The 66,209-nt window shown below is 37.9% G+C and overlaps 12 protein-coding genes and 1 non-coding gene across 17 annotated transcripts; 7 read left to right on the top strand and 6 right to left on the bottom strand.

Annotated features, from left to right (window-relative positions):
* Positions 1 to 109: 109 nt before the first annotated feature.
* Positions 110 to 4,329, top strand: LOC133729644 (uncharacterized). The gene is made up of 12 exons (XM_062157211.1): positions 110 to 506; positions 587 to 671; positions 752 to 882; positions 975 to 1,077; positions 1,182 to 1,196; positions 1,477 to 1,622; positions 1,739 to 1,928; positions 2,481 to 2,555; positions 2,776 to 2,892; positions 3,277 to 3,321; positions 3,644 to 3,742; positions 3,929 to 4,329. The coding sequence occupies exons 1-12, from the start codon at positions 214 to 216 to the stop codon at positions 3,947 to 3,949; spliced, it is 1,320 nt and encodes a 439-aa protein (XP_062013195.1). The 5' UTR covers positions 110 to 213; the 3' UTR covers positions 3,950 to 4,329.
* Positions 4,330 to 5,121: 792 nt separating this feature from the next.
* Positions 5,122 to 6,412, bottom strand: LOC133733332 (stem-specific protein TSJT1-like). Its single transcript, XM_062160976.1, has 3 exons — positions 6,101 to 6,412; positions 5,710 to 5,950; positions 5,122 to 5,618 (listed from the first exon to the last, which is right to left on the bottom strand). The coding sequence occupies exons 1-3, from the start codon at positions 6,310 to 6,312 to the stop codon at positions 5,304 to 5,306; spliced, it is 768 nt and encodes a 255-aa protein (XP_062016960.1). The 5' UTR covers positions 6,313 to 6,412; the 3' UTR covers positions 5,122 to 5,303.
* An 818-nt stretch (positions 6,413 to 7,230) lies between these two features.
* On the bottom strand, positions 7,231 to 12,717 carry LOC133729643 (splicing factor U2af large subunit B-like). Of its 2 annotated transcripts, none has more exons than XM_062157209.1 (18): positions 12,568 to 12,717; positions 12,119 to 12,303; positions 11,834 to 11,962; positions 11,506 to 11,573; positions 10,927 to 10,985; positions 10,772 to 10,813; positions 10,623 to 10,682; positions 10,468 to 10,528; positions 10,210 to 10,337; positions 9,654 to 9,769; positions 9,442 to 9,540; positions 9,243 to 9,318; positions 9,024 to 9,112; positions 8,862 to 8,928; positions 8,683 to 8,781; positions 8,404 to 8,485; positions 8,247 to 8,314; positions 7,231 to 7,780 (listed from the first exon to the last, which is right to left on the bottom strand). In XM_062157209.1, the coding sequence occupies exons 1-18, from the start codon at positions 12,685 to 12,687 to the stop codon at positions 7,643 to 7,645; spliced, it is 1,686 nt and encodes a 561-aa protein (XP_062013193.1). In that variant the 5' UTR covers positions 12,688 to 12,717; the 3' UTR covers positions 7,231 to 7,642. The 2 variants fall into 2 exon arrangements, with proteins under 2 accessions (XP_062013193.1, XP_062013194.1); XM_062157210.1 differs by having other exon boundaries at positions 8,862 to 8,925.
* Positions 12,718 to 23,272: 10,555 nt separating this feature from the next.
* LOC133729640 (CBS domain-containing protein CBSX5-like) lies at positions 23,273 to 25,177 on the top strand. Its single transcript, XM_062157207.1, has 2 exons — positions 23,273 to 23,859; positions 24,205 to 25,177. The coding sequence occupies exons 1-2, from the start codon at positions 23,507 to 23,509 to the stop codon at positions 25,043 to 25,045; spliced, it is 1,194 nt and encodes a 397-aa protein (XP_062013191.1). The 5' UTR covers positions 23,273 to 23,506; the 3' UTR covers positions 25,046 to 25,177.
* A 613-nt stretch (positions 25,178 to 25,790) lies between these two features.
* Positions 25,791 to 28,819, bottom strand: LOC133729639 (uncharacterized). Its single transcript, XM_062157206.1, has 3 exons — positions 26,756 to 28,819; positions 26,494 to 26,584; positions 25,791 to 26,215 (listed from the first exon to the last, which is right to left on the bottom strand). Exons 1-3 carry the CDS (start codon positions 28,688 to 28,690, stop codon positions 26,019 to 26,021), a joined length of 2,223 nt encoding a protein of 740 aa, XP_062013190.1. The 5' UTR covers positions 28,691 to 28,819; the 3' UTR covers positions 25,791 to 26,018.
* A 1,787-nt stretch (positions 28,820 to 30,606) lies between these two features.
* Positions 30,607 to 33,417, top strand: LOC133729641 (E3 ubiquitin-protein ligase AIRP2-like). Its single transcript, XM_062157208.1, has 5 exons — positions 30,607 to 30,865; positions 31,697 to 31,847; positions 31,941 to 32,007; positions 32,098 to 32,332; positions 32,943 to 33,417. Exons 1-5 carry the CDS (start codon positions 30,786 to 30,788, stop codon positions 33,151 to 33,153), a joined length of 744 nt encoding a protein of 247 aa, XP_062013192.1. The 5' UTR covers positions 30,607 to 30,785; the 3' UTR covers positions 33,154 to 33,417.
* Positions 33,418 to 34,251: 834 nt separating this feature from the next.
* Positions 34,252 to 36,432, top strand: LOC133729637 (sphingolipid delta(4)-desaturase DES1-like). Its single transcript, XM_062157203.1, has 2 exons — positions 34,252 to 34,587; positions 35,501 to 36,432. Exons 1-2 carry the CDS (start codon positions 34,411 to 34,413, stop codon positions 36,317 to 36,319), a joined length of 996 nt encoding a protein of 331 aa, XP_062013187.1. The 5' UTR covers positions 34,252 to 34,410; the 3' UTR covers positions 36,320 to 36,432.
* Positions 36,433 to 36,550: 118 nt separating this feature from the next.
* LOC133729638 (tetraspanin-19-like) lies at positions 36,551 to 38,278 on the bottom strand. 2 transcript variants are annotated; one of them, XM_062157205.1, is made up of 7 exons: positions 38,103 to 38,278; positions 37,802 to 37,987; positions 37,502 to 37,601; positions 37,306 to 37,386; positions 37,121 to 37,225; positions 36,860 to 37,024; positions 36,551 to 36,782 (listed from the first exon to the last, which is right to left on the bottom strand). In XM_062157205.1, exons 2-7 carry the CDS (start codon positions 37,966 to 37,968, stop codon positions 36,771 to 36,773), a joined length of 630 nt encoding a protein of 209 aa, XP_062013189.1. In that variant the 5' UTR covers positions 37,969 to 37,987; positions 38,103 to 38,278; the 3' UTR covers positions 36,551 to 36,770. The 2 variants fall into 2 exon arrangements, with proteins under 2 accessions (XP_062013189.1, XP_062013188.1); XM_062157204.1 differs by having other exon boundaries at positions 37,802 to 38,278.
* Positions 38,279 to 38,419: 141 nt separating this feature from the next.
* TRNAV-UAC (transfer RNA valine (anticodon UAC)) lies at positions 38,420 to 38,492 on the top strand. Its single transcript has one exon. It is a non-coding gene; the product is annotated as a tRNA-Val (tRNA).
* A 409-nt stretch (positions 38,493 to 38,901) lies between these two features.
* On the bottom strand, positions 38,902 to 43,897 carry LOC133733331 (general transcription and DNA repair factor IIH subunit TFB2). Its single transcript, XM_062160975.1, has 15 exons — positions 43,606 to 43,897; positions 43,219 to 43,380; positions 43,022 to 43,093; positions 42,792 to 42,885; positions 42,502 to 42,602; positions 42,338 to 42,383; positions 42,181 to 42,240; positions 41,567 to 41,635; positions 41,221 to 41,304; positions 41,025 to 41,108; positions 40,377 to 40,462; positions 40,190 to 40,280; positions 39,670 to 39,750; positions 39,360 to 39,434; positions 38,902 to 39,275 (listed from the first exon to the last, which is right to left on the bottom strand). The coding sequence occupies exons 1-15, from the start codon at positions 43,716 to 43,718 to the stop codon at positions 39,132 to 39,134; spliced, it is 1,362 nt and encodes a 453-aa protein (XP_062016959.1). The 5' UTR covers positions 43,719 to 43,897; the 3' UTR covers positions 38,902 to 39,131.
* Positions 43,898 to 44,548: 651 nt separating this feature from the next.
* LOC133733330 (uncharacterized) lies at positions 44,549 to 46,893 on the bottom strand. 2 transcript variants are annotated; one of them, XM_062160973.1, is made up of 5 exons: positions 46,766 to 46,893; positions 46,234 to 46,287; positions 45,782 to 45,885; positions 45,022 to 45,060; positions 44,549 to 44,914 (listed from the first exon to the last, which is right to left on the bottom strand). In XM_062160973.1, exons 1-5 carry the CDS (start codon positions 46,839 to 46,841, stop codon positions 44,780 to 44,782), a joined length of 408 nt encoding a protein of 135 aa, XP_062016957.1. In that variant the 5' UTR covers positions 46,842 to 46,893; the 3' UTR covers positions 44,549 to 44,779. The 2 variants fall into 2 exon arrangements, with proteins under 2 accessions (XP_062016957.1, XP_062016958.1); XM_062160974.1 differs by having other exon boundaries at positions 44,815 to 44,914; positions 45,792 to 45,885.
* Positions 46,894 to 53,855: 6,962 nt separating this feature from the next.
* Positions 53,856 to 57,610, top strand: LOC133731372 (uncharacterized). The gene is made up of 5 exons (XM_062158760.1): positions 53,856 to 53,887; positions 53,977 to 55,642; positions 55,735 to 56,366; positions 56,455 to 56,739; positions 56,824 to 57,610. Exons 1-5 carry the CDS (start codon positions 53,856 to 53,858, stop codon positions 57,608 to 57,610), a joined length of 3,402 nt encoding a protein of 1,133 aa, XP_062014744.1.
* A 776-nt stretch (positions 57,611 to 58,386) lies between these two features.
* LOC133727880 (uncharacterized) lies at positions 58,387 to 60,701 on the top strand. 2 transcript variants are annotated; one of them, XM_062155296.1, is made up of 5 exons: positions 58,387 to 58,597; positions 58,694 to 58,786; positions 58,872 to 58,985; positions 59,783 to 60,079; positions 60,237 to 60,701. In XM_062155296.1, the coding sequence occupies exons 1-5, from the start codon at positions 58,430 to 58,432 to the stop codon at positions 60,687 to 60,689; spliced, it is 1,125 nt and encodes a 374-aa protein (XP_062011280.1). In that variant the 5' UTR covers positions 58,387 to 58,429; the 3' UTR covers positions 60,690 to 60,701. The 2 variants fall into 2 exon arrangements, with proteins under 2 accessions (XP_062011280.1, XP_062011279.1); XM_062155295.1 differs by having other exon boundaries at positions 60,186 to 60,701.
* The last annotated feature ends 5,508 nt before the right edge of the window (positions 60,702 to 66,209 follow it).

Raw genomic sequence — 66,209 nt, 5'->3', positions numbered from 1 at the left:
ATATTTGTAGAACTACTACATAAATTTAAATCATTAATGTACCGTAAAATTTTCCGAGTAAAAACATATGTTAGATACACAAAAAAAAAAGAGGGTGAATATACGTGAAAATAGTAATTTGCCGGGAACTGTGACACACACGAAAACCTCTGAAAGAAAGAAGAAGCGTTGAAATCTCGAAGCAAACCGAATCGTTTAATCGGAGAAGAAGCGATGAGTAGCACCGGGCAAGGTGGACCCCACTCACTGGCCTTCAGGGTGATGCGTCTCTGCAAGCCTTCATTCCAGGTGGACTCCATTCCGCTCCTGCTCGACCCCGCCGATCTCCTCGTCGGCGAGGACATCTTCGACGACCCGGTCGCCGCCGCACAGGTCCCTCGCCTCCTCGACAGCCACGTGTCCTCCCCCGACTCCTCCGATCCCAGCTACCGCACCAGATTGCTCCTCCACCACCCCTCCGACTCCATCGGCGTCTCCGGCCTCCTCGTCCTCCCCCAAGCCTTCGGGTCACTCTCTCTCTAGAACCTTCTTCTTCTTCTTCTTCAGCTTTGTTTAGTGAAATTGTTCGTCTTTGAAAATTTTGCAGAGCAATTTACTTAGGGGAGACGTTTTGTAGCTACATTAGCATCAATAACAGCTCCAATTTCGAAGTCAGGGACATTATTATCAAGGTTCGATTTCGAAATTTCGAAAATTTTGCCCTAATTATTATGGTTTTGGTGAAACAATGATGATCTGTTGGAAATTGTAGGCGGAGATGCAAACAGAGAGGCAGAGGCTTGTGCTGTTGGAGACGTCGAAATCGCCGGTTGAGTCCATTCGTGCCGGAGGGCGTTATGACTTCATTGTTGAGCATGATGTGAAGGAACTCGGAGCTCACACGTAAGCTTGCTCATTATCACTCATCACCATTGCCATTGTCTTTGTTGTTTTACATTCTGATTGTGGTTGCGTTTGTGTTGACTGACATTTAGGTTGGTGTGTACTGCATTGTACAATGATGGTGATGGCGAGCGTAAATATCTACCGCAATTCTTCAAATTCATTGTGGCAAATCCTCTTTCGGTCCGGACTAAGGTATGATTTAGGCCTTGGCATTTGCATCTGCAGTTCGAATCATATTCCTTAAATGACAATGTTTCGCTAGTGCTGAGGGAATTTGAATTTGATTTGATGTGCAGGTCCGCATTGTTAAGGTACGTTGACGTTCAATGAATCTGTTAGCTGAAGTTTAAAAATTCAGTCTTTTGGATATAAAATACATGGTGTTTGGATACAAACATTTATGATTGTCCCTTGAGCTACATTGAAGGATCTGAGCTTGCATATCCTTCAGGCCTAAGTAACAACCCTTAAGTAACAACTCTGATCTTGTTCATAACTGTTTGAATGCCCTCTCATTCTGTTAAATATATGTATTTTGATTTAAGCATTTGCCTGCAATAATCCTCCCTTTGATATCTGCATTGTCACCAGGAAACTACCTTTTTAGAAGCTTGCATTGAAAATCATACGAAATCAAATCTTTTTATGGACCAAGTTGAGTTTGAGCCTGCTGGGCATTGGGGTGCAAAACTTCTAAAAGCTGATGAACACCATTCTGAGGCAAAATCTCAAACAAGGTCAAAATAATATGCTTTTTGTCAGCAGAATTTCAATTCTTCCTTATTCTTATTTCTTATCTTTCTTCAAGTCTAAAATTGGTGTTATCACTCATATTTTGAGTTATTGATGACAGAGAGATGTTTAAGCCACCAGTTCTCATCAGATCTGGCGGAGGAGTTCGTAACTATCTTTATCAGTTAATATCACATGGCTCTGCCCAAACGAAAGTGGAGGGAAGCAATATTCTTGGTAAACTTCAGATAACGTGGCGAACAAATCTGGGTGAACCTGGTCGCCTACAAACACAACAAATTATGGGCACTGTGAGTTTTCATTTTTGACAAATATAATAACAAGGAAGAATGTTGGTCCACTATTTGTTTATTTCATTTTATCCCTGCAGTGTTTCATTCTCTTCGGAAAAATCTGTTTAATCAGAATTCCATATTCTAATTGTAAATATATATTAATATGCATATGAAGTGTATTACTCCGTGTCTGCGGTTATGTATATATCGCAGGCACATGCAATGTTAGACAAGTTGGGAATAGGATGTTTGCAATGTCTGAATTTTTGTTTTTAATTTACTAGGACTATCCTTGGGTAAGTTTAGTTCACAGGTCGCATGCATAAGTTGCTTGCCATTTGAAGTTTGTCATGTGAGGTTAAGTTGAAATTTAAATCATTTGATAACTTCAATGGAAATTGAGAAGTTAAACTTATAGAGTTTACTGTTTTAACATTCAAAATATTTAATTGTTGTGAACTACATTGCAAGAAAGGACATTCATGGATTTTATGTTGTTTCACAGATTATTGTTTTGGGTTAAATATTATGCACATCACATTGATACTGTTGATATACTATTTACAGCCCATAACACGAAAGGATATTGAGTTGCAAGTTGTGGAGATACCATCTGGCATCAAATTGGAAAGACCCTTTTTGGTAATTTTACATATTCTTGATGTCTAATATGTGTCTGGTTAATTAGGTTACTGCAGCTTGACAATGTATATCAGAAATTACCATCTGTGACTTCTTGTGGCTGTTGAACTTTATACTTCCCCCATATTTACATACTTTACTCGTCATTCTTCAGTATATGGAGTTGGTGAGAATAATTTAAATAAATGAGTTGGTACTGACCAACTAAAACGTCATGCAGCTACACTTAAAATTAGCAAATGAGACAGAAAAAGAACTTGGCCCTTTTGAAGTTTCTTTATCACAAGATGATTCACGTGAGGAGAAGGTTGTCGTGATTAATGGTCTTCAAACTGTGGTAATGTGTTGAATCTTATTCTCATATCCAAATTTGTCTTCACTAGTCCTTTCGAAGTTTATAAGGTTGGTCTGCCTCAATATAATCATTTCACATCTACTCCTATAGTTGCTCTAAGTGTAAAACTCTCATGTTAAGTCAAGCATTTTTTATTGGCGTCATTGAATGTTTTTTCTTTCATTTTTTATTGCTTGATGTTGTAGGCTTACTGTATGTAATAGACCTCATAAACTCTTTGAACTTTGAACTAAGTCAAGTGGCTTACATGATTTTTCTTGATGAAAGATAAAGCAAAGAACCAAGAGTTAGATATCTAAACTCATATTTTGAAATTCTACTTTTAAGCGTTTAGTTAACTGATCTATGAATTTGAAATATGTACAGGTATTTCCGAGTATTGAAGCATTTGGTTCCAAGGAATTTCATCTGGTACGAAAAATAATCTGTCAGCTTATTGTCTTAATAATGATTGATTAGTAGGATAGTTTCAATGGAAGCATCAGTAAATATATCTTTTCACACCATGACATTAGACCTTTTACCAAAAGTTCTGGGGTTGGGACATCATTCTATATGCCTAGCCTCGCTTCCATGCATGGGCACGGGCATCTTTAGCCTCACTTGCATGGGCTAGGTGTTACCTCATGTACTCTACTACCAACATTGAATTATGATTTCATATTTAAAACAATTAGCTTATGATTTTCTTATCTGTTGAGTAATTCCTTAGAGCTGCTCTTTGTCAATGTAGAACCTCATTGCTACCAAACTTGGAGTTCAGAAGATCACAGGCATTACCGTTTTAAACACAATGGAGAGGAAATCATACGACCCTTTGCCAGATGTAGAGGTTAGTTTTGATTTTCTTAAAACAATAGTTAAGGTACCTGTCAGTTGGAATTATTTCATCCAAACAGCTACTAGCATGGCTTTTTCTGAGAGTTATGCCAAGGCATTTGCCTTTCCAATCTAAACTCTAAAACCAGATGCTTTCGGTTATTGTTCTGTTCTGACCAGTCTTCTGGACTTGTTGCAGATATTTGTGGATCTGGACTGATGATGCCTTAGTTGTGATCGGTTTTGATTCCTGTCTTTTGAGGACATTTATCCATTATGGTTGAGAGGCAAGCCGCTAGTTCACTGGGTTGTGATGCTTACCCCTCCAACCTTTGAAGACTTGCTTTAGCAATGCCTTTTTCGGTTTTTCCACAAAAGAGTTATCCTAGTATGTGACAGCTCGATTCTTTGGGTAGCAAATGTAAAGTTGTAAGATTAGAATGCCCAGAAACTGGCTTCCAAATTTAGTTGTGACTTGTGAGGAAGGAAAGTAGTCTGTAAAAGATTTAGCTGATTAGATTATAGATAATTTCTTGGAAACTATTGTTACATCAGAGATCTATTGAAGTACTTAATTTGAATGAACTTCAGTTAACTCTATTGAAGTACCTACTAATCCTTTCCATTTAACTCTGTTTTGTTATGAGTCGTAGATTTAGACTTTTTATTTTACAATGGATAGGGTTGAGACTTCTCAGTGGTGAACACCATAACTTGAGTATTGCATATTTTCCAAGTCTTTACCAAAATGTTGATGGAGTTACAAAGTAAATTTACACTCGGAATTTTCCAATGCGAAGTGCTCTTAAGAATGTCCCTTTCTTGTTTAGCTTTAATTTTAAGAATGCCCCTAACTTACCTCTTTTCCGGTAGTAGTCCAGGAAAAGCAGCACTATTGTACACAAATCAAAGTCGGCATTAATCCCTTTGTTTATAGTAGAAGTCTCCAGCCTCTTTAAAATCGATACCTTGATTAAGTGGATAGAAACCATATTCTCTTTCACTCTATCGTAGATGTCGGCTATTGGTCTTTCGAGAGACTCAAATAGGATAATATTAGAAGCACCGGGGAACCTGTGGCTGGATTGAATCTTTAGCCTTTCGCACTAAGCAAGTAAACAAACTCCCTTCTTGTTCATCAATCGGAAATCAAGACAAACCGGGCACTACGGTGAGACGTGAAAAGACCCGATCCCATTCCGACCTCGATATGTGGAATCGTCTTGCGCCATATGTACTGAGATTGTTCGGGAGACATGGTCCAAGCCCGGTAAATGGCATAGGAATGGAAGCCTGCCATCTCAATATCGTAAGGCTTCTATCTTCTGTTTCGAATCATAGTTTTGTCTTTTCCATATTACTATCATCATATCAAAAGGGAATATGGGAAAATGCTATTGATCCAGAAAATTTATTTCATTCATGTAATGTACATAGATACTCATCTAAAGGTGAAAAAAGGAAGGAATATATACTTGAATACTCAAACTTAAGCCAGTAATAATTAAGGTAAACATGAGTCATTTCATTTGGAAAATTAGGATTTGTCATCAAATTCCTGGGTCTCGGAAACTCTAGGCTTGTTGCCCCCAAGCAGCCCAGTTGGCTTCACTTCCAACACGTGGCATATTGTGAATCTTTGATTGGGCATCAGCCTTGAAGTTGGCTCCACACATGACGCCCTCACTATCAATCCTAGGCATTGCCTTCATCTTCCTTGTTGGGTGCTCAAAGCTCATCAGTCCCTGCTCACTGTGGAACATGCACCCAGTTGGGAATGGAGCAAAGGACTTGGAACAGCTTTCCTTTATGACCCCCAAGTTGTCGGAAATCACGACGGAGCCATCTGCTGCAATCCCCCAATATAGGCTAACTCCTTCATTAGCATCCTGCACAAACCGAAAGCAAGCACAAAAAGTGTTGAGAACAAAGTAAAATGACAACAATAGGATGAGGTTGCTTGTGTAGCAAGTTAATTACCAAGGAAGCAAAAACAGTTCCAGCCTTGGTGTCATAGATCACAAATCCGAAGTTGCCGTCCAGATCTTTGAGGACCTGATCGGCTGGGTATGGACCCCGGTCACGGAGGGTCCGATAAGCCTGCACTACAAACATGGCCTCATTGGTGCCCTTTGAAAGCCCATATTGCTTGATCAGGCTGCTGAGGTTGTTCAGGCTCCCCAAGAAAACGCAGTATATGTTATCCAAAGAACAGAACAACCTGCATGTGATAAAATAATTTAAGTCATTGATTCATTCAGATCTATCTAGATCCAACCCTATGTGCTTATTTAGTATGACATGAAAATAGTGAAAAACAATCTGATCCATGGAAATAAAAAACCGAATTACAAAGAGGAGGGAAAGGTACCTCTGATTCATGGAGAAGGAATTTTGTGGCCGAACATAAGCGAGCAACGACTTGTTTCCAAAGCAAACAGAGAAAGCATTATTGGCATCATGGCATGACATGAAATCCTTCACAATCTCCTGAGGATGCTTCGGCTTCTTGGCCGACGGCGTGGCGGGGCTGTTGAGCTCCTGTGGTGGCTGCACCACTTCCTTGTTGAATATAGCAAGCATCTTTCTTCTTCTTCTTCTTCTTCTTTCAAACAAAGCAAAACAAACAAAGATAGGATTTCTAGTAGGTAAACAAAGAGGGAGATAGATAGTGATGGAGAAGAATGAGTTTCTTATGGGGTATATATAGTTGTTTATAGGACTATTTTGAAGGTGGTGTGGTGGCAATGTTATCCAAAACTTTCGAGGAGGCGCGAAGTTTTAGATAGATTTGAGATTCGATCTATTTCTTTAGCCCACCAAATTAAACTGAGATAGTTTCGCTGCATAGAAAAATTTTCGGAGACAATAATCTTTTAACAAATCTAGTTAAAGCCGTAAATTTTAGAGCTACGTGCGTTTTTTTTTTTTTTTTTTTTTGCAGACAAACGTGCTTCTAAACAATCATATACCTACGTGACGTGGCGAGACGATTGGCCGTCGTTTTTCGCAGATTTGGTCTTTGCATACGGTCAGTCTAGATTTAGAAACAGTTTAAGGTGATTGGTATGAAAAGGAAATAGTCAAAGGTTAGAACAGTGACACTGAGATGAGTCATCATATCCATCTTGTCGGCGAAGCTTTGTTTATATTTACGTACGGACCATGCTGGATGGCCCACAAGGGTTCATGTGCCATTTGACTCTTCCGGAGCTTGCCATGGCCCAAAAGAGTTGGTGGACCATTTGACTCTCCCCAAGCTTGGAATGGCCCATGTTAGATTAATTTACCACACAATACATTTTTATGAGAGAAGATGATCATTTTAGTGAGATTTATACTTTAAGAAGGGATGAATATATAGAGATTGATCAATAATGTAAATTTTTTGGTAAGATTGACCAGATTTTCTCTGAAGATCGAAATATTCAATTTTTAGGTCATCTTTCTAATAACCTGGCTATAACAAAAAATATTTAGGTATCTGTACAGTGTACAATATGATCCTTGAAGAAGATAAAGACAATTCCATTATTGAAATCGTGAAGAGGTGGTCCACAAAAATTGAAGAAGCTATTGCCAGTACTAAATTGTATCATACAGCTTCTAGGCTCAACATCCCTCGAATGAAAAAAGAAGAAGAAACTACTAGCCAAATGAAAAGACCATTAATAAAGTAAATGGTCTATACTGGAACAAATCACCCTTTTTAAGTACATAAATACCACAAATCTTTTTTTTTGAGAATATAAATACCACAAATCTAAGCCAACAACACATCTAAAGAACAACGAAAGAAAAGGTCTGCCCGTCAAATTAACAGACCAGCCGTTCCCTATATTACATCAAATGAACACGGCTATCCTATTTCACATTGCAATACAAAATTTCAAGTTGTGGAGCTAAGCAACTCTTATGCACTATAGTCTTTGCTAGAGTATTTGTCTTCAGGATAATAATACGCATTCACTATGTTCCCTCCAAATTTTCTCCCACCAAGTACGTTCTTTGCATTGGCACAGCTTCCAGTATCAGAATATTCCAAGAACACCTGCAAGTGAAACTATAAGATAGCATAATGACAAATGCAATCACCAAAATTTGAGAATTGCCAAAACAAGACTGCATGACCAAATGCTTGCAAATAGGTGTTACCCTACTAGTTACTGATAACCAAGTCCAAAACAGTAGTATGCAATATTACATCACCAGTTTATTATACAGCACTAGTATAGTGAAAGCTCTAGAGTGAGTGAAAAACATCCCATCATGCCCATCAGGACTATAAGTGATTTTCCCCACAGCTAGCAAACAGCATGCTAAGTACTTTCAGATGGGAACAGACAGACCAGCCAAGAAAATTGTGAATGGGGCCTGTATACTATTGGCCAACCAAACACGTACACATATAACTGACAGATGCCACATCCAGACTCAATATTGAAGAGAAAGATGCATATATTCAATACCCAAGAAAAAACAGGAGGAATAAAAGGAGAGAGAACGAGTTCAAATACCTTTCCAACACCTGAGATCTCTTCTCCATCTTGATTAGAACGGGGAATAACAACATTCAACAGAGTTCCTAACCATTCCAAACAAGAGATATTTCTTAGTCCTGAGTTCTAAACAAATGTATAAACACAGAAGACATAAATCATGTAATATGAATACCAAATTTGCTGCATTCATCCTTCATGTCTTCTAATATTTCCACGTACTCTTCATCGTCACCTAGTTGATCAGCAGTAATTGCCTTCCATTGTAATAAAGCACAAGAATTAGCCATCAGTTGAAACCATCAAGTATTAACCCAGATGTCAAATGAAAAACAAAAAAAAAAAAGGAAGAAGAAACTAAAAGATGGATGCCAAAACCAACTATACAGACACAATGCATGTCTGCTACATAACTTTCATTGCAAGGTTATTCTGTGTCAATGCCTAATAATACCTCTGTCAAACAAAGGACTTTTGTGGGCATTTCTGTAGTTACCACTGATGCCATCCCATTCCCAAAACGATTCATGTCAACAACCTGCATCGCCATTTTCTACAAACAAGGAAATAAACAAATAAGTCAACAATGTATTTGTATATAATAAAGAGGAACCAAAGATAGTTATTCCTTACCTGCATAGCAATATGCTGTTGTGCCTGTACCAAGATATTTTCTTGCTCTGATTTAGATTGCACGCTGCTGTAAAGAGAATTACAAAACGGTTAGAACTTAGGTAAATAGGCTTGAAATAATTGGAAAAAGAAAAAGGTGGCATTGATTTGAAAGAAACCAACTTGGCAGTAGCACGCCGGACGGTTAAAGTTTTATCGCCCATTTTTAAGCCATTAAGAGCACCACAAGCAATGTCAGTCACAGCTGGATCCTGAAGTTTTTGAACATCAGTTAGACAAATTTCTAGGAGTAATCTCCAAGAAGCATAAAGCAGTGCACATACATAAAAGAAAAGGGAGATAACCAATCAAGAGCAAGGGCGGCTCATCCTTGACGATTACCTGATAAACACAGAACCCATATCCTTTAGAATTTCCAGTATCTTTATCCTTCACGAGGTCAAATCCACGAAGTGGTCTGCAAAAGTCAACTTTACTATCAGAATATGCACTTATGGCTGATCATAAATGATGGGTAAAAAAGAAGATTCCAGAAGAACAGTCACAGACAAGAACAGCCAAATTGCACTATAGCCCATACCCAAAGGATTGTAGCAATTCCCTTATCTGTGCTTCAGTGAAGTAGTATGGTAGTCCACCCACAAAGATACGATCAGGTCCCTCTGCTCCACCAACAGCACTGCCAGGCAAATCCAAATTTAGAATACCAGAAGATCTTTCCAACTCAACTCAAAGAGTTTAAAAGAAGTAGATAGGAATAATATAGAGTCCATAGCTAAAAGTAAACTTTACCCTTGTGTGAGCCCCACAGCAGCCAAGTTGAGATGGGGACTTGGTTGGTTAGGACCAAGTGCTGCAGCTAATGTAGGATTGTAGTCTGTTGGCCTTCGTACCCTCACAGCAACCCCCTGAGCAATTAGAAGGAGCATGTCAGATGAAGGAAGAGTTCAAGAAAGAACATTTATGTATGCACACACACACAACAACACTTTGCAGGACGACCAACACCACAAATTTTTGAATAACTAATACAACTTTAAAAGATTCAGAAATCACATCCCTATCATGTCCCAGTAACTTGACACCGAGATAACCATCTAGTTAATAGTACAAATCTCATTCTTTTTAAAGTATTTAGAATACTTCTATGTAATAAATATATAGCACTTTAAGCATTGACAAAGTTTTAATTAGATACACGTGACAACGTTTCAAAAGAGTTAGATGTGCTTTCTATTTCACCCTAACATTCATATTTTACAGTACTTTGTCATTAACACCTTCCTTATGACAACTAACACAGATTTTAAACAAAAAACAAATTTAATGAATGATTGAAATTGGCTACCTCAAATATAATCCCATCTAAGGCCATCGCATTACTCGCTTCTTCGACCGTTCTCATCTCCACAAATGCAAACTTCTTCTCATGATTTATGTAGACATTTACTACCGCATCACCTGCTAGTTCAGATACTGGAAAACACACTGTTCTCAGATAAAAACCCATGAAATATATTAATGCATTGCAGGTAGATCCCCAATGATGTAACAGAAAAAACATGCATGCAGAGAAAAGTTAAAGTAGGATTATGAATAGACTGACCTGGACCAACTGAATTCCCTCCAATGGCAGCCATGACTTGACTAAAGAACGTGGCAATTGTCTGCAACAAAAGAGAGAACACTCCAAAGTCTTACAAACATAACAAGAAAATGTCTTTGAACAAATAAGAGGCATAGAAGAATTTAAAAGATCACCTGCTCATTGGCCAGTGGGGGAAGCCCGCCAACATATACCCGTCGTGCATGCCTTGTAGCCTATAAGAGAGAGAAACAAGGAAAACAAGTTTATAAGATAATTTAAATGCGTGAATATGGTATCTGAATATAGATAATACAAAATTTACCTGTTGAGTCATGGCTTGGGCTGGCATCATGGGAAGTGTCGGCTTTACCATTAAAAAAATAAAAAATAAAAATAAATAAGGTTATTGACGATGACAAAACAGCACATATGAAAACAAACAAAAAAACAAAGCTTATACTGGTGAAAATTACATACATATGCTGTCCCGAACGGTAATACATTTTGTACTACTCCCGGCATTGATTGTGGAATACCTGAGAGTTGTCCTGCATTATTAATACTAACAAAAGGGGAACAAGCAATAACATAAGGATAAGTAATGTAACGAAAAAACATGTCACAACTGCACTGGTATTGTAATACATTTTGTGTCGTTTTTATTATACCATGAAATAATTAAGTAAGAAACAAATTCCATCATTGCAGATGGTAGGGAAACATCTGTAAGTCTACCAAATGGCAACTGTATCAGCCGAAGGAGAAGAAGATCCAGCTATTCGTTGCATTGGTTCTCTCTTGAACACCAAGCTACGTAGTCACGCCAACTCAACATCGCCTTCTTACCCAAACCATAAAAGCAAACACATACAAGCAACCACAGACAACAACCAAACAACACAACAATCGCTCTCAGTTTCTGAAGTAAACCATTATAAATCTAGTTTTTTCAGATGCATGAACAAAACAACAGGAGATGAGGCGATACTAAGAGATTGAAGATGCTACATATTCTTTGGATTGAAAGAACTGGTGATTGAGTAGTTAGATCCAAACCTGAGGCAGCAGCAGTAGGTAGCACTGCCCCAGCAGGTGGTGCCATGTCAAAACCACTTGCGCGCTTGCTGTAGAAAAAGATAAAATTGCAAGAAGATTGCAATGAGAATGCAGCTTTCGAGACAAAACATTAGCGGTGGAAATCTAAATTGTATTCTGCTGACGCTAATGAAATAAGCATTGTTCTTTTGAGCACCATCATTTAACCGCAAATGCGACTAAGGTAACATGATTGACCAAAATCCTATAAACTAAGATAATATCAAATGTGTCATGATCACAGTGGCAAATATCAAAGCGACTCAACATGTATATAAAATTTCCTTACCTCTTTGAACGAGAACGGGAAGATCTCTCCCTATCTTCTTCCCTTGAAGGCGAAGGCGACCTATGTCTATGCCTCCTATCTCTATCTTGATCATAATCGCGATGCCTATCTTGATCATAATCACGACTCCTACAGAAGAAACATATCATGTAAGCATATCAGAACTTCACAAAGTTGCATAAACACTGAAAATGACAACAACTCAGACACCCTTACTCCATTAAAAGAGTCAAACACTGCAAATAACAGCTCGTAATTCATAAAAAGTATATGCACATCATTAACCTGTCATAATCCTGATTCCGACGGCCGCTATATCCACTATACTTGTTCCTCCCTCTGTCAAACCTTCCACTTCTATCCTTGTAGTCCCTTGCATCTCTCGAATACCGGTCATCATCTCTCTCCCTATCATGACCCCTCTCTCGCTCTCTCCATGAGCTCTCGCGCTCCGATCCATGAGACTTGTGCTGAAGCAATCAATCAAACTCACTCAGTCATATTTCCAATTCAAACAATCACAAAACACCAAATCCAAACACAATCATGCTTCGTTTTCTCTCAATTTTTCATATTCAGAATAAGCAAATTCATTCGATTACGCACTTTTTCTTCTTAATTTCACAGCCAAAATTCCAAAAACTTCAACAGAAACATATAGATTGAGATAAAGGAAGAAGGCATAGAATAAGAAAATTAGGTCAGTAATTCAATGATGAGGTATAAAGAAGGACCTTGCTGCCATCGTAGTCTGACATTGTTGCTTGATTTTGAGGTCCAAACCCTAGTTTTGGAAATTCGCTGAAACCAGAAGAAGAAGAAGCAGCTTTGGATCTGAGGTATGTGAAAACCATTACAATTTACGTATTTTAGCTCCGTTATTGGGCCGGTTTGGTTTCGACGGCCCAAAATTGATGCGGAGCCTTTTTTTCTGGTCAGGCCCGTAATGGGAAACAGGCCTGAGCTTTTGTCTCTTCGACTAAGGAGCCCACAAGTTTCTTCACCGACACGTGTCCTCAAACTTGAAGTAGCATGGTGTCTCTGTACACTGTCTGTGCGGCTAAGAAAGTCATACTAGACTGTAGTAGCCCATAACGTGCAAGTTGATGCACCACCATATCATTTCAATATACTAAGGGGGGTGTATTGTATATGGAATTAGTGGAACTTTTAAAGAAATCTATGGAATTTAAAAGTCTGGGTGTATTCAATATAGACTTTTAACAGTCCATGAAAGTCTTGTGGTATTCAATTAGGATTTGTAAAGACTTCATGAATTCCACCAAAATCTAGGGGTATTCAATTAGGACTTTTAAAAATGAATAAAAGTACAGAGGTATTCAAAATATCATTCATACTTATAGAATTAGAAAATCATGGATAATCATGGACTTTAGTTAACACTACATACATATCAAACTCCAATAATTTTCCAGCCTCCAGACCAAAGATTTCAAAAAGTCTATCAAAGTTTCCTCTTCACAAAAAAAAAAAAAAAAAAAATGTCTATCAAAGTTATTCTCTCCACGCACGAAGAAGTTTGTCCTTCATCATCTCTCTTTCTTAATTTTTTGTCTTTTCTCTAATCTTTTGGGTAAGGCTATGGTATGTTAATGTTTCTCATACATCAACTTTTTTTATTACTTTGAGAACTCATTTTACCACTTTAAGGACTCATTTTATCACTTGAGAACTCATGTGGTAACTAAGAAAATTTACCACTTTAAGGACTCATGTTACTACTTTGAGGATTAATATTACTATTTTGAGGACTCATTTTACCACTTTAAGGCAATTGTATGCATGTCATACGTTAACATATTGTAGAATTTTCCCTTTTATGATATCAACCTTTTTTGATACCCAACATGTTCATTGTAGTTGTTGAATGTGATTTTTGTTTTTGTTTTTTTTGTTCAATTGTGGTACTTTGAACCCTAATAGCAATAAAAATGATTTATGAAACCCTAAAACTCAAATATTGTGGTCTAACCCTAAGACCTTGAACCATACTAAATTTTATCTTATTAATTAATTATTCTCATTAATTTGAATTTATATTATGGTTCAAAAAAAGGTTGAACAATTGAATTTCAATTGATTGATTATAGATCAAGACATTGACCAATATTGCTACAATATATGTTAATCGGCGAAAACAAAATTGATGAGAATAATTAACCATAAACATCAAGTGATCTATATTGTATATTTATGTTGTTGGGAGATTAGGAATAAGAACAAACTCGCTAGACAGACTAACAATCATTTATTTGAGTCAATTTCTATTAGAAGATACTGGAGCATTGAAGAGACAACAAGTTATTATTTTGTTTTGTGTTTGAGCTGCATTTGTTTTAATTTTTTTAGTTTTTAGTTTTTTGTTTTTGTTTGTTTGTTTGTTTTTTTTAATATTTTGTACATCTTAGGAAATCTGTAGAAGTCATTCATAATAAAGTATATAGATTTTCATGAATCAATAAAAGTCTGTTGCTAAAATCAATGGTTTTAAGAAATCCATAACAGTCTATCAACTTTTTAAAGAGTCTGTGGATTTTTCAAAAAGTCTGTCATTTAAAAAAAGTCTGCACAAATCCAAATACAATACACCCCCCTAATATAGGTGGACATATGACTATAGTTTCCATTCCATGTATTATTCAATGATTACATTCAGATATTTTAGAACATAATATGATGATTTTATGCACCACAATGTCTTTTTTGGCTATTCAAAACTGCATTCGAGCATTGCCAATTTTTCAAAGAAACCGATACATTAAGTAATTTGATTTAGAGATAAACTTGTTTCGTTCATCGATAGACTAGAGATTCAACTATATTTTTAGATCTGAGAAGTCAAGAGAAACTTAGTTTACAGCTGTAACAATCTTAAAGCAATCCGACTTGATAATATCCAAGCTCCAAAAATAAAGAAGAGGGACGTAAGCTATGACAAAATTGGGTTAATTAGATTTATTTCTTTAGCATAAGCCAAATTTCGGGTCAGTTAATTCTCTGACTCCATTATTAGTGTTCGTTCTAGGTTCTAGTTCTTCATTAGCTATCTATTTTGAACTCCTAAGAGTCAAGGTCGGAGAATTCACATAGCAAAACAAGGTATGTTGTCTGCTTTTGTCGAATTTTCATAACGTCAAGTCAGGTATTCTAAATATGGATTCTTGGATTGAGTTTAGTTGATAATATTGAACTTAGTGGTATTCTCAATGGAAGAGGGTTTCAATGCATTGTTAGTTTAGAGAATTTAGCTGATTAGAGAAAAATCTTTAGTGATTCATAAGGAAATTCGAAACTGGCCAAGCGTGTCCTCAAACTTGAAGTAGCATGGTGTCTCTGTACACTGTCTGTGCGGCTAAGAAAGTCGTACTAGCCTTTCAAAAAAAAAAAAATCGTACTAGACTGTAGTAGCTATTAGCTAATAACCTGTAAGTTGATGCACCACCATATCATTTCAATATAGGTCGACATATGACTACAGTTTCCATTCCATGTATTATTTAATGATTACATTCAGATATTTTAGAACATAATATGATGATTTTATGCACCACAATGTCTTTTTTGGCTATTCAAAACTGCATTCGAGTATTGCCAATTTTTCAAAGAAACCGATACACTAAGTAAATTAATTTGATTTAGAGATAAACTTGTTTCGTTCATCGGTAGACTAGAGATCAACTATATTTTTAGATCTGAGAAGTCAAGAGAAACTAAGTTTACAGCTGTAACAATCTTAAAGCAATCCGACTTGATAATATCCAAGCTCCAAAAATAAAGAAGAGGGACGTAAGCTATGGCAAAATTGGGTTAATTAGATTTATCTCTTTAGCATAAACCAAATTTCGGGTCGGTTAATTCTGACTCCATTATTAGTGTTCGTTCTAGGTTCCAGTTCTTCATTAGCTATCTATTTTGAACTCCTAAGAGTCAAGGTCGGAGAATTCACATAGCAAAACAAGGCATGTTGTCTGCTTTTGTCGAATTTTCATAACATCAAGGTCAGGTATTCTAAATATGGATTCTTGGATTGAGGTTATGTTGATAATGTTGAACTTAGTGGTATTCTCAGTGGAAGAGGGTTGTCAGTTTCAATGCATTGTTAGTTTAGAGAATTTAGCTTATTAGAGAAAAATTTGTAGTGATTCATAAGGAAATTCGAAACCGGCCAAGAGATTAATAATTATTACATAAAATGAATATAAGAAAACTTGAAACTAAGAATATTTGAGAACCAAGAAGAAAAAACATAATCAAGGGTCTTTTTAACGATTCAGGAGTATGCTGCCAGGAGGATAGTGAGCTGGAGCATATTGTATTGAGCTATTTCACTAGTTTATTCTCAACGTCTCAGCCACAAGGTGTTGATGAGGTAGCGTCTTTCTTAACTCCTTTCATTACTGATGATATGAATGTGTTACTCTCGCGTGAGATTACAGATGTTGAAGTTCATGTGGCTCTCAAGCAAATGCATCCAGCCAAAGCTCCTGGACCGGATGGTTTTGCCCCGTGCTTTTATCAACACTTCTGGGACTTGGTTGGCCATGATGTCTCTTCTGCTATTCAGTGCTTCATGGGGTCAGATGAGATGCTAAAAGCTTTGAACCACACGAATGTTACTCTGATACCAAAAGTTAAGGGCCCGAAACATATTCACCAGCTACGTCCCATCAGTCTCTGCGCAACGTTATTTACAAACTGGGCTCTAAAGTTCTTGCCAATAGGTTAAAGCCTCTATTAAAGAATATAATTTCTCCATTCCAAAATGCCTTCGTTCCGGGAAGATTGATTTCTAATAACTCACTGGCGACGTTTGAAATTTCCCACTTTTTGAAGAAATGGAGGAGGGGACATGTGGGATATGGTGCCTTATTGGATATGAGCAAGGCTTATGACCGGGGGGAATGGTCGTTCTTGGAGGTGGTTTTATTGCAGTTAGGTTTCAGTGCTATTTGGGTGACTTGGGTAATGCGGTGTGTGCGAACGGTTTCATACTCTTTTGTCATTAATGGAGTACCGAGAGGGGGACTTAGACAGGGAGACTCTATTTCCCCATATCTCTTCTTAGTGTGCGCTGAGGCCTTATCTCGGATGATCCTTCGTCCAGAGGTTGAGCAGAAAATTCATGGGGTTCGAATCTGTGCAGGGGCACCCTCTATCTCTCATTTGTTTTTTGCGGATGATTCTTTCATTTTTTGTCAAGGTAGAGTTCGATGAGTGTAGTGTGCTGAAGGAGATCTTTGAGAAGTATGAGAGAGCCTCGGGGAGATCATAAATTATCAGAAAAGTTGTATTTCCTTTAGCAAAAATGTCAAGAGAGACAAGCAGGATGCTCTAGCAGCGATGTTGGGTGTACTTCGAGTTGATAAGCATGACAAATATTTAGGGTTACCCACGGAGCTGAGCTATTCTAAGTCTGAGGCCTTCAACTTCCTTACATAAAAGGTTAGGAAAAGAACCCAGGGATGGCGGGAGAAACACTTGAGTTTGGCTGGTAAGGAGATCATGATAAAGGTTGTGGCCCAATCAATTCCAACCTACGTTATGAGCTGTTTCGAATTGCCCAAACACCTTTGTGTTGAAATGCATAGTTTAATGGCTCGTTTCTGGTGGGGAGACAAGGTGCATGATAAGAAGATCCATTGGTTAGCATGGGAGAAGATGTGTGTGCCTACATCGGAGGGTGGTCTGGGGTTTCGTAATATGGTCCTTTTCAATCAAGCTTTGCTTGCCAAGCAAGGCTGGCGACTTATACAAAACCCTGATTCCTTGTTAGCTAGGATGTACAAGGCACGCTATTTTCCTAATTGTGACTTTTTGGAGGCTACTCTGGCTAGTGGGTCATCTTATGCATGGAAAAGTATCATGCATGGGAAGCAGCTGTTAATCAAGGGGATGAGGTATCAAGTTGGAGATGGGAGTAAGCTGTCGGTTTGGGATGATCCCTGGTTTCCTCTGCCTTATAATTTCAAGCCCTTCTCTGCTCCTATGGAAGGCCTTGAGTTATTAAAGGTAAATGATTTAATCGACCATGATGAGCATGAGTGGATTGTACCACTTCTTGAAGAATTGTTCACACCTATGGAGGTGGATGTTATTTTGCGCATTCCTCTTAGCTTTAGAAGGATCGATGACAAACTGGTCTGGCACTATGACAAGAAGGGTATGTATAGTGTACGTAATGGGTACCATGTGGTTCGAATGGAGGACGGGAAGACTGATCATGCATCAAGTTCTAATGGAATGGTTGGATCGAAGGGGAAGTATTGGAATCTAATTTGGCACTCCAAGATTCCTCCGAAAGTTCGGGTTTTTGTTTGGAGATTAGTGAAGGGCATTCTACCCACACGGGAGCTGCTAGTGCGAAGAGTTCCTATTACTGATGTACGGTGTGTTTTTTGCATGAAGTCTGTGGAGACCGGTTTGCATGTTTTCCGTGATTGCGAAATGGTTACATGGTTCTGGAGCTGTACTTCGTTAGGTTTAAAGACAAAGTCTATTCCTGCCATGTCATTGGAGGATTGGGTTCTTAATGTGGTTGATCAATTGTCTGATGGTCAACGGTGTGCTTTTTTCATGGCATTGTGGGTTATTTGGTCAGAAAGGAATAATGTGGTTTGGAATGGCAGTATCTTCAATGCTTCTTGTGCTGCTCAATGGGCCCAGAAATTTCTAGAAGACTATAAAGCTCTCCATGTTACTGGGAATACCAAGAGGAGAAGGGCTTTAGCCAAATGGGAGACCCCACCTAGTGGAAGACTTAAAGTGAATGTGGATGGGAGTTTCCGTGCGGATCATGGTGATGGTGGTGTTGGTGTGGTGATACGAGATGAGTTTGGGACTTGTGTAGCTGCTCTGGCTCGATATTTTCCCTATGCTGCCTCCGCGCTTCAAATGGAGGCTGAAGCGACTAGAGCAGGTATCCTTCTTGCTATCCACCAGGACTTGGCTGATATTGTTTTCGAGTGTGATTGCTCTGCTGTGGTTACTGCAATGCAACATGAGGTGGATGATAGGTCTGACGTAGGGTGCATTATGGAAGATTGTAAGTCATATTTGACGTATTTTCGCTCTACCCAGATCCGTCACATTTTCCGGGAAGCAAATGGTGTAGCTAATAGGCTTTCTCACATTGCTAGTGTGAATTATCTTAATGACTATTGGTTAGATGAGTCTCCTGCTATTATTCAGGATGTACTCTACAAGGATGCTTGTAATATTGCTAGAGGTCAAGGCTTTACGTCCCCCTCGATGCATATGTCGAATTTTAATACAATAAATCAGGCGTGGGGCTAAGCCTCCTAGCTTGGCTGGGTTCCAAACCCCTTCAAAAAAAAAAAAAATTATAATGATTCTCGCACAAAGCATCTAGATTTATTAGCAGTAAAAAAATTCTAAAACAAAATTAATGACGTTCAACTCTTGAAGATGTGGATCGAGTCTCATCAGGGTTGCATTGTTCGTCCTCCGATAATAGCATCGTTACATTTTTAGACGGTTAGACCTTCTTGGCTATGCGTTGTTTGCCATTCGCGAAAAACACAGTTACGTCCTCGTCCCTTCCAACAGTTCCATGCAAGAAGTCCGCCAAATATCACGAATCCTACGACACCTATTATCACGTATGTACAAATATCTTGTCCTGACATAGCTTATCAAAAGAGAGAGCGCTAAAGAATAAAATATAACACTATAATTGATTAACTGTCCGTATATTTTCTAAGTTATGAACTTGTCACCTCTATTTATAGAAGAAACAGTGCTTCAAATTGGGAGAGTATTTTTTTTTTCCTGATTTGTTTTAGTACTCCTTCTTTTGCTTGACTGTGTAGGATTTTCAAGAATCAAGGAGTATCTACACATTCCTAGTCTTGCTTGACTGTGTAGGATTTTCAAGAATCAAGGAGTATCTACGCATTCCTAGTCAAGAACGGAGCTCCTATTAGGCCCTGTAGCGTAGCCTTTGTGACTTTTGGTATGTCAAAATTGCATAATCAGTTGGAGTTGTTTCAAATGAAAACCATTGAAATGGAAAGTCTAACGACTGAAAAATCATTTAGATGGAGATGTTTTAAGATTTAATCAAATTAATGATTTTTTTCGTTTTTGAGAATCAAATGATGATTATTATTATTTTTTTTTTTAAAATGGGCTGGTGCAGCTACCCTCAAGCCTTAATTAATGAAACAGCAGAATACAGGGGGGGGGACGTAGAGCCTGAACCCCAAATTACAATAAGCATAGAGAGAACGTTCTGAAATAATACCAGAAATCTCCACAAAATCTATGTATTCTAATAAGCACCAATTAACAAAGAGTGCACGAATGGCTACTCCATTTGCTTTGACATAGTGGTGACATACCGGAAAGATAACTCTGATACGAATAAGCATCATTACAAATAACACAGTTTTCCCACTATGTTGCCGCACGGAAATAAATCTGGCGACACTCTGTTTCATCCTGCCACTAGGAGGTTGCGTCCATTTGATTAACCAAATAGCTCGCAGCCTCGCTAGGTTAGACAAGGCACACTGAGTGTGCATACCAGGACAAATCCCACGTCGCCCTACCCAAAGGTGGTAGGGACTTATTGCCGGCATAGAGCCACATACTACTAAAAGTAAATAACAATAAAACAAAACAGAAAAATAAATTGGGTCAAGGGTCAAAGCCTAGGCCCATCTACCGCTAAGCCCAAGTCGTGGTTGAACACTGCAGGTTTCACGCCCTCCCCATCCCTCCTGAGCCACCCTTTCGATAGCCTCCTCACCGAACCCTGCCTGACGCCGTACGTCGGTAATACAATAATGATAAATTTATATACTATATTTAGATTTTATGTGACCTATCCTCACTCGGGCATCTTAATCAATTTAGAATTCTCTTTGATTTATTGAGCGTGATCTCTCTCACTCGGGCATTGTAATGAAGATTTTTTTGTTAACCATGGACATCGATCATAAGAAAACATACCACAAAATATTGGTCTCGTGCCTGATGTGACACTAGAAACATGATCAACGAGGATTTTGACACTTATTGTCTCTTGCAAATTATATCTTTTGGTGTTATTGGTCTAATATCAATGAATGAGTGCCACATTTCCTATATCTTCAATTAGAACCAAATAAATCCACTTATCAACACATCAGGGTAACGTCGGATGATCATCACAGCATCCATAGGACTCTACTGCATATTCCCACAATAATCAGGTGACAAAATAGAATAATTTTTATGCGATTTTGTTTGCCGCATGGTTTTCCAACCTCTCAAAATGACTGTAGTACTCGCCGAAATCGTGATATCTTAATTGTAATGAATGGTTAGTACAACGGATAAAGTGCTCGGAGATTAGGAAGAAGAAGGTTGATCAGTAGCTGAGATTAAACCAGGTTATATCTGGTGAACTCCCATATGTAACGGATAGTTATACATAACGGAGGCACCGCTACACTAACAACTCTCAGTTCTGGACTTCTAGTATAGCTAGGAAAGTTTGTTGATGAATTATGGTTACTGAAGGCATGATGGAACGTGTGGACCAATATCGGAAAGCTTCTATTTATAAACTTTTGTGGCACAAGTATGATGAACGTGTGTATTACTATATCTATATGAAAATCTCTTGTGGGTACTCTATATAATGTCTAATATATATAGCCGTATCAGTGTCTCCTATAATTTAGTCAAAATGAAGATCGAGGGTAAGATTTTTTTTTCCTTTGATAACAACGGGATGGGAAATTTAATTCTCTACTGATTTAGAGATTATATTACGTGTGCAAAATTTGCCAGTATAAAATTCAAATTTGTCATTAGGATACATGTTTGTAGTCGAGGCTCCTGTTATTATCTCAGGAAGTCCTCTTGCTGTAATTTGTTATCTGGGGTTTAGGTATCATGTCTCCCCCCATGTATCTCGCTGTTTCACTAATCAAGGCTTGAGGGCAGCCGCACCGGCCCTTACTTCAAAAAAAAAAAAAAAATCAAATTTGTACATAAAAATCTAGTTTTTAAAGTTCAAGACCGATGTCTGGACCTTGAATATGTAAAGTGTACTCAATACTCAAACTCAAAGACCATTCACATAATTTTAACCTACCTTCATATATATATATATTTTTTAAATGGAGAATCTATTCCGAGAACTAAAGGTTAGCGTCTTATACTTAAAGCATTACTTTTTGAAATAATTTTTATTTTCCTTGTAATTCTTATGCAACCCCAATCATGATGTCTTTATATAGAAACACAATTATGAAGGATCTTACCAGAAGCATATAGAAAGACAACCTGTCATCAAAAAAAGAAAAGAAAAAGAGAAAGACAATCAATAAAATATTATAACAAGAACAATGTCGCTCATTCTAGTTGATTCCATCTACTAGATAGGAATTTAAATTATGAGTATTAGATCTCAATTTCCATATCTTTCCTCTAATAGAGTTTCAACATTTCCTTATTTTAAATATTAAACTAAAGAATTGAAGCATGCCATTTATAAAACATCAAGCGTTTTCTTAAGATCCCGACTTCTTTACCGAAAATTTTCCAAACTATGCAATTAACAAAGTGCAGTAGGAAATTGAATTAAGATTAAACTAATTCAAAATTTGAACCCCTTCAATATAACACAAAAAAATCGAACCACATCATTTATAAAACATAAATTGTTTCCTTAGAGCATCTTTAGCAGAATCTATTTTGGAGAGCATGTTTAGCTTTTTATCTATTTTAACAGCTGCATCAGACTCCTAAGTAGCCATTCATGATAACTTTTAGCTATCTCGTTCCTAAATATAGAGAGCTAGATGAGGCTCTCTATAATTTAATACATGCATTTTGAGTTATTTTATATAATTTATAAATACATTTAAACTATTTAGTCTTTATTTAAAAAATAATATAAATTCAAAATTAGGTAAGATAGAGAACACTGATACAGACGTATTTTTAAAGTGATTAGCCAAAATGATTTTTTAGCTACTTTGACTAAAATTTAACTCAAAAATGGTTAGCATTGCTAAAAATACTCTTACACTCTAGCTTCTTTACCAAAAAAATTTCAAAGTAATTCAAAGTTTGAATACCTCCAATATAACCATAATTTTCGACACAAATTTTGACCACTTCAGCTTAGATATTTATTAAAAGACTTGCATAACACTTCTTCACGTGAATCTTCTTGTAAACACGGTTTTCCACTCTAAAAAATTGGGTCAAATAATGCTCCCGTAATTCTATTGTATCCACGCGGATCAACCACATTCCGCCACTTGTCCCATTCTATTCCTACCCCACAGCTGGCCGCATCCTATTGGGCTGGACTACCAACTGGACCACGCCACGTGGCAACGCGGGTGCACATCTCTCGCTGTAAATCCCCAACTCGCATATGGCTGGGACTGCAACACCGAATCCGTGCCGTTAGGAAGTAATATTCCGGTACGGCAATGCTTATATAACAAACGCCTCTAACCTTCAAACCCTTCCACAACCACAAACCCTCTCTCTCTCTCTCTCTTCCCTCCTTCCTTCTCGTCAAAGCAGTCAAAACTCGTTTCTGTATTCTCTGTCAGGTTTTCTGTTACGTTTCTTGTTTCTGAAACTCCCCAGTTTCGGTTCAGCTGAGTTTGTTTGTAGTTTTTTATGTCACCAACTCGGAATTTGTTTTCGCATGAGGTCGCGGATCTGTGCATCGGGAAGCCGGCGCTGAAGTCGCTGTCGGTCGCCGCCACGGTAGGCGAGGCATTGTCGGCGCTGAAGAGGCTCGGCGAGACCTTCCTCAGCGTGTGGAGCTGCAACCATTCCGAGAAGAACGACGTCGTTGCGGAGGAGGAGTGCCGGTGCGTCGGGAAGGTTTGCATGCTCGATGTGATCGTTTATTTGGGGAAAGAAGAGAACCTGTCGTCTCCGGCCAAAGCGCTCGAGGCTCCGATCGAGGTTTTGATTCGCAGGGAACCTGCGATCTGCCTTGTTAGGCATTTGGAACCACACGCCAGGTTAGTTTCGGAATTTCTGGATTGTTTGATTCAGTTTTCTTGTTCATTTTAGAACACAGAAAAAAAATTATGATAGAAAAGGTTTAGAATTTAGATACTGAATTCAGAAGTTTGAGATGAATTAGCATTCAGATGGTTGAAGAAGAAAAATAAATTAGCATTCAGATGGTTGAAGAAGAAAGATATAGAGGGTTTAAAGTTATAGAATTGATTTTGGAGTTTAGATTGAAAGTTCATGAACCAAAAGAGAGAACCATATTCTAAGATGCTTTGATTTATAACTTTTTTTATTTTATTATTATTTTAAATTGTGCTGATTTGGTTGGTTTGTCTTCTGATTCCCAGCTTGGTGGAGGCTATAGATTTGATTCTGGAAGGTGCACAGAATCTTGTGATACCACTCGAAAGCGGGAGGAACACAGGCTCGAGAAAACAGCTTCTCCACAGTAACTCCTTCAACGCGACTCTCCACAACAACAGGGAATACTGCTGGCTCAACCAAGAAGATGTTATCCGCTACCTACTGAACTCGATTGGCGTCTTTAGCCACATATCAAACAACCCCATCAACACCCTCCAGATCATTGACTCGAAAAACATGCTTGCGGTCCATTATGATGACCCTGCCTCAGCGGCATTACCTCTCATTTCTCAGTCCCTAGTTCAGCAAACTTCGGTTGCTATTCTTGATGGGGAAGGCAGGGTGATCGGGGAGATCTCGCCTTATACCCTCAACACCTGCCATGAGTCTGTGGCAGCTGCCATTGCGACACTTTCTGCTGGGGAACTGATGGCGTACATTGACTGTGGTGGTCCGACGGATGACCTAGTGCAGATGGTGAAAGACAGGTTGCAGGAGAAGAAGTATGAGGGGTTCTTGGAGTTGATGGAAGAAGACTTCACATTGTCGTCTTCTTCTTCCATCTGTTCAACTTCTTCGGACGAAGAGTTTGGCCAGGGAAGGAGTTGGAGGTTAGGCGGGTACTCAGCAAGGCTGGTGAGGAGGTCAGAGGCGATCGTGTGCTATCCATGGAGCTCATTGGTGGCAGTGATGGTTCAGGCTCTTTCTCATCGGGTGAGTTATGTGTGGGTTGCTGATGAGGATGAAACTTTGTCTGGTATTGTTACCTTTGCAAGCATGTTCAAAGTTTTCCGGGACCGTTTGAGGTTCATGGGATACGCCTGAAGGGAAAACTTGTAGTGACTGCTGTTATGGTGCATTATTTCCTTTGGGGATATTTTTGTACACATTTCTTTGGAAAATGGAAACTAACTTCTATTTTTCAGATTTCTATACACCTTATTTTTACTTATTCTATATATAGCCTTATGATCTGGTTTATTTATGTGTACGTAATGCCTAGTTAAATTAAAGCACTAGAGACATGTAATTGGTATGGTAAGTGCCTGGGAATGACATTAACAATACAGCAGAAGATGTAAAATAGCCATAGTGAAGAAAAACAAGGCGAAATAACGAAGACCACAAATAGTTAGTCCAAGCCCACCTTCCCTACAATTCCAACAGTTCAGCAAATAGTTTCTAATACACCGGAAATGGGGACTAGGAAGGTAATCAGAAGTCAGAACTGCCAAAGTTCTAAAATAACATACCACAACAAAGCTTCAGTCTTGTGCCACAGTTAATCTTCACTTTTTATTAACATACCTATCTATTGTTCCAATTTCTTGAACAACCAAAATCCCCATGCTAATCCTACTAAAAGAATTCCTCTTCTTTGTACCAAAAAGTGAAATTACACTTTCTCAATCGTTTTGATCAGGATATAACTTTTACTACATAGTTATCAAAGATTCAAAATGTAGTGATCCTAGGCCTCATACTCTAGTACTCTACTGATAACAACAAAAGCATTCACTTGAGGAAAGCAAATAAACCAAAAGAAACAGTTCCTTAATCAGTTGATGTTGAGCTAGAATTTTATTTTTTCTTCTTCTACATTCTTCTCTTGTCAACATTTTTATTTTTGATTTCTATATATTGTTACAAATCATCAAAAAAGCACTATCTGCAGCAACTTATTTCGCAGATATAAGGCTTGGATGGGGACAAAATTTGAAAAAAGAGAGAAAGAAAAGGCTGAGAATAAATACAAGGGAGGTATGATGCAGCAACAACCGGTCAGTTTAGGGTTTTGTTAAAAGTAAAGGTGCCTACTGCTAAGCTCAGACATGCATGATGATAAGGCTCGTCTTACTTGGACATTGTTTGAATCCATATTAAGTGCATCTTCATACAGCCTCTTTGCTTGTTGCAGCAACTTCACCTTCTCTTTACCATTGCTAGGCCGTAGGCGTGATCTTTGCTGTAGTGCCATGCCCCACCTAAACAGAGCTGCCATTTACAAGTTATTAATGTAAGTATTAATTTATGATTTTGTATATCTTCTAAAAAAAAGGGAACAAAAATTCAGGAGAAGTGAGGCTGTCAGTGCCTCTCAAGCGAGGCAAAGCACACCGAACATGTTGTATGCTTTTCCAAACCCGTGCTAACCAACCCTGGAACTTTCTCCCAAAAAAAACAATTTGAATAAAAAGTGGTCTCGACATGGTTTGGTATTAAAGATATATGGAAAATAGTGGAGAGGGAGGGAGACAGAATCAGAAACATACCATCAGGTGCATAAGCATTTCCTTTAGACATCATGGCATCAAACTTGTCAATTGCAGCCAAAAACAGTTCATCAGCATCAAAAGCTGCTCCCTGAAATCAACATCAGATCTAGTTTAAAATTAATTCAACTGAACACAATGTAGCACACAGAGCTAGCTACTAAATTACAAACAAAGATGACCACCATGAGTTCCTCAACCCTAAGTATTACTAGAAAAATTTATAAGAATGACAGAAGTCTAGCCAAAGAACAATTCTTACAGGTCCAATGTCTGCAATCAACTGTGCACGGAAGGTAAGGGCAAGACCCCAATTATATAGGGCTCTTACATCATTCGCATCAATTGATAACGCCAGTCTATACTTTCTGCCTGCTTCCAGAAGAAGTTCTTCGCACTCTTCACACACATTGATGAGGACGGATGCAATATCATCTTTACTAGTGATTTTATCTTGCATTCTAATCCATTTCTCAATGGATGAGGGATCACTTCTTGTAAGGTGCACTCTCAACTCTCGACTAATCCTTAATTTCATCTCCCCGTGAAGAAGATAAGTATTGCCTAATTGGCCCACAGCCAACAGACTCATGGGCTTCATAGTGATGGCTTTAGACAGTAATTTGGCCGATCTGTACAACACGATCTCTGCACGCTCTTCATTATGTGTAGCCTTTATGAACTCCTTGGCTTGTTTTAGAAGATTATTTGCTTCTGTAACATACCTATCAAACAATACATCCTCTGAAATTGATGAAGATGAAAGGGAGGGGAGTTCACTCTCATTTCCAGACAACTGATCATCCAAAGGGAAATTTTCTTCGTGAATTACTCTCTCTTCTCTAATCCGAGGCCCATAAGTCTCATCTTCACTATTTTCCCTGATAAGAGAAGACCTGTAATCCCCATCAGATTCCTTAAGCATTTGTTCTTGTACGAAGGAAGCTTTAGTTTCCATATGTTTCATTCTGTCACTAAAATCAACGGAATCAAGCAGACTGTCATGGGATTCCCACATTTCCTTATAACGCTTATGGCCTATCCTTGAAGAGATATGACCATTGCTCGCGAACTGCAGTCTGTTGTTCTGATAATTATACTCTTTGCCCTCTGTAACTCTGTTAGAACCCCAACTCACCTCCTCTGAACCCATATTCTGATTTGACGAAGCAAGTTTGATTCTTCTATTTCCAGTTTCCTTCAAAGCAGACCTATCAAACGAATCCTCAGAATGACCAAAATTTGCAATCCCCACACTGTCATCAACAGAATCCAAAACCCTTTCTTTCTCATTATTTTCCACTTTATTAGGAATCGAACCATTGCCTCTAAGCTGATCACCCCCCACTTTCTCCACACTCTCTCGCTTAGCATTGCTTTTCACTTTACTAGGCTTAGGATCAGCCAATTTCTCCTTAAATAAATCCCCAATGTACTGCCACAATGCATGTCCGATTTCAACAGCCTCTTTCTTTCTCTTACTTGGCTTTTGATTCTCCGCAAACCCAACATTGGACCTAGCCAAATCTTCAACACACTCCTCAACAATCTTCCTGCCATCCGAGGCCACTAAACTAACAGTCCCCATTGCCTCAACATAATTCTCCAAATCACTAACTGTAATCCCTCTGGAATCAATAGCCCTCTGTATATCACACTTCAAATTATCAACTTTAACACTAAACCCATCAAAAACCTCCACCAAACTCCTCAATTTCTCAATATAAACAACTAACTTATCATCTTCTTTACTCCTCCTCTTATTCCCGCTTAAGCTCACTTCACCAACACCTCCACTACGAACAAACCCAACCGAAAACCCAAGACCAAAAATCAAAACCGAAGCCGGAACCACAACAATCGACGAAACCCTAACCCTAGAAATCGCGAAAGCACACACAAGACCTAATACGAAAACAAAGACATGCCTTCTATCATCAATTCCAGTAGAACTCAGAAACTTACGAAACTGATCCGACTCGCCGCTGACGGGTCTCAGGTCCTCCCAGCCGCCGTAGCTCGCCGACTCCGAACCCCAATGAGCTCTGACGGAGGAGAACCTATTGGTTCTGGGACCGTCCGGCCATTTTGTTCTGGAAATGTGAAGAAAGCTCTGGTTTTTTTGATTTGGAAAGTGGAAGAGAAAAGGTTGAGGCTTGGAATAGGTGATGAAGAATTGGGAAATTAGGGTTTTCATAATTTGGGGATTTTCTGTACAGACGACGTCGTTGCTATTCTCTCACACGGCGAAGCTGCCGAGCTCAGGTGAGTGACGGTTGGAACTAACTAACTGAAATTCGATGACTTTGAGACTGGAGGGGCAGTTTCGTTAATAAGTACATGTTTGGGAGCAATTTCGCGGGCGATTGTATTGAAGTGTGTTCAAACTTGGGCCTTTACATGTTTGTGTAGCCGTCCCCGTTTTATTACTTGGGTCCATGATTTTATGGACTGTATTATCAATGAACTCGAGGCCCACTCTCAATGGGTTGATGGGGAGACGAAGCCCTGTCCTAGTCATACTTGTTGCCAAACCTTTAAAAGTTTTGGTATTTATTAGATTCCACATCTTAATCTCAATCTTTTTACACTAGTGAAAGTGCCACCAGCAGTGATGGAGGGAATTTATGTGAGTATTGGCAAGTCACTATCCCTGAGGACATCGGGAACATAAATAAATTAAGGTTAGTTCTTAAGCTATTTCAGAGTTTTGCCTAATAGTGTCAAGATACTGGTTTTTTTAAACTTATTATTATGATCATGTTACCTTTACATTACTTTAGGGTTTTCTGAATGAATCAATCTTGTCATAATGTAACTCTCAGGTGAGCTATCTTGTAATGTTACCTACATTTTACTATTAATAAATTGATACCCACAGAGGCATACAATAGAAGTATCTCAATTATATAAATTGTTCTATATATCACTACACAAAACTAATATGAAATTGCGTGTAGTTAATGTCTGAATGCATAAAAAGAAACAACTCATAATTTCTAACTATTGTTACATCAATCGACTTAAGATTTAACCAAATAAACTCCATACAATCGTAAACTAACTCGAAATCAGATCAAATCGATATGTGCCAATATAGCAACAGTCTTGGAGTTTTCCGCATTACTATTTTGGGTGGTTGCACTTAACTTTTCCGTTAGACGTGGTTGTTCCTAATTAGACCAACCAAACCGCCAAAAAAGAAAAAAAAGGAAATAAATGGCATTTGGAGAAATAAAGGTGAAGTTAGGGGGGCAAGAGTTGGGTGGGTGAAGGAGGCAGAACGATCAACGGTGCGTGGACGGAAAGCAAGCGAATAAGAAAGCGAAGGGCGAAAAGTGGCAGACAAAAGCCAAAGAGAGTGGATAAGTTCCTCCCCTCACTCACGGGCTCTCTCACATTCCTCCCTTCTTTCTTTTTTTAACCCTCTTTTTTTTTTTTTTCGGTACTTTCAAAAGATTGATGATAACGTCTGACGTCATTCTTTCAAAAAAAAAAAAAAGATTGATGATAATGACTCATAATTAGCATAATTATCATTTTAACTAACGTTTTCCAAGAGAGTAATCATTTTTCTGTTTCTGTTTTCAAAAAGGTAATCCAGATTTCATAAGAGCGGGTGAGCCAGGTGTCCCGTTGTTTCGGAATTTCATGCCATCAATTGTCATATCGTAGTGTTCATCTTATTAGTAATTCATTAAGAAAATTGTTGATATAAATGATGAAAAAAAATTATTTTTATATTGAATTGTTTCTTTCTATCGTTAAATATAATTTTGGATGTACTTTATATTGTAAAATTAAAAGTGAATGTACTTTATATTGATGTATCAAACTATCGATATATCAAGTAGACTAGTTACAGTAGCAAACTAATTTGAGACTACTGTATATATGTATCGAACTAATCTAATTTTTTTTGATGTATTGGTATGTCGATATAATTTTTGAAAATAAAATCATGATAATATTTTCTAAGAAAATATATAATTTTCTGTTTATGTTTTCAAAAAAGAAAATCCAAATTTTATAATAGTGGGTGGGCCACGTGGCGCGTCGTCGTCTCGTCTTCGCTTTCAAGAACAGCATAGAAGTAACACGAAGGCTTTGGGGAGTGAGAAAGAGGAAAGAGAAAAAGTGAAACGAAACAGAGAGAGAGGAGAGGAGTGAAGGGTTTTGGCCTTTTGGGGAGGTGGGAGAGAGGAAATCAGGGTTCTTGAGGGTTATTGATTCTGGGTGCAATTGGTTTTTGAAATTATTTTTTTTTGGGGTTCTGGGGTTTGTTTTTGGAGATGTACATAGCTTCAATGCGAAAGTCGTTCAAGGACTCTCTCAAAGTGCTTGAAGCTGATATTCAGCATGCAAATACTCTGTAAGTGATCATCTTCTGCTGTTTTTTGATGGTTTCTTTTGGTTCTGGATTTTATGGTCAGTTTGGTTTTGTTTCATCGTATATTTGTTTCTTGGGAGTGTTATAATTGTTGAAGGATACCACTTCTGTTCACAAATGCAAGCTTTTCATTCTGTTTTGGTTGTTGTGTAGGAAATTTTAATATATATTCAATTTGTTTTTAATATATTCAACTTTTTTTTTTTTTTGAAAAAAAAAAAATTGATGAAGAGCTCAAGGAATGGCAGGGTGAAAAAAAAAATTGTTTGCCTTTTATGTTGAAAAAAAATTTTCTTGTTCGTTTATTTTTGGATTTTCCCATCTGGGTGTGAATTGTACTGAGGTTCTTCTAAGTGTTTAGCAGTGGTCTCTTTCCTTAGAATGGGGTTCAATTATTTTTGCACTGACAATAATTTGATTCTGGGAATGGGACTGTTTCCGTACGATATAGCTTTGATTTAGTTAGATATTTGTTTATGACTTTCGCCATCATCATCCTTATCTCTAGGAATTGTTAGTGAGTTAATGGATTCACGTGGGCTATGGGTTCCACCTACTTGTAGGGTTGTTCCATTCATTTTGGATGTTTGTCTTACAGTACCTCCATTTCGTTCTTGCATCTGCAGTTTCTCATTTTTTATGCTACTTTCAGTACTTGGGTAGTTAAATTGACATATAGATGAGCAGTGAAAAAAAAAAAAAGAAGAAAAAAGATTCTGGTCATAGTGTTAATGGGAATGTTCAATTTTGATCTTGGTGGCTTAATCTGATCATTTAATTTTGTGTTTGACTATCTTGAATTGTGAGGTACAGGGCTTCGGATTATCCGAGAGAGTATGATGGTGCTTGTCTTCAGATGAGAATGTCATACAGTCCAGCTGCTCATCTCTTCCTTTTTCTGGTGCAATGGACTGACTGTAACCTCGCTGGAGCCCTTGGTCTGCTCAGAATTCTAATTTACAAGGTTGAAGCTTGTACCTTCTGATGGCTTCTTCTTCTTTTAGTTTATTTCCAATCATGGTTGTTTGTGATCATCTCATTTTACCTTCTGCTACAGGTTTATGTGGATGGCACAACCACCATGTCTACACATGAGAGGAAAGCAAGCATTCGAGATTTCTATGGTAAATTTCAAAATTTCAACAGTTCGTTCATTTTGTTAATCTTGAGATGTGACGTATTTATTTTCTTACTGTGGTTGGTTTTGTGACTAGCTGTTATTTATCCCTCTTTATTGCAACTTGAAAGAGGTGTCACCGATAGTGAAGATAAAAGGCAGAAGGCAATATGCGTGGACAGGTATCGAAGAAGAGATGATGAGGAGAATCGACAGTGTTCAGATATAGATGTTGAGAGAGAAGAGGAATGCGGTATATGCATGGAGACAAATAGTAAAATTGTATTGCCCAACTGCAACCATGCTATGTGCCTAAAATGTTACCGTGATTGGTATATTCTCTCTTTCTCTCCATAGAAATATACATCTGTCTCTGTGTGTGCGCGTCCGTGCGTGCTTGTGTGTGTGTTCAATTGTAGCTGGAATAACCAGCTGAGGATGCTGGTTGTTTCTGTTAAAAAGTTTGAAATGTACTTTGCCAAAAAGCGTCATAAGCATGATATGTTAAATGTCTGTACTTGGAGATCACAAGTGAGATTATCTTTAGGTTCCTATATACGCTGTTGTAGTATTTCCTGACTATATTCCTATGCTTGTGGGGTATATACATTTCCACGCCTGCTGCTTACTCTCCTGATATTGCTGATTGTTAGCTTCTCTGAAACTTATCTTGATTAATTGTTGGCATTTGGAGAATGAATGAAACTTAAAATTTGACAGCTAATGAAATAATTCAGTCTCCTTGGGCATTTGTTGATGTGTCCTCTTCAAATTTTATATGTTTTGTTCCCTTTCTCCTAAACGAAATGTAGGTATTGCCATGCTCCTTAGTCTTGGTATTGTATGTTTACCTAGAAATATTACAGTCCTGTCGAATTTTCTAGTTCAATCTTGTCCATGTATAAATATGAATGAAATCCTTGTCTTATTGACACATTGCAGGCGAACAAGATCTCAGTCGTGCCCTTTCTGTCGTGACAGTCTTAAGAGAGTGAACTCAGGTGATCTCTGGGTGTACACTGACAGCCGGGACATAGTTGACATGGCAACAGTAATGAGGGAGAATCTCAGGCGGCTCTTCATCTATGTAGATAAGTTGCCAGTAATTATACCAGATAACCTTTTTGACCCTTATGATTCCCACCTAAGGTAGCTGATTAATGAAGTTCAAAGCTACAGTTCTCCTGTGGCAATTCATTGATTTAGCTTATTGTCTCTTGATTCCATAAGGACCCGAATTCATTCGGCAAGTTTAAATCAGTATCTTCCCACTTCTGTTCAGAAGCGAACCCAGCCCGAGTTATTGTAGGCTGGTGAGTGAAGTTGAGGAGTTATCTAAATTGTATGTAATACATTTGTACATGCTTGTACAGCTTGGAAGTTCCACGTATAGAAAGGCTTAGCAAATTCTCTTTCCCTTCTGAGCCTCTGAGACTCTGGTATTATGCAACAGTGAAATGTAATCTTATGTTCATAAGCCTTCAACTATATGCAGGACCTGCTCTTTCCCTCATTGAATCCCTGTTCTCACCAAGATGGATGGACCGAATGTGATAAAAACAAGATTGATTTACATATCCTCGGAGATTTAAGGGTCTCGGATTTTGATTGATACCCAACACCAAGGTGTTGTCAATTTTAATCAACTTATTTGTACTACTTGGTTAAACATGTTGCAATGCGGTTGAGCTTGACACGACACACAAACTCATATCGTCACCACTACCTATCTCATTGTTAAACATTTCAAGTTTGGAGTTGGCACTCGGGCTAATTTAGGTTGCGAGGGCTTCAATGGAAAACGGAACTTTAGGTTATGCAGAAATAGTGGTTATTTTGCGTTTCAAGTTCCGATCATATGATTTGACACATAATCAGATACAACGTGTGATAACATATAGCACAATCATTAATCATTACTATAACTATCTTCTACGATGAAAGAGATAGACGCATAATTGTATTCATTTCGAAAAACGAAATCGGAAAAACGAAACTGGCTTCTTGATGGGCTTTTACTAATAGTCTTCTAACTACAACTACAACTAGAAGTCCACAATCCACATAACACATGGACTCATGCACCCTCCATCACAACTCTTGGCCTTTGACCATAGATTTCAGAAATTCATAAACAAAAGATTTCAAACCAGTGGCGCGGTTGCGGTGCAAAGATAACACATTCTTTTTCACTTTTTGTTTAGGAAAGTCCAACGATTTTTTTTTTATCAAACTCCCAATTCCCAGCTGTAAAACTCGCCACGCACCGCACAACACAACACAACATGTTCAATCTGACTTGATCCCTCTAATTTTAGTCACTATTCTATTAAAACCCAAATAAGCCTAGAGATTCAAACACAGCCAGAAAATAATCAAAAACAAATAAAAATATCGAAGAGAAAAGGAGATGGGGAGAGGGGGAGATGAGAGAGATGGAGAAGAAGAACAAGAGGAGGGAGTGATGGCTACGGACTTCTTCTGGTCCTATACAGACGAGCCTCACGCTTCTCGGCGCCGTCAGATCCTCTCTCAGTACCCTCAGATTAAGGAGCTTTTTGGCCCTGATCCATTGGCGTTTCTCAAGGTAAAAGGTTGTTGCTTTGGGTTTGTTTTGGATATGGGTGGTTGGAATTTATGTGGGTTTGATTGGTTGTGAGGTGGGTTTTGGATCTGGGGCAATGTGGGTGAGTTCTTGATTTTGGTTTGGATAGTTGTTTTGGTGGTTTTGTGTCTTTGTTCTTGCATTGTTGTTTTGGTTTGGTTTTATGTAATGGGGGGGGTTGTGTGTTTTTTGGTTTTTTTTTTTTGCTATGTTTGTAACTTGGTAGATGCAATGGATTCATCAGAGTTGAGCTTTTTTGAGAATCTAATTGCTCATTGGTATTATCGTGGCTAAATTTTCTTGCTTTTGTGAATTCTACTATGCAATTCCTATGCGATGCATCTTTTTGTCGTGAACTATATTGATAAGAATTTTCCTAGTCGAAGTTGAGTTTGAGTCGTAGATCGAGTTCTCAGCTGTTGGTGATGGTTTACGGGCTGTTCTTTGCATTTGAAGATCCTTTGTCAAGGATATACGAATACCTTAGTTTTGTAGCTAAGGCACTCGTCCTGCATAGCTATCCGGTTCTTACCGCGAATTTTTGGTGCTTTCTTTCGTTATGATTACTTGGTCATGTTCTGGGGGCTCTGAGGATTGCCAGTTTTTGATGTAAGAATCTTCAAATGTATCAACAACCATAATCAGAGACATTACGACTTGCTCTTCAGAGCATAATTTTGCAGGGTTCTGTTTCAGTTTATGAAAAATTAATACTAGCTAGTGACGATTTATGTAGTTGATGTTCAGGTTTCAGTTTGGTTTTCTGGACTCAGCTTCCAGAACCTAATTCATGTTACCTGATGTGTAGATTTAACTTTTTGGTCTGAAAATTTGATTTTAGGTAGATGTGTTTAGTTTTGTTTTATGACGTTGAATGTAATTGTGGTTGCTGCAGATTAGTGTGGTTGTGTTGCTTCAGCTCTGCACTGCTGCAGCACTTCACAATGCAGGCTGGCTGAAGATTCTGGCAATAGCCTACTTCTTCGGCTCTTTTCTCAACCACAACCTCTTCTTGGCCATCCATGAGCTCAGCCACAATCTCGCCTTCTCAACCCCAGTCTACAACCGTTGGCTTGGTATCTTTGCTAACCTCCCAATTGGCGTTCCCATGTCTGTCACCTTCCAGAAGTATCACCTCGAGCACCATCGCTTCCAAGGAGTAGATGGCATTGACATGGACATCCCAAGCAAAGTTGAGGCTTATGTGGTGAGAAATGTGTTCACCAAATCCATATGGGTTCTACTTCAACTCTTCTTCTATGCTCTTCGGCCTGTGTTTCTGAAACCGAAACCCCCTGGTTGTTGGGAGTTCATCAACCTTTTTGTCCAGATATCCCTCGATGCCTCCATGGTTTACTTCTGTGGTTGGAAGTCTTTTGCTTATTTGATCCTCTCTACATTTGTTGGGGGTGGGATGCACCCTATGGCTGGTCACTTCATTTCCGAGCATTACGTCTTCAATCCTGATCAAGAGACATATTCTTACTATGGCCCTCTTAATCTCATGACTTGGAGCGTAGGGTACCATAATGAGCACCACGACTTTCCCAGAATTCCTGGGAGCAAGCTCCACAAGGTGAAGTCCATTGCACCAGAATACTATGAGGGTTTGGAGTCTTATAAATCGTGGAGTCAGGTCATCTACATGTATATAATGGACAGAACAGTTGGGCCATTTAGCCGAATGAAGAGGAAGCCAAGCAAATCGGAATAGACGATGCTTTCTTCTGTAACATGACTCCCATTTTTGTATACTTTCCTGGTTCTAAATGGTTTATTGTTTTCATGCTAAATTTGCTGGGTTATTGCTTGTAACATTTTGAGTGAGATCGTATGCTGTAGTACAGACTGAACATAACGAAGTGATTGATTCATTAATTAGCATCTGGTGAAGAACATTCGTTTAGCTGTGAACTATATTCGAAAATTGATAGTCACTTGAATCTTTATCAGATGGAAAGAGATTTTATTGAAGTAGAACAACTCAACTGAGGTAGAAGAACAACTTCTGGGAGCAAACTATACACTGATTCTAAGAACTTGGAATGTTCAACCAAAACTGAAGGACTAAGCAACTAGTAACTCCACAGTTATACAGCAGTATAACTATGCCGCGGAATGAGCTTCAGAAGTTTCATTTGCAAAGCTTGGATCTCTACCTCTCCTCACTTGTTCAACTGAGAAAAGTAAACAGATAAGTGATTCATCAAATCTTAAGCAGTGAGAGGCACGCGAGTTAGGAGTGAATTCTTACATTCCAGTTACTGCTATTCTTGGCACCAACAATGTATTCTGGTGGCTGAACGATATGGTTCATGAGTGGGACTCTTTCTGGGGCATACTCTTCATCACTGTCACAGTTTGATACTTGCTCTGGCCCTATGGACCTTAAAGCCGTGGCCAATAAGATCGAAAAACCCTGGAGATCATTAACTTTGTCAACAGGTCTAAACCATTTCTGAAAGTTTTGGGGAAAACAAGTCAAAATTCTTAGCTACATTAAGCACAAAAGCACCTGAGCTAAGATGATCAGCAAGCCTATCCACTTGAACATGTCGAAGTTTGACTCCACAAAATCTCTGAAATCATTGAACTTTCCAGTAGGGTCATAGGGGAGATCCTGAAAAAATGAAGAACAACTAAGCTACATATAAAATGAATTACAATATTTAGAAGAATAGGCTTGTCAGAATGATGTACCTTCTCCCAGTCAGAATTTAAGAGTATATCTGCAGCCATTGCAGTCTCCAATAGAAGAAGCATACAGATAATCAAAGCATACTAGTTGGTTCAAGATCAACAAGCTCAATCAGAACGGGAATTTTTGCTGTTTGCAACAATCTTTTTAAACACAAATTGTAGGTATAGTATAGGCACACAATATGAAAAAGGATACACAAGAGAGGCAACAACCACTGCCACAGTTTGCAGCAAGATGACCTATGCCTGTTATTATGCACAAGGTAACACCAGCCCCAATAAAAGTGCATATAACCCTGCAATTTCAAAGGGAGTGAAAAACTGTACATGTTAGACAACCACTGTGCCTGAAAGGCCTAAGCACAATTCTGATACCATGTTAGGCAACCATCGTGCCCCAAAAATCTAATCTATTAGGAAATGGACCGACAATCTATATAATAGTCTAGACTCTAGAATATCAATGATATATTAAGGTTTAAGAAAATGTGCGTACCAGGGAGCAGTAGTATATTGATCAAAGGATGATGAGCTATCCATGTCCCTCTCCCAAACTCTAACCATCCAAAGACCATAGAGAATCAATGCAATTCCAAGCAGTCCCAAAATCGAATTCATTGCTTTAAGCAGTGACTGCAGAAGGACTCTTGCGATTTTCGCCATTGAAGTGATTACCAATCTTCTGTAGCTCAGACAATTGGACAGATCAAGATACCAACCAGATTATAACAAAAAGTACTCAAGTATATATTCAAGTTCAAGAGCATTCAAGTAGATCATGAAACTAAGTAACTAACCAAAGCCCCTAGGGAAACGGGTGCTACAAGTACAACCTGGTGGCATGTGAGTTTTGTGTGTTTCTTAATCAAGAAGAGAAACACATAGTACGAGATGACAGATACAGCTAAATGCTGAAGGGAGCATTCTTGGAAGATGAAATGTGAGCTCAAGAAATTTGGTAGAAAGCAGGAAATTTCTAAGAAACCGACTGGTGTGTGTCGTTTTCTTACGTCGGGCTCACTTGTAAACTTGTAACGTCTCTGGCGTGGCAATAACTCAAAAAAAAAATGCCTAAACCTATATAAATGGTAGTTCGTAATTGTGGTAGCAACAGGTTGCTGTGGTGTAGTGGTTATCACGTCAGTCTTACACACTGAAGGTCTCCAGTTCGATCCTGGGCAGCAACATTGTTTTTCGGTCCCTTATTCTTTGACTTTGGAAGGGTGATTTTATATGAAGATTGAAGATCACCCTTTTTCCGAGAGGCTTTTCCCGATGAACACTTGAAAACTAGACTCAATTTTGTTTATTGCCATCTCAAAAGTTCTTGCATGGAAACCCAAAGAGTTGCATGATGAAATCATTGTATACTTCTAAGTAGATTACACTTTACTTTAAGTAAGCACCTTATTAATAAGAAATTCATTCTAAAATAAGATGGCACTATGTGTGTGAATAAGAGCATGGTAATAACCACTCCTCTCTTTCATTTCTTTAAAAGACCTCTTCATTTTTGTATTACATTTTTAATCTCCTAGTGTGTAGGCAAATTCAATAAACCGTGCAGGCAAATTTTGGTGCACCGTAAGTCTTAACTCGTTGGCAAAGCACCATGCATTAAGCTGCATTACTTTTTACAAATAACTCGGTATCTATAATATCGCAAAAAGTACGACTTATGTAAGCCATTTCAGCTATAACGAGAAAGCTCATAAATAACAACTCGAGGTTCTGAATGGATCATGTTCTGCTGCACTTTCTGTTGCACAAGGTCTACCAGGATTTCGTCATGTCAAAGTTCTCCAAATTTAATATCATGATGCCTCCTACTTTTGACCGGAAAGATATTCTCGCATGTGCACGTGGTTTTCGGCCCTGACCACCAAACGCATCTTTTTTGAATCATCTGGAGCCTCCCATAACAAACCATTATAGCTTCTCGCATAGTCAACAGCACCGTCAAAGAGATCCTGGCAAATACAAAGAGGAAACCCACGTAAGTCTGGAGACACAAAATACAAGAGCACATATCAGTATGACAAGATGAATGTTACCCTGGATGGAAATTCATCGTAATAATATGCAGTAGTCATCTCAACTCTGTTTAAATCAGTTTCCCAGAGCCTGATCTGTCAGATAAGCCAAAAACATGATAAAACTTCAGAAAACTAAACAGATGAAAATAATGATAACCATGCACTGCTAAGAACATCACTATATCCTTTCAAAAAAAAAATAACATCACTATATAAGTGCATAGCCAAGCTTACAAGCTTTGGTGTCAGACAGTTGCAAATCAGACTGAAGCAAATAAAATTCCCACCATATCTGCTGAATACACATGAACATAGAGAAGGGTCTAACCTGATCCGTGACATTCTCAGGTACAGATGGTATTCTCTCTGCAACACGTGGATGTGCATTTTGCTGAAGAAAAGAAATTATCTGCCAAAATAAAATATAAAAAATTAGAAACAGTATCAGCAACCATTTTTCTCCATGTGAAATATGTGTATACAGATAGAGAAATGTGATTAGCAATTTAGAGCATATCTTTGGACATGAGACTTCTTCTATTGTATACGTTCTAAAGACACCTAAACTATATGTTCACTAAAAAGATTAAACCAAGTAAATCAGAAGCTGAAAAATATCTTAATTCTTAAGCTTTTGGAGCTGAATAACCAATACAAGAAGCCTATGCCTCTATCACCATATCAAGCAGTTATCTCTCAAGTCTCAACTAATTAAACCAGCATTTTTCTACGACTCCAGACAACTTGAAAGCATGTACAAGATAATATATGAAGAGGACAAAGCATAGACAGAGTACTTATCTTTATACTGAAAAATAAAAGTAAAACAAATAAAAGACAATATTCACCTGTTCTGCAGTGATGCAATTGTCAAAAGCACCATACAGACTTTCTTTTGTTATTGCTCCAACTATAAGGTTCGGAAGTTGATATTCTATCCTGCACATATAAGCCGAAGAAATAGTAATGACAACAAAATCCCAACTCCGAAATCAACAACATAAGAAAACAAACTACGGTATTCTCAACACATACCTTGCGAAAAGACGCAAAATTTCACAATGCAATTTTGATGATGAGTATGCATAGAGCCTAAAGTTTGTTTCCACAACCACAAATCCCTGAACAAAAAAGTAAGAAAAGAAAATTTGTAATTACCAAGTATATCCCTGAAACTACACACAGCTTTTCTTTTCAGGATGAAAATCAAAAGCTGAAAATAAAGAACAAAAAGAGAATAAAGAAATTAAGAAGAAATACAAACATGATATATTAGTCATGAACTCATGACTGAGAATTAAGGCTCATCTTACAGAAGATTTAGGTCGAGTTGTAACATAGATACTCCTAGTGATGCAATAAAAATACTGTAACAATCTAAAATGGCAACTAAATACCAAAGTTTGTCATATTAGAATCTTTATATTTTTCTGACTTTACTTGCAACTTTTTTAAACCTTCAACAAAGACTTATGATTGAGATATCTCCCTCCCCATACCACCCTTAACAAATTGATCATGCTACAAGTATGAATCAAAATTGTCCAACAAGTTGACAGTGTTGTCTATGGATTATGATGCTTCATGATAAAAAGCACATTCAGAAAATCATGGATGATAAGGATCAAGATTCAGAACTGAACAGCATCTAGAGACCAAGCTAAAATGAGTACAGTAACTCACCTGTTTCCTTGATGATGTGTCTGTCAAGCTCACCGAAAGATTAGTAGCTAATTTAGTAGGTATAAACCAACTCTCTTTCCTACCCTGAATGAATACCCAAAAGATGGCATTCAAAAGTCAGAAGGGTAATAGTTAAACTTTCATCTGGGCTATCTTTAGGACATTCTCTACCAAGAGTAAAGTACAAAAGTACAACCTGCTGAAGTTTGACCAATCCCAAATCTGTGAAGTCCTTGATCGTATTTTTCTGAACCTCAGTCAATGTATTTATGTTATATGCCTAATACACAAAGAAAATAATAAAATGCAAATGTGAGAAATTAAATTCCTGGCATAAACTTCAGATTCGCAAGGAAACAGTCAGACAGTAACCTATAGAAAAAATATAGAAAAATATTCTATCAACATTCTTTTAGCAACATTTATTGCAAGGGATTTACATTTCAGTAGGAAAAAAGATAACCAAATGAAACTGTTGTATTCAATAAAGAATGTGCTACTGCAAGAGAATATACACAGTATGTAAAGTATACAACCAATACCTCGCCTGTAACATGAAAACTTAGCTCTAGCAGGAATGAAATCAAATCTGCCGAATCGATCCCGCGCTCCTGCACCAAATTATCATTATTTTATTAGAGAAAGCTATAAGATAAAATTAAAGAACAACAGCTTTTGTGCATAAAACATTTAAGTTGCACTTCCTAATGAGTATCACCTCAATACAAGTGAAGTGACTAATCTCTACATCACAAAACAATAGAGTCATGACATACTTTTCAAATTCTAATCTCAAGTCTTCAATGAAACAAATTATGTAAAATTTTCCTCTTTTTTTTATTTTTTATTTTTTAAAAACCATAGGATACACAGATTGACATAAAAACATATAGAAATATCTTTGGTTTTCTATATCAAACAGTGGGAGCAATGTTTGTGTAAAGAAATCTACAATAGAAAATGAGAAATTCGATATGAACTCATCAAAACTTTGCGTCTCTAGCTCTTGCTAGGCTACTTGGGATCTTTATTGAAAGGTAATAGTAATCTGATGCTTGTAAGAGCTTATAAAAAGCAAAAAGATACCAGGTTCCCCAGCAATAAGTGTGACAATCTAGGGAATGAACCAGAAATTAATAATACAACGAGTCTGTACCTCCGAGCTAGTGATATATTCTCTGATGATGTACCAAAGTTGTGCATTTGTATCCATCAGCTGTGGTTTGAACAGTAATCAGAAATAATATCTGCTTATTTGTATGAAATAAGTAACATCATGCCTGCAAGCAGTTGAAGAGACATGTGTTGCTTACCAAGAACTGGAAACCACTTTCAGTTAACCTAGGAGCTTCTCTATCTCTGCAAAAAACAGAAAATCAAAATTCTATGCATCAGATAAGAGAGACAATTTGCGCTACATATCTACAAAAGAGAAAGTGGCTTGGATAAAGGAAAGTATAAGATAAAATCCATGGACCTTTGAGTCACAAGACCCCGCTGGAAAGTTTTCATCATAGACGAACTGATGTTTGACGGCCTTTCAGTTTGAGATGAGTTGATAAGTTGCAGCAAGAAACACTGGTTTAAGATGACAGAAAATCAGAAACATGAGTACCTAAACCATAAGACTACAGAATAAGAATGTGTAAGAGTCTAATTTATAGTTACGCATCATACAGATCACCAAGTAAACAAGAGGCAGACCACAAAATCTTAACACACAAGCATAAATAGATAAGGTAATAGATGCACAGATGAATTCCGTACCTCCCATTGTTCTAGAGCAAAAGCCTCAAGTTCCTCAGAGCTTGGACGCCTCACTGTGACACTCGAAGGCATTGGTTCTCTTGGCAAAACTACACTGCATCATCATCAAAGTACCTACGGTTATAATCTGAGAACTAACTTTCTCTCACATTATCTTTATTCATTGCAACAAATGAATAGCAGAGACCCTGCAACTTCAGTATGAGTGGAAATAAGATTCCAATACTCACCCGTATACGAGAAGCTTCTTGAGATTAGTCTGAAATATAGGATTCAATGTGTATGTAACATCCCCCTTCTTCCTACAATGAAATCAAGAATACAAAGTACACTTTACAAAAGAGCATACCAGAGAGCACTAAACTGAAACCGGTACGAAAAATACAAAAATGTGTGATAATTGTTCCAAAATAAAGGTTGAAATTACTTGGTCTCGGTGAATATTCTCAATTGAACCAATCGATCAATCGCCACTCGATGCTTGGAGGCCCCATCGGGGAGCACCCACTCCTCCATTGACTTGGAATTGACCGGAAGCTCGACGCATAGCATTTGCAAAACATATTTCTTGGCCAGTGGTGGCAGAGACCTAATTTCCGAAATTCCGTTTCCAATTAGAAACAAACTTACACCATTTTGCACAATATAAACTACTCTCCACTGAACTTAAATCTGTTCAAATTCTCAGCTATATGCTAAACGAAAACCCTAGAAAACCCAATGCATTCAATGGCTACAAAATCCAAGCTCAAATATACGGAACTGAGACTGGAATCAAAGCTGAGATTGAGTAGAGAAGAAGGTGTTGGGAGACCTGAGAATGGCTTCGCAGATGAATGCGTTGTCGTAGAGCTTATCGAGCTTCATGGCGGGCAAGGCAGCCACCATGTCCATGAAGTTCTTCGCTATGATCCTCACCTGAGGCATTGTCACCAATTCTGATTGATTCTAGGGCTCCGATTCTAAGGCGTCTCCAAGTTCAATTCTTAGGGTTCAAAATAGTTGCAGCAGATTCTGGTTCTTGCAGAGTCTCCTGTGTCTGGGAGAGTTTGAGTGTTTTTTTTTTTTTTTTTTGGCAATTTTAGTCTGAGAGAGTGGGAGGGTCTCTATTCCGTTAGCATTGATTCTGTTGGTGGTAACATCTATTTATAGGGACCAATGCAGAATACTCAATTTGCTAAATGGTCCCCCTTATTTTTATTTTTTCATATTAGCTCGCATTGGCATATACATACTTTTTTGTTTTGTTTTTTTTTTTCTTTCTTTTTTTTTTTTTTTGGAATTTATGGCTCCGTAAGGCCACACAAACCATATAACTACATTACAGAGACTTTCCTAAAGCTAGGAGGACTTTCGCTTGAATCATCTAAGAGAGCTTGGTTTTTTTTTTTTTTTTGGGTCAGAATCTAACGGAGCTTGTTTGTTCGTTCTTTTTCTTACCGAAAAACCAAAAAAAAAAGGAAGAAGAAAAGAAAAATGTAACAGAGCTTCAGTTATATAGAGGAGGGAGAATTCAAGTATTGTCTATACGGCATTAGTCTGATCCTTTGTATAACCTGGGGCCATGAGATAAATAAATTGTATGACCTTTTCCTCCTCTTTAATTCCGTCGATTCAAAGAGTGAAATGGTATTAGCGAATTACTTTTAGGGAAGCAGAGCTATGGCAGTGTATGGCTTGATTGGCTTCTTCCAATTCTGAACCTTTGATCAAGAGAAATGGAGAAGTAAATTCTCATAAAAGAGTAAGACAGAACGCACTCTGAAACATACTATATTCATCTTGCAAGAATATAAATATCCATCAAATTATCTTTCATAGAATAGAAAGGGATCCAGTTACAGTTCACATTTCGAAGGTGTTCTTCCCCGTCAAAAATTCTGGAAACCCAGATGTTAGTTGATGTGAAAGGCATGTAGATTCTGCAGACTATTCCGCTAACTAAGGTGTTGGTATTCATTTTATTGTATAATTAGATCTGTCTGTGACTATGCAGAAGTCCCAAGTATGTCTTCAGCCGTTGCTTTGGATTCAACAATTGGTGAGGCTGGCTTTGGTACAGGGGGAGGCTTAGGTGGCCTGTTTGGGCGAACTTTATCAGCTATGTCTGGAGGTTTGTCAAACTGAAACATTGAAGGAAATTAAGTGTGGGGTTAAGAACTTCCATATAATAATCATAGACAGGAATGTATTAACTGAAACAAGAACAACTGATTAAGAGCAGACCAACCTTGTAACCACAGCCAGATACGCAAGCGTGAAAACATTCCTGCAAGTACAATTGGATCAGCAACTACTCGGTCTGAAAAATGCACATTAATCATAATTGTATTGTTGTATGAGGATGATGCGCAAGCATATTGACATTGTTCTGTATATATCAAATGCAGGATGGATTTATGGACATACATATCCACTCCATTCAAGGTTTTAGATCATGAGGTATTTAGCTGTGAGAGCTTAATCTTTCCTACTTTTCAAGATTCAAGATAATAGTACCAAATCTTATGGTAATGATTATACAAACGTGAGAGCTTAACCTCTCCTACTTTTTCACATTAGATGCAACTATGGTACTGCCATGTTTTGTCAAATAACAGCAATGTGACTTAAAAGTTAATACACATTATGTTGAAAACTAACAACAGGAAATAATAGTGATTCCTGAGTATAATTTTGATCGAATCAAACATCACTATATATTAGGCCCTCTTTCTTTAAGAAGCTTATACACTCTTGCATGGTCTTATCAAATGGATGACTCGCCAGGCACAATAGGTCAAAGAGTATATGTTCATACTTTTATATAAAACACTTGTTGCTATCATCCTATAATTGTTTCATTGTTCATCCGTATGTTTTCATCCACAAAAATGCTTGTTCCTACCCAGCAGCAGTAGTTAATTCAATCATCAAATTTGGCATGCTTGTTCATACCCTAAAAAGTGTATTATTGAGAGACGAAGAAGAAGCAGTAAAGGACAAAATACCTCTGAGTACCTTTCAACTCCAGGAGAACGGTCAATGCAAGCACTCCATTGTTGATCCTTTAAGACAGGATCCTTGTAACATATCTCATTGCACTCCTCCAAGCCTGTACATTGCCTCTACCATATCACTTGTAGGCTTGTAGCTTATGAACATTTACGTAATAAGCAGTACCCGCTTCAAGTGCTAGTATAATAAATAACTCTTTAACCAACTGTCTATTTATGAATGCAGATTTACTGCACAGCAAGATTTTTATGTGTGATAAGAGCTAACAGATGAGCACATAGTGGGCTAGTTTACAGCTTTGGGTTCTATAACCGAAGGGTTCTTAAAAGTGTCATTACAACGAATGTAACTGTAGAGCGCCTAAAAGAGTAAACCTAAAACGTAGAAACCGCAACAGCATAAAAAGCAATTTGATAAATTTCTCAAACAACAAAATGATACTCACATTCTTCCCAAGTCTCTCCATCAGTGTCACACCCTTTCTTGCAAAATACTCGCCCTACAAGAAAACACCCGCGTTACTGTAATCCAAGTAATACATAAAGTTTTTTTTTTTGAAATTAATACATAAAGATTTTAAACACCAATAGATCATACACACAATGAACTTGCAAATGAAACCAAGCCTTGAATTCTACAGCTAGCGGATGTATGATAATGTGATTCAACAAAACAAGAGCTGGAATAGTTTGAATGCGACTTCGCTTAATCTCAACAGCTGTACATGGAAACATGCATTTCAAAACATTAATAGAGGCTACATCTTACAAATTTGATTACAATCAGGGCTTCCTAATTTTGCAAATTATGTCCTCTAAAATACGAGAAGAATGAAACACAAATAGTATCATTTGCAGCCACAAATACACAAGCAGAGTATAGCCGGAGCTATTGTGGCTTAAAAACAAGAACAGGGAACAAGAATCTGATAAAATGATGAAAGAAATTACAGATCGGGGAAGGAGATGGATTTTTACATGGAATCTGCATAAGGGCTGCGTACTTGTGCGTGCATTCGTGATTGCAGGGAGGACCCCATTGCTGCGGTATCATCGTCTCTCTCTCTCTCCTTCCTTGTGTTGTGATTCTCTGTGAATGGCGGAGCGGTGGAAATGGAGGAAGGGTGATGGTATAAATAGGTGAGGGTAGTTTGGTAAATTTTTGTGGTCCGGACTGTCCTCCTCCGCTGGTCCGGTTGGTCCAGAGGGAATGGTTGTTGTTCTTTTATTTTTAGGAGAATTTCACGAATGGTCACTCAACTATGACTCATTCGACACTTTGATTATTCAATTTTCAAATGTATCACTTTGGTCACTCAACTATTACTCTGTCAATCACTTTAGTCACCGAATTAGTATTTTTTCTGGTCATAAATGATTGGGTGAAGTGATTAAAGTGAGACAAAATACTCATTCGGTGACTAAAGTGATTGACAGAGTTAAAGTTGAGTGACTAAAGTAATATATTTAAAAAGTCAGTGACCAAATTGTCGAACAGGTAAAAGTTGAGTGACCATTTATGATATTCTCCCTTTATTTTTTTAATTGTTGGTTGTGTTTAAGGACATCTGATTTATGTTTGATTATTCTGTTTGGACATCTGATTTATGTGTTGTTGGTGTCGAAAAATTCCGTAGAGGAGTTTGACTCACCAATGAATGCGGACTGGAGCGGGAGCTGACTGGGAACGATCGAGAAGCTTCCTTGGAGCGTTGACCTGGAGTTTGGCCGTCGGCTCGAGGAGAAGGGGGGGTACCTGCAGAAAACTCTCCGATGCCTAAGTCAGTACGTTTCTCAGTAGTGGAGTCAAACAGGTAGGAATTCCATGGTTTACCTGGTCAGTATGCCCCCTATTTATAGATGAGGGAGAGCTTGCACCACAAGTCGCGTTTAATATCGCCATTACTCCGCGTTATTGAATAACGCCATTATTCCGCGTTATGGCGTTATTGAATAACGCCGTTACTCCGCGTTATGGCGTTATTCAATAACGTCGTTACTCCGCGTTATGGCCCGCGTTATGGCGTTATTGAATAACGCCATTACTCCGCGTTAGTTATTGAATAATGTCATTACTCCGCGTTATGGCGTTATTGAATAATGCCGTTACTCCGCGTTATGGCGTTATTCATAACGCCATTACTCCGCGTTATTGAATAACGCCATCATGCCACGTTATCACGTCCGCGCCGCCTTCTTCATTGTGGCACTAATAACGGTAATTGCCACCCCATTCATGACCGTCATTGTCCGCGTACTTATGGCAAGGGTCAGTTGGCATAATGATGAGTCCAAAAATCGTCGATTACCCCCACAATGCCCCCAAATTTTCTCTTTGGACACTCGTCCTAAGAGGAAATTTCTAAAATCTGGCCTCGACCCCAACCCGAGCCCAACTCTGAGGTTCCCTCTGTCAACGCCGTATGATCTCTTTCTCCTACCAGCCTCGATGCGGTTATCACCTTGGAATTTACGGATCCTCTAGAGTTCACCTCCTCAGCGATAGCTTTTTCCCTCGTCGAGAGCCTTTTTCCTTGCAAAGAGATTTTTTCTCATCGAGAGCATTGTTCTTCGCTAAGAGCTTTCCGTACCGAGAGCCTTTTCGTCGTCGAGAGTTTTTTTCGTTGACGGTGTTTTTTCTTTTATTGCGAGCTTTCCTCGTCAAGAGATCTTCCTCGTTATTGCCCCCATGTTCAATAACAATGAAAAAAAAACACAAATTTACTCAGAGCAACAAGAGTTCGAAATCAAACCGTATATGATGAACTCATGGATTGCCCTCAAGGCAAAGAAGTAGTTTTTGTATGGGACACAAAGTTGCCCCCATTTTCCTTCAAGTCCAATAAACAATATATTATTTATTTTGGCCACCGGCCTTATACATTCCTTTTGGGCCACAGGCCTTACACATATATTTTGGCCTCCGGCCTCATACATTCTGTTTGGCCACCGGCCTCACACATACACTTTGGCCACCGGCCTCATGCATTATTTCGGCCACCAGCCTCATGTATTATTCCAGCCACCGGCCTTGCGCTTACATTCCAGCCACCGGCCTCATGTATTTATTATGAAATGAGATTCGGTTATAACTATCCCCGTTTGTTCGGCGGGCAAGGTTTACCATTAAATCACACGAGTTAAGCAAATAATATTTTATTTATTCTGGCCACTGGCCACAAATACATTTCAAATACAAAAGGAAGTGAAAATCAAACAAATAATTATTAAAAGAAAGACCATCAGTCTATGTTACCTGGTTTTTTGCCCCCTCGACCCGGATTTCACCCTCGACCCTTATAATAATATCATCCATGTCTCTTGGCGGGTCGCGTAATAGATTTTCATATAGGGGTGTACCTGGGAAGAGTCCTTCTCGAAAGGCGATTGCCGCGCATTGAGGGTCACAATTGATGTGCATCATCTCTGCCTTGAATCTCTTGAAGAAATACTCGATTTTCTCTCCTACTTTTTGCTTGGTGTTGAATAAGGTCGCCATGTCCTTTTTTTGCTTGCGACTGCAAAAATATTGAGAGATGAAGGTTTGGCTCAATGTTTCGAAATATGGGATTGATTGGGGCTTGAGGTCTTGGAACCATGTCGATGCGGTCCCTGTGAGGCTTAAAGGGAAAAGTTTGCACATCAGTTTCTCGTTGGTTGTCTCGATGGACATCTGCTGTTTGTACCCCTTGATGTGGTCTACCGGATCGGTAGTCCCGTCATAATTTTGGAAAACTGGGGTGATGAACCTGCGAGGTTTCGCCGCATTGAGGATGTCAGTGGTGAATGGAGATGCACCGACGCCTCTAGAGATTTCGGCCACGAGTTCTAGAGGGTCGGCACGCTTGCATGCATCAATCATTTTTTCCATCTTTTCGCGCCACGATTCGTCACGTGTTCTCTTGGATTGGCCTAGTCTGGCTCCGCCGCTGGCACCCACATTTGCTATTGTCTCAACCTTTGCGTCTCGTCAACCGGAGGCAAGTTCAGAACACCAATTGGGTCCGGGATGGACCCATTTGAGGGCTGGTAGGGCAAAATTTTGTCACTTCCAGTCCTCAGTGACAAAAATGGGATCCCGTCAGGGCCAGCTCCCGCCATCACTTTTTAGGGAAAAGTGTTTCCCACAGACGGCGCCACTTGTTGGTGTCGAAAAATTCCGTAGAGGAGTTTGACTCACCAATGAATGCGGACTGGAGCGGGAGCTGACCGGGAACGATCGAGAAGCTTCCTTGGAGCGTTGACCTGGAGTTTGGCCGTCGGCTCGAGGAGAATGGGGGGGTACCTGCAGAAAACTCTCTGATGCCTAAGTCAGTACGTTTCTCAGTAGTGGAGTCAAACAGGTAGGAATTCCATGGTTTACCTGGTCAGTATGCCCCCTATTTATAGATGAGGGAGAGCTTGCACCACAAGTCGCGTTTAATATCGCCATTACTCCGCGTTATTGAATAACGTCATTATTCCGCGTTATGGCGTTATTCAATAACGCCGTTACTCCGCGTTATGGCGTTATTGAATAACGCCGTTACTCCGCGTTATGGCCCGCGTTATGGCGTTATTGAATAACGCCATTACTCCGCGTTATGGCGTTACTCCGCGTTATGGCGTTATTGAATAATGTCGTTACTCCGCGTTATGGCGTTATTCATAACGCCATTACTCCGCGTTATTGAATAACTCCGCGTTATTGAATAACGCCATCATGCCACGTTATCACGTCCGCCCCGCCTTCTTCATTGTGGCACTAATAACGGTAATTGCCACCCCATTCATGACCGCCATTGTCCGCGTACTTATGGCAAGGGTCAGTTGGCATAATGATGAGTCCAAAAATCGTCGATTACCCCCACATGTCACTACAACAATTCAAGGCTTTTACTGCGCAAAATTTACGGCGTGCAATTTTTTGTGCCGTAAATGTTACCCTTTTACGGCGTGCATAAGATGCATGCCGTAAACAACCTTTGTCATGTACTCTTTTACGGCGTGCATAAGATGCATGCCATTAATAACCTTATCAGTTTGTCTTTTATGGCTCACAAAAATAGCACGCCGTAATTGTGTTATGCTTTTACGGCACACATAATAAGCATGCCGTAAAAACATCTATAGAAAAGCTTATTTATGGCTCGCAAAAAAGCATGCCGTAAAAACATAATTTTTTAAGGCGCGAAATTTAACCTAAAATATCTGATTTCCCTCTCACTTTTCTCTTCCCTCTTTTGGCAACTTTCCCGAAAATTACTTACTTCTCTTAGTTTTCTCTTCTAAGAAAGTCATGCCCTTTGCAAACTCATCACCAGTTCGCAATGCCCCAAAATTGAAAGCGAAAATCTCAAACCTTCCCGCGAGTTCTTCTTCCCATCTAATCACCCTGTTCTCAAGATATTGCAAAAATCTCAACTCTTCCTCGCGCAAGTTCTACTCTTGGGTTATCGGATTTCGCGACAGGGGTTGGGTCGACCGCCGTTGTGTGTTCAGTCGAGGACGAAGATGAGCATCTCAGATTGTGATTTCTATTCATAAATTCAGGTATGGCCATATATATGATCTTGCATGTGGATTCATATGGATTTTGGTAAATTTGATTGGGTTTTTATATCAAAAGTGAACCGGGTTTGTCTAAAATTTAGGATTTGTAGCTGGGTATTTGGTTTATCTGAGATGGGCTTCTGCTTGATATGTAATATTTGAAACTTTTGGTTTGATTGAGTGTATTGAATTGGTTTGATTGATGCGGCAGAGTTTCTGATTTGGTGGATGACTCGGTTAAAGCAGATCAAAGTCTTATGCACGATTGTGATGAGTTTTTGGAGCACTATGACAAGGTAGATGCATTGGTACGTTCCTCTGAATTTTTGACTAGGAGTGGGACTGTATGTGAGTTGTTACTTGCTTTGACCAAGTCTTCTAGATGCCTTTGTTACTGCAACAGTCTGTATATGACCCTCACTTGGTGGGCTTGTTTAAATTTATGTTGTTGGTTCTTGTTAAATGTTGTTGCTTTTAGTTTGGGTTCTATATATGTGGGTTCTTTTTTTGTCAAGAACTCAGCAATTTGAATTCAATGAGAAGGCTTTGAGAAAATTGTTTCTAAGTTCACTATGTTGGAATTGGAAAAAAAGAGTGTGCTGAGGAAGATATATATTATTACATAGTGCATGTGCTAGATATAGGTTCTCATTATTTAATGCAAAGTGTGCTGGGATTAGGTTAGTGATGACCTTTCTTTCTCTCCTCATTTTCAGTATTTGTAAGGAACAAGCATGATAACCTTGTTATCTTGACCATCATCAGTAGCCTATTCATCTAGTGAATCTTCAAACTTTATTACCAGCTGCTTCTTGGCATATGAAATCTCGGCTTCGGACATCAACAGGTCTCTCATATTGCTCATGGAATAGGTGCGTCAACCTCACAGCTCCATTACCCCAAACAAACAAGAGTGAGTATTTAGTTCATTTTGAAGTTTTTTCCATGATGTATAGTACTTGTTAATTTAATATCATACGTGTATTATGATTGATCGGCGCCAAAAATATTCGTTTCTTCCCTTCTTGCTCTGTTCTACTTCTTATGTGCTTCATGTATTCAATTATCCTCTAAATTCCCATTTATTAGACGACGGATAGCTCCAAATTATTTGCTTCCCAAAGTCATACAGATTGGTCAAGCATATAAATCTGCATTTTAAATTTCATTTGTTCCAAGCTATAGCTTTTCTGGACAATATGCTTGGTTCCAAGCTAGCCATAGCTTCAGAACACTTTAGAACATGAGGAGTTTTTTCTAATTTAAGGGTGGCTGTTTATTTGTGCACCCTGCAATAACAATTAATCAGTAGTAGCAGCTATCTTGTTTGAATAAGACCTGAAGAATTGAGTTCATTTTTGGGGCATGAGAACATAAATATCGTATATATGGATATAAAGTCTGTATGCAAGAAGAATAAAAACATGTTATATGTTCGCCTAATTTTCTGTTTGTTTTGAACCTCTTGAGAATAATTCTCAAACATCTATTTCTCTTATTTCCGAGTATATATGACTACAAATATAGTATATTCTTCAATATGTATACGTAGTATAAAGTTGAGCAGTCTTAAGACAGATATAGTATATATATATGTATCCTACATCATTATTCATGAATATACATGTTCTTTGATATGACACAGAAGCAATGCAAAAGATCTGATAGTTTGCGGTTGACATCTCATTTGGTATGGTTGGTATTAGGTACCCTCATGCTATAATCTTGAAGGGAATATTATACATGACTTACAGCCTTAGAGCAGCTAATCAAGCCTTTGAAGTTGAAGGGAGGAGTTTGGTTTTTGCTTTCTTGAAACCTTTATAGTTATTGAACCCTCTAATTAAAACTTAAGAGAAAGGAGGACCCTAAAACCACCTTAACGTTTTCTGAGCTGTTCTTCTTTCCTCTCAATTTTGCCTGCTTATTTTTTCCTCTTTTCTCTCAACGTTGTAGGTATTAATTAGCATATTTGATCACAAGAGTTATAATTATTATTATTATTTTTTTCAAATTTGTTATCTGTTTGTCCTCTGGACGTCTATGTTGTATTACTTCTATCTAGCCACTTTTTCTTTAATTGCTATATTCTTATTATATGATTTCTGATCTAGTTGTTTTATTAGCCAGCTACAGTTTTTCAACCCTTGGAGATATCAACATTGACAGTTCAGTGCTAGAGTTGGTAATAAAGGCAACTTTTCTGTGGAATGAAAGATTAAATTATCACCTCCATTATCATGCTTTCCGTGAAATGCATTAACTAGTAAGATCTCTCTCTCTCTCTGTGTCTCTCTCTCTCCTTGTCATTTGATTTCAAGATTCCTTTAACTAAGCAAGACATGATTGAAACAATGAAATATAAAGAACTGCATATGTGTAGTTCTGTGCTAGTTTTTTTTTTAATTTCTTTTTATTACTTGTAACTCTTTTATTATCTGGATAATTATAGTTATAGTATTTAAACATCTGGAATGTGTTTGCTGTCTAAATACAAGTTAGAATGTAGCCTCAAGGAAAACAAAGGTGAAACAAAATGGAAACAGAATGGGCACATTGTAAAAACAGGTTACATCTAAACCAGAAACATTAATATTATGATAATATAAACCTCCTAATTCTAATTTAAAAACATTCTGTTATTTTTTTTGTCATAGCGATCCTAGAGGTTTTTATGATGGAGCACGAAACTTTGTTATTAGTATTCATGCAAGTAAGGGGTACCCGAAGAAGATCCAATGCCCTTGTAGTGGCTGTATAAACATCTGGTCTCATCCACCTAATGAAGTATTAGATCACTTGATCTCAAATGGGTTATATGAGGGTTATTGTAACTGTACCATTCATGGGGATCCGAACACTTCTGTACAACAAGAAATGATGGAAAACATGGAGAATTTAGAGACATATAGAATGTACAGAGATGCATATTTAGATGATGAATTTATGGAACCTGCACCTGCACCACTAGAGCCTAATGTTGGAAATTTAGTTTCCGAAGCAGAACTTCCTTTATTCACAGGCTGTCCTTTCACAAAGATGTCAGCAACAGTTATGTTTTACAAGTTTAAGGCAAGAAATAGTTTATCTGACAGTGGCTACGATGAACTTCTAGAGATGGTTCGTAGTCTTCTACCTCCAGATAACATACTCCCTAGTTCTCTATATTCAACAAAAAAATTACTCAAAGCATTTGATCTAGGGTATGAGAAGATTCATGCTTATGTTAATGATTGTTGTTTATTTAGAAAGAGTCTAGAGCACATGGAGACTTGTCCTAAATGTGGTGCCTCTCGGTGGAAAGTAAATAAGCGCACCCAAAAGATTGAGAAAGGAGTCCCTGCAAAGGTCTTGAGATATTTTCCTATTATCCCTAGATTTAGAAGAATGTTTAAGGATTCTGAAAAGGCAGAACAACTTACATGGCATCACACTCATAAAAGTCAAGATGGCAAGATGCGTCATCCAGTTGACTCACTTGCATGGAAGAAGATTGATAGCAAGTGGCCTTCATTTGCAGAAGATCCTCGTAATCTTAGACTTGGTCTTTCATCCGATGGATTTAATCCGTTTGGTGATCTTAGTTCCCGATATAGTTGTTGGCCTGTGATCTTGGTTGCATATAACCTCCCTCCATCGTTATGCATGTCCAAGGAACATTTAATGTTGACATTACTAATCCCCGGTCCTAAGCAACCGGGAAATGACATTGATGTATACTTGGAACCCCTTATTGAAGATTTAAAAGAGTTATGGATCAATGGGGTTACTGCATATGATGCGTTCACCAAGTCTGCCTTCAACTTGAAAGCTATATTGATGTGGACAATAAACGATTTTCCTGCTTACGGGAATTTGTCGGGATATTCCACAAAGGGAAAGAAAGCATGTCCGGTATGTGGTGTTCAAACATCCTCTCAATGGCTGCCAAATGGAAGAAAGCATGCATATATGTGTCATAGGAGATTTCTTGCACATGATCATCCATATCGGCACAATAAAACTTGGTTTAATGGAACCGAGGAACATAGAGTGAGGCCTAGAAAGCTAACTGGTTCAGAGGTATTTCAAGTGGTGAAGAATATTAAAAATAATTGGGGTAAGGAGGCTAAGCGTTGCACAAGAAAGAAAAAAAAAAAGGTTGGCAGCAGTAACAGCAGAAAAAAGAGAAGAACTGAAGGTAAAAAAAGTTCAGTCAATGAAATGGAAGATGACTCCATTGGCAATTCAGATGATGATAGTGATGATGACAGTGAGGATCCTTTAAAGCCTTCAAAGAGATGGAAGAAGAAATCAATGTTTTTTGAGTTACCATATTGGGAGGTACGTTTTTTTTTTTAATTAGTTTCATTACAGTTTGCTGAAACCTTGTAACATTGATTGCATTAATTTAATATATATTCTCTATATTGCAGGCTTTGTTATTGCGACACAATTTAGATATGATGCACATTGAAAAAAATATATGTGAGAGCATCATTGGCACTTTACTCAACATGAAGGGAAAGACGAAGGATAACTTGAATTCTCGGAAAGATTTAAAAGTGATGGGTATTAAAAAGAAATTGCATCCAAAAGAAGATGGTTCCAGCAAATCCAAAAGTGATGCAGCACCTTACGTGCTTTCAAAGAAGGAGAAGAAGATATTTTGTAAGAGGTTAGCCAAGTTGAGATTGCCGGATGGGTATTGTTCTAATCTTGCAAATCGTGTCTCTTTACAAGACAACAAGATCATGGGTTTGAAGTCACACGATTGCCATGTTTTGATACAACAGATTCTTGCGGTAGCTTTGAAAGGACTTCTGCCCAAAGGACCAAGAATTGCAATTTTTCGCTTGTGTTCTTTTTTCCATCAGTTATGTCAAAGAGAGATTGAGAAGAAAAATATTGGTGTTCTTGATGAAGAAATTGCAGAGACTGTGTGTATGTTTGAAAGGTTTTTTCCTCCCTCTTTCTTTGACATTATGGTTCACCTACCAATTCACCTTGCACAAGAAGCTCTAATTGGTGGCCCTGTACATTTTCGTTGGATGTACCCCTTCGAAAGGTGAGCTTACATTGCACTTCATTAACTATAATTGATTAGTTCCTTTGTATAGTATCAATACTAATGCAGGTTTTTTTTTTTTTTTTAGGTTTATGAAGGACCTAAAAGGATATGTCAAAAATCGATCAAACCCTGAAGGATGCATAGCAGAAAAGTATTTGGCTGAAGAAATGACACGTTTTTGTAGTGGATACATTAAAGGAGCAGCTGAAATAGGTGTTCAAAGTAGACGCAATGAGGATTTTGAGCATGAAACAATACTAGAAGGGCGACCACTTGGTGAGGGGAAGTTAAAACTATTCAGTTCTTCTATGTTAGAGATTGCTCATCGATTTGTGTGGACAAATAGTTCAGAGGTCGATCCATGGAGAGAGTAAGTTTGATTGCTAAATTTAGTTGTTCTAATTTACTTTAGATTACTTGTCCAGTTTTTTTATACAAGTCTTTTTCCTATCAGAATGCACAGGGAAGAACTAAAGTATTCTGATACGCGTCTTGAGCATGATGAAAACCTTCTTGAACAGAGACATCTTAGTACTTTTAGTGGATGGTTAGCTGATAAGGTCAAATTTGGTGATTCAAGAGATATGTCAGATACAGTAAAGTGGATTGCTTGTCGGCCAAAAGCAGATGTGGTATCACATACAGGCTTCATCATCAATGGAAACCGATTTCAAACTGAGGCCAGTGAGAAGAGCACACAAAATAGTGGTGTTTTTGTTGAAGGAGACACTATGTGTCGAGCAAGTGCAAGGGATAATTTTCAGAAGATGGACAGAATATCCTACTATGGTGTTATAAGAGATATAGTTCTGCTAGACTACCGTCAATTTAAGGTTCCCCTATTTGATTGTTATTGGGCTAATATAGGGACCGATGTCAAATTTGAAGATGATTTTACATTAGTGAACCTCCACAAGGGGCAGCATCAGTTTGATAGAGATCCGTTTATTTTTGCTTCCCAAGCGAAACAGGTTTTTTATTCAAGAGAGAGTGACACTTCGAATTGGCATGTTGTACTCAAAGCACCGCCAAGAGGGTTTTTTGAGAATGATAGTGATGAAAGTGCTTACATGCCAGTAGATGTATCACAGCTAGACCTCGACGTTGAGGATGAAGAATGTGAGAGATATGATAATGAGGAAATCAATTCGGTAATTGTAGGAATTGCATACAATAATAGATATATCTCTGTGTATGTGTTTGTGTGTGTTCTGGTATCAATATTTGTTATACTTAAATGAATTTATTGCATTGTATGTGTTTGTGTGTGTTCTGGTATCAATATCAGCAAGGATATTAATTTGCTTGTTTGCTGGTTGAACAGAGTGACGGTGACTCTGAATAACTCAAATTCCACAGAAGCATTGATATAATCTATCAGCACAGCAATATTCTAAGGGTAAGATCTAATTTAGTTTGTGGTTTTGGATAAGATTGCTTTACATGTTAGTACATTGATCATAATTTTTTTGTGTTTTGTAGAACATAATCTGTTGACCCTATAAAGTATGGGTGGAGGAGAGACCTCAAAACAAGGTGGAAAGAAAGCCAAAAGGCAGGATACTGCTGCACGAGCAGCTCTTGTGCTTGCAGCTAGGGAAAAAAGGAATGAATCCTTAAGAATATCTAATGGAAATTCAAATTCATCCCCTATAGAAGCTGATATTCCGGAATGTCAAGCTACATCAAACTCAGAAAAGAAAAAAATTCCCCCTCGGGGTAAAGCCAAATTGTTGGATATTGCCAAAAAAAAAAGGAAACTTCCTATTGTAGTTGAATTCAATGAAAGAGGCCAGCCCATTGGAGAAAATGCAGGTATATTCTCTTCTTTCATTGGAGCCTCAGCAAGAGAACTAATACCAATGACCGCTGGAACTTGGAAAGATCTATCTAATACTTTCAAAGATCAGATTTGGAAACACGTCACAGTAAGTTTTCTAAACTTATATATAGGAACATATTACAACGAGCCTTTTATGTTCACCAATTGATTCACTTATTTTCTTTTGTAGACAACTTTTGTTGTTGATGAATTCTACAAGAAGCATATTTTTCGAAGGATGACGAAACTTTGGCGAGATAATAGATCTTTAGTGATGAAAGAAGTGGAAGAGCAAGCCAAAGTTGTTGGTTTACAGCGTGCTGCTGCCCTTCTCAAGCCTAATAACATAGAATCCATGGATGAGTGGTTAGCTCTTATTAAACACAGAACTAGTGTGGGATTTAAGGTATGTTTTAGAAGTATTTTGTAATATATATACAAGTCTGAATTTATCTTGCAATATCAGATTTCAAAAAATGCTTTGACCATATGTTTATCATAGGAGAAGTGTCAAAAATTCAAGAGAATGCGGGCAGGAAGAACTTTACTACATAGAACTAGTAGAAAAAGTTTCGCGCGGCTTGAAGAAGAATTGGTAAGAATAATGTGGTTATATATTAACGTCATATGAGTTTCATAATTTGATAACATAAAGATTATTTCTACTTGTTGATTTGTAGAGGGAACAAAGTGAAAATCCAGATGCGATATCAAGGTCTGATATATGGATTCATGCTTATGAAGCAAAGAAGAAGAAGAGTTCAGATGAAGTAGTTGAGGATCCGGAAATAGTGGTATGTATACTCTTCTTTATGGCTCATCTTTTGGTATTTTTTTTTCCCTAATCAGTTATGTATTTAGTTTGGATTTTGGTGAAGAGGTACCAGAAGGGTTAGTGTAAGTCTGTTTTGACTCGTAAATTATCATTACTTGCAAGAATAATATCTTCTTCTTCTTCTTTGGAAAGAGTCAAATAATGACCATTAATTCTCTGTCTAGAAGCAAATTTGGTTCCATTATGTGTCTGTTCTCCATTTGCTTGCTTTGCTAGTTTGGATTACTTTTTCAATGGTTTCAATCTGCCGGAGGTTTTCATCTTAAGCAGGCTTTAAATTAGGTTTCCTGAGTCAATTGCACATGTTTGTTTATATTGGTACCTCTTTTTATTTCAGAGTTTTGAATGGGAATGATCCAAATAACAAGTTGTTAAAGAATTTTGGGGACTATATGTGAGTTACTTTTGGTTTGATTGCCTTGAATTTATTCCAGAACATGTAGTGTGGAAACGCTTCAGTGCATTATCTCTGTCATTGTGATTTCAGTGCATTTTTCATGTACTAATGCAATTTGGATGGTTGTTTTTTTTTTTCCTTCTAATCTTGCAAGAATTTACAATGATTTGGTTATTGAGATGATAAATTTAATAATAGATTATTTGTGGTTAAGAATTTCACCTTCCATTGTCATCAATAAGTATTTACTGAATGCCATAGATATTTTTATTTCTTTAACCAAATAATTCAATAAGAAATCTATATCTATACCACAAGACTAGCTAATTGACAATCTAACTGACACATGGTTTTTACAGAAACAAGTGAAGCAGAAAAGGGCAGAGCAAGAACCTTCACAAACATCTTCTTTGAAAGATGATGCTGTAGCACAAGTTCTAGGACCTGATCCACGAGGACGGGTAAGAGGGTTAGGATTTGGAGCAGTCCCTTCAAAGATAGAATATCAAACCAAAGTTGGAAACAAAGTTGCTAACTTAGAGAAACAAGTGTCCACTCAAGCACAGAATATGCTTTCTCAATCACAAGAGATTGAACGATTGAAAGAAGTGGTTGCCACTCTTTTAGCAAGATCAGAGAAACAAGGGAATAACCACGTAAGTCTTTAAAATACATCTATTAAATTATTTATTTATTTGTAATTATTAACTTTGGGTCGATAAGTCAACCATGTTACTGATTTCCTTAATGTTATAATAGCAGGGTAGTAACAGTGTTCAGCATTCTGCTAACATGTTTGCACTACAAACGCAGAATGAAAATCCTAGTGTTCAACATCATAGCAGTGATGGAGTACAAAGCAACCAAAATATTGCAAGTGTTCGAGGTTCTGACAGTGGGAGGCCACAAAGCAAGCAAAGCAACCAAAAGAAAACTTCAAGTATTCAATATTCTGCTGATCATGGGTCACAAAGCAAAGACAAGGAAGGTAAAAGGACCAAAGTTACAAAGGATGATCAGAATAGAATCGAATTGTTAAATTGGTTTGAGATGGAAGAACAGGTTGTTGCAATTGCAAAACTTGAGTCAAAAGATCCAAATGTAAAGATCCATCATGTGCCCCTTGGTCATGAATGCTGGAAAGTTTGGGTGCTTGATGTTTTTGAGGATATAGCTTTATATCGACCAACTAGGGAGTTTGGAACACTGAGTATGGCTCAAGGAAGTACAATTGCATGGCCTATCAAGTACATCAAACAAGTTTAGTTTATGAACTTTTCGGTAACATATCCTAACACTAATCACCTCTTCATTTTTGTCTTGACTAGTGTTATTTGTTTTTGGTGGTTAAATAACATCCATCTAGATTCTCTATTCCAGTTTGTTCTCATATTGCAACTCTCTGCATTTGCTTATAATTTAGTTATAGTTGTAGAATTAAGGTCGTTATACGAGGACTATGCCATTATAGTCGGGTGAATGCTAATTTCCAAGTTCAAATTATAAATATTTTCAGAAACTTTAGTTCAAGTAGTTTGTGAAGATAAGAATCTCTTTTGAAAACCAAATATTGGATGCAAATATATCTGAAAGAAGGAGGAAAGATTTAGAAACTGCATGAACTCATCTTATTTATTATTTCGAGTATTGTACTATGCTTTCAGTGATTTAGATTCTGTTCTGATCCTTTGCTAGTATCTTATTTAATTAACTCTATCTTGATTGAAGAAGAAAACAGTGTAGCCAATGTATAACATATATTCTCAAACTTGTTTCCAGCAGGTATTGCCAAATTTTGTGGTGTATGCAGATTAATGCCTTATGTTGGTACTGCTGATTTGCTTGCTTGAACTAATTGGGAGATACAAATTGCAGTTGGATAGTGGTGCTTGAAACCTTGCAATTACCTTGCAATATATTTTTGAACTGTAATATGTTACTTTTAAACTCAAGTTGGCAGGGACATGCAAATGCAATTGTTTTGTAGTTTAGTTGCATATGGCATGGTAACAAGTTTGTACAGATATCCTATTTCAATTAATGTATCATATATGTTAATTCACCTTTGCTCTTTGACAATCTATAAAAGGTTTTGAAATGAATTATTGTTAGTTGAGCAGCTACATTGAATATACTGCCATATTTGGCAAATGAGCAGCAATATAAAATTTCTTGCAAAGAAGAAATGCCAATAATGGCGTGTAGAGTGTGTCACAAATGACATTGAGAATTATGCCTAAAGTCTTTCACGGCGTGCTATGTGGACCGTAAATAACTCTATAGGTATTCTTTTATGGCATACCATGTGTGCCGTAAATGAGTTCCACAGAAAGTCTTTTACGGCGCGCTTTGTTGAGCATTTACGGCGCACCTATATGTCAAATTAGAGATCCGAGAATCGGTAGGAACACTTTTACGGCGTGCATAGATGAACATTTATGGCTCACAAAAGCATGCCGTAAATGGGATATGTCTTTTACGGCGCGAGCATTTACAGCCTGTTTTTGTGCGCCGTAAATAGGCTTTTACGGCGCACATCGCAGGCCGTAAAAGCCCAGTTTTGGTGTAGTGTGTGTCTGGCTCAAACTCTAGTTACTTGTCCGAGTTGTAATAGGGTTAGTCCTACAGATATTTTCGTGGATATCATAATCATTGTACGATTATGTTTCCTTATAAGACTCATATTATCTGGTTGTAATCCTCTATATAAAGAGGCTTCCTATTATCAATAAAAGAGACAACTTATTCTCTCCCAAATCAGTTTTCCTAAAACAAGTTATCAGCACGAAGCCCTAACCCTGAGACCCTAAAATCGTAACCTTCAAACCCTAGCTACCTCCACTGCACACCTCAAACCTAGGAGTCCAAAACCGGCGGCGAATCCACCAAAACTAATTAGAAAACCCCTGAACCAGCCGTCGGAAAACCTAAACCGCTCAGGTTAGCCTCGCTCCGCAGAAGGAAGAGGTACGTAGCTAGAAGTCGGAATGAACATACAATGCGTATGTTAAACTAAGGACAAATAGAGATTTTATAGAATGATCGATCTTAACCAACCCTTATAGTATCCTACATTCTTTTTAATCCCCTTTCAATAATATTCTGAGTTGATTTCTTGCTTCTGTAATGCTATATTCATAAGCATTCTTAAAGCACTTAGATATGTTATTACACTTCTATTCTAAGTTCGGGCCTGTATTACAAATTTAAAAGAGTTGTTAAACAAAACAAAGAGTACGAGTCTCGGTTAAAAACCCTTTTATTCCAAATAGGATGGTTAAAATATGAATATGCATGTCCTATGATGTATAGAAGGCTTTAGGAAAAATTGGGTTGGCAAGCATTTCACTGCCATTTTATCATATTATAAACTTAATATCTCTCCGTTTTAAGTGAAAATTGCATTTCTACATATACGTGCCCTTTTACATGTTATGCATATATCATTAGGGCTTCATATTCTTATATTGATAACGATGACTTTCCGAGAGCCACATAAATGATATGCTCTTTGTGATCGATCTCATGGAAAACCCTTTAATATTTGAATCCTAAACCATGTAAATGTGGATCTGTTAGCTTGGAGAAGGTTGGGGAATGCATTGTGATGCATATCAGCTGCCACTGTGGGGTACCCTATCAGTTTCTTCTAGCTAGAGGCAATGTTGGAAAGAAAATATCCCACATTAGAAAAGTGACAAAAGAAAATATAACTTATAAGTGGGTGTCTCTTACCCAATTGCTCTGAGGCCTTTTGTGATTAAAACCCAACACCTATTGGGTGGTTAAGTTGGGACAATATGGGTACAATGGTGGGCCACATGCCAAACTTGTCATTGTTTAACAGGCAACTGCTACTACAAGCTTAATTATGTCGTACTAGACTGTCTTATGTAGATTTCACCACTGACTAGACTGTCTTATGTAGATTTCACCACTGACTTGAAGAAGAGGACTCATCATTCATTCAATTTCTTTGCTTATCTAGTCACTGACTTGAAGAAGAGGACTCATCATTCATTCAGTTTCTTTGCCTTATCTGGTTTTTAGTTCATACCGTTTTGGAAATACAAATGAAGCTATAATTCTTTGCAAAGGGATTCTTTTTAGATGAAGCTTACAATAGTCACAATGAGATCAATTCTATTATCAGCAAAATTCTTATGCTTATTGGTTTCTACTTTGTGTTCAGTAATTATATAGTGATAACAACTTCACTTGAAATCATGTTCATACTTGATTATGGTCTCATAAGAAAAAGCCCTCAGTGCCTTTTTCGTTTGGTCTCTTTTAAGCTATTTTTGCTTAAAACGACATCCCCCACCCCCTCATTTTCCCCCGCCAGGAAGTTCTTAGCAACTTGATATCTGATAAGTAGATAAACTTTCATTTTAACATATGTAAAATTTAGTGTTTTCCATTTATTGATCATTTTATGGAATTCATGCTTTTGCATTGGCTAATGATATGGAGTGGAGAAACTCATTCTAGAGACTATGTGGTGCCTAATGTTAATGGAAATGGTCCTAATGTTAATGGAAATGGTCCAGTTGACAACTATGGCTATGCAGGGCAACAATTGTAGCAGGTTATCGAATATGAGAATATCATGGAGGATCCTGCTTCAGAGCTGTCTTAACGGTTCATTTCAAAGTAGTGCAGGAATGTTGTACAAGAACACTTGCCTTCAATTGTTAAGGAACTTATTGGAGAGCCCCAGAAGCCGACCTATGCTTCTATAGTATGTACGGAACCTGTTCGCCAGTATTATGTCTTTCAAATATCATATTTTTTGTATTTGACCCAATTTTCCTACTTTATTTTTTTTTTTCCGAAGTTACGCGTTGTTAATTAAAGGACAATCTGCACCATTTGTTTCTCCTGAGCATTCAGTTTACAAGACTGCACCACTGGCTTCATATTGGAATGACTTTTCACAGTCCATTGCATTGTCCAGTGCAGTTGAAAGGCCTGTAGCAGAGACAGCAGGAATTTTCTGGCTTTCTGCCCTAGAAGATGAAGGTGAACCTCTTGGCTTCCTTCAATTGTTACCATTGAGCTTTGGGTATTCAGCCCTTATGAGTTATATTGCTCTATTCTTTTGTAATGGGGTCAAAAGCTTATATAGTACTTTGTTGTTATATACATTTGACTTTAGATATATTTGATTGGCGCAATACTGATTTTAACAATTTTCTTTGAATAAGGCCTTTGACAGTAGTATTAAGAATATGTTATTTGTAATATGTATATGTTATCTTTGCGGTTAATGTTTTTTAACGATTGTAAATCTATTACATATAAATTTGAGTAAAAATAATAATAAAACCCCACAACATCACGCAGGTCAACTACCTAATACAAACCAAAATACATTGTTTAATATAAAGCTGCCCATTCATTAATACCAATAATTTCAATATCAAAAATGCCTTCAAGGCGCCATCATACTCTTGCAAAAATATCACCTTTTTTTTTTATATAATGCAAAATATCACCTTGATTGCACATATGTGGCAGACTCCAATATGGGACTTAAAAGCAGCAAATTTTGATGTCACTGAAGCTTCTGGTGGATGCAGGTTTTGAGACTTCTCCTCATGACACTTCTTCAATTTTTCCTTAGAGGTCACTTGCAGTTGTCTCGGTGTTTTTAGTCTCTTAGGCGCTGCTGCCCTTTTCGGCTGCACATTATGACACACTTCATCACCAAAGTAGAAACTTCAAAGTAGAAATATGCATGTCATGTGCTTACTGAAGCTGAGTAGAGACTAAAATAAACACAAATTGAATATGATCAGGAATCAAACTTCCTTATATAATTAAGTGATTAATATTAAAGATTAACATGTCATATTCTAATTGTGATTAGTATCAAACGTCTTTATATGATTAACGTGATTTAAATGTTAGGTGTATCTTTAATTAAGTGATTAATATTAAAGATGACATGCTGCAATATAAAGACAATTTGAATATAACAAGGAATCAAACCTCTCCATCCATCTTTCTTTTTCTTCAGCCTTTACTCGAGAAGTAGATCCAACATGCAATCAAAAAGTCTTACAAAAAGATATGAAACCAATATATATAATATATTTTTAAGAAATAAACCTAGGATTTAGATGTGGAAACTTTGGTAGTTGGATATCCATTTTTATTATGACCTTTTTGATGACATATTTTGCAACTTATATTCACTCATCTTCAATGTAGCTGGGGCTGAAGCATCTGGGGTCGGTGGTGCCAATTTCTCTCCAGCTTCCATAATTCTTTTCATCTTAGGCCTACCGGGTTGCTTTTCTCATTTTATGCCGCGGCAACCCCACATGTCTTGTTAGCAGCTTTTGTCACCATCTTCACATTAGATTCTTTTCCTTCACTTATTTTTTTCTAGGTCAATGCAATGACTAGACTGCCCCTCATACCTTATTATTCAATGGATTATGCCATCTAGGATCTGGTGGCTGCTCATCATCTAGTTCGGCTTCCCTCTTCTTTGTACGACCACCTCCAGTTATGTAAACTTCAAATAATCCTTTTTCTTCTAAGAAGTTGATTAATCATCTCTACACAATCTCCATCACCAAGCAGCTTCATCCACCCTTCACCACTTGAGACCCTGGAATATTGGTTTTTCCCTATACCCCAAATCCCACGCTATGTTATTCATCTCAACCCATGAAATATTGTTGGGTCCATGTTGTCTAAAAAGTTTTTTCCACAAAGTTTGTTAAATGTTGCTATCTTATCTTGTATTTCTTGGTACCATTAGGCATCTGGTTA

Source organism: Rosa rugosa, chromosome 2, assembly GCF_958449725.1.
Source record: "Rosa rugosa chromosome 2, drRosRugo1.1, whole genome shotgun sequence".
Lineage (NCBI taxonomy): Eukaryota > Viridiplantae > Streptophyta > Magnoliopsida > Rosales > Rosaceae > Rosa > Rosa rugosa.
This window is presented reverse-complemented; position numbering and strand designations above follow the sequence as displayed.

Excerpts from the sequence above, each read along its gene's own strand:
- LOC133733331 (XM_062160975.1), bottom strand. The coding sequence starts at position 43,718 with ATGCCTCAGGTGAGGATCATAGCGAAGAACTTCATGGACATGGTGGCT. Across the intron at positions 43,094-43,218 it reads AGAATATTCACCGAGACCAA|GAAGAAGGGGGATGTTACAT; the intron begins GTAATTTCAACC and ends ATTTCATTGTAG. Across the intron at positions 39,276-39,359 it reads ACGATGAATTTCCATCCAGG|GATCTCTTTGACGGTGCTGT; the intron begins GTAACATTCATC and ends TGTATTTGCCAG.
- LOC133729644 (XM_062157211.1), top strand. The coding sequence starts at position 214 with ATGAGTAGCACCGGGCAAGGTGGACCCCACTCACTGGCCTTCAGGGTG. Across the intron at positions 1,929-2,480 it reads CACAACAAATTATGGGCACT|CCCATAACACGAAAGGATAT; the intron begins GTGAGTTTTCAT and ends TACTATTTACAG. Across the intron at positions 3,743-3,928 it reads ACCCTTTGCCAGATGTAGAG|ATATTTGTGGATCTGGACTG; the intron begins GTTAGTTTTGAT and ends GACTTGTTGCAG.
- LOC133729640 (XM_062157207.1), top strand. The coding sequence starts at position 23,507 with ATGTCACCAACTCGGAATTTGTTTTCGCATGAGGTCGCGGATCTGTGC. Across the intron at positions 23,860-24,204 it reads CATTTGGAACCACACGCCAG|CTTGGTGGAGGCTATAGATT; the intron begins GTTAGTTTCGGA and ends TCTGATTCCCAG.
- LOC133729638 (XM_062157204.1), bottom strand. The coding sequence starts at position 37,968 with ATGGCGAAAATCGCAAGAGTCCTTCTGCAGTCACTGCTTAAAGCAATG. Across the intron at positions 37,602-37,801 it reads CAATATACTACTGCTCCCTG|GGTTATATGCACTTTTATTG; the intron begins GTACGCACATTT and ends TTGAAATTGCAG. Across the intron at positions 37,387-37,501 it reads GTGGTTGTTGCCTCTCTTGT|TATGCTTTGATTATCTGTAT; the intron begins GTATCCTTTTTC and ends TGAACCAACTAG.
- LOC133733332 (XM_062160976.1), bottom strand. The coding sequence starts at position 6,312 with ATGCTTGCTATATTCAACAAGGAAGTGGTGCAGCCACCACAGGAGCTC. Across the intron at positions 5,951-6,100 it reads TCCTTCTCCATGAATCAGAG|GTTGTTCTGTTCTTTGGATA; the intron begins GTACCTTTCCCT and ends TATCACATGCAG. Across the intron at positions 5,619-5,709 it reads GAACTGTTTTTGCTTCCTTG|GATGCTAATGAAGGAGTTAG; the intron begins GTAATTAACTTG and ends CGGTTTGTGCAG.
- LOC133729643 (XM_062157209.1), bottom strand. The coding sequence starts at position 12,687 with ATGGTTTTCACATACCTCAGATCCAAAGCTGCTTCTTCTTCTTCTGGT. Across the intron at positions 9,319-9,441 it reads GAATTGCTACAATCCTTTGG|ACCACTTCGTGGATTTGACC; the intron begins GTATGGGCTATA and ends TGACTTTTGCAG. Across the intron at positions 8,929-9,023 it reads GTCCGGCGTGCTACTGCCAA|CAGCGTGCAATCTAAATCAG; the intron begins GTTGGTTTCTTT and ends TTCTCTTTACAG.
- LOC133731372 (XM_062158760.1), top strand. The coding sequence starts at position 53,856 with ATGGAAACAGAATGGGCACATTGTAAAAACAG. Across the intron at positions 55,643-55,734 it reads TTGAGTTACCATATTGGGAG|GCTTTGTTATTGCGACACAA; the intron begins GTACGTTTTTTT and ends TCTATATTGCAG. Across the intron at positions 56,740-56,823 it reads GAGGTCGATCCATGGAGAGA|AATGCACAGGGAAGAACTAA; the intron begins GTAAGTTTGATT and ends TTTTCCTATCAG.
- LOC133727880 (XM_062155295.1), top strand. The coding sequence starts at position 58,430 with ATGACGAAACTTTGGCGAGATAATAGATCTTTAGTGATGAAAGAAGTG. Across the intron at positions 58,598-58,693 it reads GAACTAGTGTGGGATTTAAG|GAGAAGTGTCAAAAATTCAA; the intron begins GTATGTTTTAGA and ends TGTTTATCATAG. Across the intron at positions 58,986-59,782 it reads TTGAGGATCCGGAAATAGTG|AAACAAGTGAAGCAGAAAAG; the intron begins GTATGTATACTC and ends TGGTTTTTACAG.
- LOC133733330 (XM_062160973.1), bottom strand. The coding sequence starts at position 46,841 with ATGATACCGCAGCAATGGGGTCCTCCCTGCAATCACGAATGCACGCAC. Across the intron at positions 45,061-45,781 it reads GAGTTGAAAGGTACTCAGAG|GAATGTTTTCACGCTTGCGT; the intron begins GTATTTTGTCCT and ends TTGTACTTGCAG. Across the intron at positions 44,915-45,021 it reads TATCTGGCTGTGGTTACAAG|TTTGACAAACCTCCAGACAT; the intron begins GTTGGTCTGCTC and ends TCAATGTTTCAG.
- LOC133729637 (XM_062157203.1), top strand. The coding sequence starts at position 34,411 with ATGGGGAGAGGGGGAGATGAGAGAGATGGAGAAGAAGAACAAGAGGAG. Across the intron at positions 34,588-35,500 it reads ATCCATTGGCGTTTCTCAAG|ATTAGTGTGGTTGTGTTGCT; the intron begins GTAAAAGGTTGT and ends TGGTTGCTGCAG.
- LOC133729641 (XM_062157208.1), top strand. The coding sequence starts at position 30,786 with ATGTACATAGCTTCAATGCGAAAGTCGTTCAAGGACTCTCTCAAAGTG. Across the intron at positions 32,008-32,097 it reads AAGCATTCGAGATTTCTATG|CTGTTATTTATCCCTCTTTA; the intron begins GTAAATTTCAAA and ends TTTTGTGACTAG. Across the intron at positions 32,333-32,942 it reads CTAAAATGTTACCGTGATTG|GCGAACAAGATCTCAGTCGT; the intron begins GTATATTCTCTC and ends GACACATTGCAG.
- LOC133729639 (XM_062157206.1), bottom strand. The coding sequence starts at position 28,690 with ATGAAAACCCTAATTTCCCAATTCTTCATCACCTATTCCAAGCCTCAA. Across the intron at positions 26,585-26,755 it reads TGATTGCAGACATTGGACCT|GGAGCAGCTTTTGATGCTGA; the intron begins GTAAGAATTGTT and ends TGTTGATTTCAG. Across the intron at positions 26,216-26,493 it reads AAATGCTTATGCACCTGATG|CTCTGTTTAGGTGGGGCATG; the intron begins GTATGTTTCTGA and ends TGTAAATGGCAG.